This window comes from Bidens hawaiensis, unplaced genomic scaffold, assembly GCF_021521415.1.
Source record: "Bidens hawaiensis isolate Kalapana, Puna unplaced genomic scaffold, B.hawaiensis_p1.1 tig00010384_1, whole genome shotgun sequence".
Taxonomy (NCBI): domain Eukaryota; kingdom Viridiplantae; phylum Streptophyta; class Magnoliopsida; order Asterales; family Asteraceae; genus Bidens; species Bidens hawaiensis.
Genome location: NW_027491789.1, coordinates 250,855 through 322,943, shown reverse-complemented (window position 1 = coordinate 322,943; position 72,089 = coordinate 250,855). Strand labels below are relative to the sequence as shown.

The following is a 72,089-nucleotide window of genomic DNA, read 5'->3' as shown; positions in this document are numbered from 1 at the left end:
TCGATGAATACGATAACAAATTTATCTAAGTATGGTTTACAATGCGGTTCATCATGTCCATGAATGCGGCTGGAGCATTAGTAAGTCCAAACGGCATGAACGTGAACTCATAATGTCCGTACCTTGTTCGAAATTATATTCATTTGTCATTACGCCTAACCTTATTGACGTATTTGGAAACCCTACGAAATCGAGAAGCACTCCAACGCCACTTTACTTCTTGGTCGTCAAACGATAACGCCAAACTTCAACTCTCGTCGACACGCTTTACGAGATTCATCATCATTACCACAACACCTTTGATCGTATGTGGGTGGAGGGTGGCACGAACTTCGAGAAAACGTTGGTACACAAACGGGGGATCGGGGCACGCTTTTCGAGGCAAATCGTTTATATGTTGTCGGGATTTTAGAGAGAGACTAGAGGGAAGTGAGAGCTGATTTTGAGATGTGAAAATGAGCAGCCCTTGGCTGCTATTTATAGACGAAAAATTGGATCCCATCGCGGTACGCGATGGGTCCCTGGACTGACCTATCGCGTACCGCGACATAGGTTTGTCGAGTCACAGGGTAGGTTTGCCACGTGGCGACACGTGGCAGCCGTTGCGCCACGTGGTGGCAGTGTTGCCACGTGGTGACATGTGGCAGCAGTTGATGCCACCGTGTGCCACGTGGCAAACGTGTCACGCTGTGTCAGAGGCTCCATCGCGGTACGCGATGAGCCAATCCTTTTGTCCATCGCGTATCGCGATAGGACAAGAAATTCAAAATTTTCATTTTAAACCCTAAGGTTTGGAATTTGGCATTTTTAGTCCCTATACTTTGGAAAGTTTGACATTTTGAACTCGAAATTTTCACGATGTTACAGATGATTCATAGAACCTAATCCGACGAATTGACACAACTGAACTTAGTCTACCTAATTACCAATTTATTAGTCTAAAACTCCTCAAAATTTAATGATCAAAGGTAAACAGGTTAATGACTATAACAACTTAATCCTAAATATTGATGAACACAAACCAACCGATTGATAATAAAAAGGGAATCCCATAAAAAACAATTGTTTTAATCAATTCAGTAGATGTAAAGATTCAATCAAACAAAAGTTTAATCAAAACTTAATCGATACATACATGTAAAAGTCATATAATTATTGGTTCATACAAAACCTTACACCTGAAGTGCTCACAAATGGTTTAGTCTTGCCTCTGCATCTTGAGTAGCTCGATTATCAGTTGGAAAAATGAAATCATGGAACGATTGATGATTGGAAGGTGTTAGTTTGATGAAGAATAGCTCCAAAATCGCTCAAAGCTGCTAGAGTACGAAGATACCTTGACCTAGGGTTAGACCGGTCTTAAATATGGAAGAAAATCGTCATAAACCGAATTTTCGCGTCACGTGTACCGTAAGCTACAGTGGTCCGACACAGCCCCTACGATCATTTCCCTCTGCCTTATGGTGTCATCTACGGTGTTATTTCCCAATTTCCACCGTAAGCTACGGTGGAGGTAACACCATAATCTTTGTTTTCTATTTTCTTGATGCTCGTTCGACGTTCTCACCCCGGTTGCTTCCTTTTATCCATAAATTGATTCCTCATCATCTTCATATTGAATGCTCCAAATTAGTTCCTTTAACTCCAAGCACCTACAATCATAAAACCAACTAAAGTAATTGTGTTCGGAAGATATAAACAATAAAAACACAAGATATTTAAACATCAAAATACACTATCACCCGGTTGTGGCCATAAGTTGACGTGAATTTGGTTGGTATTGGGTAGGTTCGTTGCGGTACGGGAAGTCAATGGTCGGTAAAACCGGGCGCTGAGGCGTGACTCGTGAGTCAAATTAGGTTTATTATGATAAACTAACATATTTAAAACTAAAAAAAAAGCAAAAACACATAGAGGTCTTGGGTTCAAGTATCACATGACATTATAGGGTATAAGTTAGATGGGTTTTCTCTTAAGGGTGGCCTCTGAGTCAAGACTAACGGGACAAACTGTTGTACGAGCTCCACCTCATGGACGTGCCAGCCAAGAATCTCAAGGTTTCGTACTCTTGAAATGAAGATAATCAAGACCTATTATCTTTACATAAATGGTTCTTTTAAAACGGCATAACTATTTTATACTATATTTTAAGAAAAATCACTATAGTAGAGAGCGTTTTTATCTTTAATATAAATATCATATTTCTATATAAAAATAAAATATAAAAAAACTAGTGGGTTATTTAAAAATTGTGTTTTATTAATCGTGCTATACAATAGTGTTTTTCATGATATTTTATCCATTATGTTTTTTTAATAGTATTTTTAATGTTGAAACACAATTGATGAAGATGGTGACCGTTCCGGTGGCCGTTCTTAGACGATGGAGGTGGCGACTGTTTTTTCAATGGCCTTTTTTCGGCAACCTTTTCCATCAATCTTTTCTTGGAGACCGTTCTTCGGCACGGTGGTTGTGGTTGTAGGAGGTGGGTGAAGATACAAGTTGGCTTTTAGATAAAAGTGGTAGACCAAAATATCCATCTTCCTTGCCTTGCTATAAAATTCAACATTTTTATTTGAACCTAACACGATACTTCAATGCAAAATTAAATTACGGTTTCTAAGTAAATTTAAACTAGGAAATAAATAAAGTCATATGAGACTGGCTCATGTAGTAGATGTGCAAACCTTTTAAATGAGGGTCTTGAGTTTAATCCCAAATAAAGTGTAATATTTAAATAATTTAGTAGTGAGGAGACCGATGATGCCACCACCACCACATGATCACTAGCATCAACGTCACCACCACCGTCGTCGTCACCATCAACACAATTATCAATTTTTATTTTGAGAAATTTTATTTATCTTATGACAGTGGTGATAATTTTGTCATTTATATTTCATTTCCTTATATATTTATTGTCTATCAACAATACAATGTAATAATTTATTTTATTCATAATTAGTTAATTAAACCGGACACCGAAATGATAATGATAGACGACGAAATAATAGTGATGTATTTCATTCTTTTGTCTATTATGTACCATCATTCATTCCATTCCTTTTGATTTCATTCTCTCAAGTAATAAATCCTAATAATTTCTCAAAAAGACCAAAAAGAGATAATAAGAAGACCAAAATATCAGCCACAGCAATATATTTGTTTGTTTACTCCCTTTGGAGTTTATAAAATAATAACTAAAAGAAGTTTAAAATGTCAGCCACATCTATGTATTAATTTGTTTGTCTTCCCCTACATAAATTCGCAGGCATACGTAATCAGCTGAAACCATGACGTATTTTATCACTTAAACCTACAACATAGTAGTTATATTTTTATTCAATATTTTAAAGATAAATTGAATTTTAATAATTCTTGCTTGCAATTGACTGGTAATAATTCTATATCAACAAAAAAAAATTTGTCACCCGGTCCACCTTTCGCCTTTTTTTTACTCACTGAACCCCATTAAAGAAAACTTAACTTTGTTAAAAGTTTTATGAATTTCAAACTGATTTTTAAAGCTTTTGATCGGAAAAATGATATGAGTCGATTAATGTAAACTTACCATGAAACAGGGCTTCATTTCGGATGTTTAAACTAATAAAAATCAAGCAGTTTTGGAGCATTGTTTTAAAATAAGTTTTACATCGATCGACTCGTACTCTCTTTCAATCAAAAGTCCTATAACATAAGTTTGAAATTCGAAATCAAAAACTTAACGAAGTTAAGTTATTTCTTTTAAGGAGTCCACCGATAAAAAGTATAGCGAAATGTAAAATCGGTGGTGAGAATTTTTGAGATGAGAATATTAAAATTCAATTTTTATTTTAAATGTAATGTAAATGTTCTTATATATATCAAATATTTTGTTTTTTCTTATTTTAGTTTATACTAGTATATCTACAAAACTAATCAGGAAGTATTTTTTGACAAAGTGAAGGAGAGTGAAATGACGTGGGGTGTGATGTGACGCTAATGTTCAGAAGAGAAGCAATATTGTAACCCCCCTCCCCCCCTCTCAAATAGTCTAAGTCTTTCAAATGTTAACTTCAGTGTTTTTTTATGTAAGTTTGATATATTTATAATGTTTTTGCTTTTAAGTGAAGCAAATGTATGTAAATATTCTTAATTATTAGAATAAAGTGTCATTTTCATCTCTGGGGTTTGTTAGTTAAGCGAGTTTCGTTTAAAATATTCTCTTTTTTTCATATGGATTAGTGAGGATTTACATTTCTTGTCATTTTCATCTATTTTACCGACCTCTTCTACTTTGAATGTTAACTTAAGGTTAAAATTGTCTTTTTAACCTTTTTTATTTATTTTATTATTTTTTATCCCCAAGTTTTTACCAACACACAGGTGGAGAACGACAATCTGCTCTCTATGGCATTTTCGCCGGTGAATTTATGTTATAAGTCATAAGTTACAAAGTTAAGATTCCTTATTTTACCTCTTTATGACTTATACACTCACAAACAAAATTTAAATTTCTCAAACACCTTAATTATAAGTTATAAGTCATTAGGAGATAAAATAAGCAACCCCGAACACGCCCTGAGAAGCTCCATGACAGAAACCCTACATGCATGTGTCACGATTTTTCTGGCGGGTTGAAGACACAACTATTATTCTCTTCTTCTTGTGCATGCTTTGATTCAAGTTTTAATGGTGTAGCTTTCGATTTTTAGGTTTTCATTTAGAGATTTTTTTTGTGTAAAAAGAGGCCATGATTCTTTCTTTGGAAATGACTTATTGGTTTTATTAGGGATAACCAGCTCATCGATGGAGACGAGTGGGAGTGGGGGAACTTTATTGTGGTGCTGTTAAAAAAAGGATTCCTTTAATTCAATTTATCTTTAAAAAAAAATTCTTTTAAAAGATTCTTTTTAAAAGCTTCAAGCTTTTAAGAAAAAGCTTCTACTTAATTAAAAGCTGTGTTTGGTTCAAGAAGCTTAAAGCTTTTAGGTTAGCAGAAAAAAGCTTAAAGCTTAAATATTCTACTAGGGGTATGTTTGGCATGAAGCTTTTAGGAGCTACAAGCTTCAAGCTTTTAAGAAAAAACTCCTACTCAATTAAAAGTAGCGTTTAGAAAGAGCTACAAGCTTTTAAGATTTTAATTTACTTAAATAACCTTCCAAAATAAATACATTTACTATTATTATTTTTAGTTATACCTATTTTAGTAATTTTATACATTTTATTAAAAGTTCTTGCTACTCTGCCAAACATCTAAATATATATAAAAAGCTACAGCTTCCATCTAGTTTTGTTAAACATACCCTACATCAATTTGCCGTATGTGGAACTCTATTTTGGTGGTGTTAAAAAAATGAAACTCTATTTTGGCGCCATTAAAATATTATTAAAACAGCTACATCAAAATAGAGTTCTTGAATGCATCTCTCGATCATAATTAATGAGCAGTGGATTCTTTTGATATAACCCCAATAGACTTTGAGAAGACTTTGAGTAGACTTTGATGTAGTTACATTATTAGCCCATCTATCGTTGTTCATGTAGAATGCGAGGAAGCTTCAGTTTGTCATGTGGACGTCAAAGTCGCCACATGCAGAGATATTTGTGGGTTTTCACATGTCACACAAAACTATGGATATGATATATGGTTGGTTGTTTGGCACGCAAGTGGTGTGAGGCAATTTGAGTGAGGCGAGCGGGCTTAACTTTGATTCAGAGTTGACAGATTGTTAGAAAATTTAGAAAAGGTGAATGAAAATTAATTATTGTAATAATAATATAAAACTCTTGGTTTGGTTAAACTCTTGAATAAAGTGGCTTGATAACACTTAATGAGTTTTTATTAGAGCATTAAGTCACTAATTAAGTAAGACACTTGTTTTCTTTCAACTATTGTATATATTAGTAGGCTTTGTGCCTCTTTAGTAGAGAGAATAAGCGTGTTCACTTAAAAATCCATATGGTTAGAAATGAGTACTCTCTACTTGATTCCTTCACCACATTACTCTAACCTATTCATTTTCAAGAACACTGATATACCCGATGAAACCTCGGGCGTGTAGCCTTTCCCGGCAGTACATACTGTTTCGGCTGTTGTACCCTGGGAGACAGACGGACTCTTTAGTAGAGACCCGAAATCTGTTTTAACGGAAGCGTATTGAATACGTGCCTCAACCAATGCTCAATATATATTATTATGTTCATGTTTTGTTACAGTCAATAGAGTTGGGTCAAGAATAAGAATCTGTAGCCACACCAAGAAAAAAATTAAGACGAACGTGAAGATACTCAGTATGTGGAAGACTCGAGTCAAGAAGTTTCTGGTGAAGTTCCCACCAAAGACATCGACATGAATCTATATAAATTGTTCTCTATATTTAGTTTTTATGTTCTCTATATTTATTTTATTTTTAGTTTTGTACACGGTATTCTACTACGATATTTCCCTTGTATAACGAGAGTATCGTTATACTTATTTTATTTTATCACTTTAAATATTATTGTGACTCGTGTCCTACACAGATTGCTGACATAGAGACGGGTCCAAATTGACGCGCCCGTGTTGATCTTCTAGTTAACCTATTGGACTCCTAAACTAAACGAGTTGATGTCAACTTAATGAAACTTAATAAATGCATTAAGGGGGTGTTTGGGATTGCTTATTTTTACCAACTTATAACTTATAAATTTTTTAAAAAGTAATAAGGTGTTTGTGATTGCTTATATTGTGAGAGAAAAAGTTTCATAAGTTACACTTTTGTAACTTATTAACTTAATGAAAAGTTATAAGGAAGCAAAATAAGGAATCCCGCTCTTTATTGTCTATCTTAATGAACAACTCAAAAGGCCATATCTGATCTTGCTTAAAGAAAGAAGAAAAAATGTAGACAAGTGATAGGTTTTTCTTCCATAGAATTGGAGAGGAGTAATACTCTCAAGTTATGTTCCATCTTCGTGTTCATCTTCTTTCTTTTCATATATCAACAACACCAGAGTGTGAGAGCCATCTCCGGCAGTATACCCACTGTTTCGGGTTGTTGTACCTGGGGAGACATACACGTTCGTCAAAGAGGATGCTCGAAATTTGTTTTAAGAGACGCGCGTTGAACACGAATCCTCAACCAATGCTAATAAATTTAGTTTGTTCAAGTGTCGCAGTGAAAAATAAGCCTAACGACTCCACTCGTGGAAGACATCGAAAGAGAGAGATAGGGGTGTGCACGGTTCGGTTAATAACCGATATTAAACTTGGGCTAATATTTTGCTTAAAATACATGAAATAAATGTATAATTGTATGAAATTGAGATATTATTACATCAAATGGGGATATAAATACATAAAAATGATAGTATTAAACTTTTAATATATATATATATATATATGTAAGTGTTAAAATAATAATAGATAGTTTCCTAAGAATGGTAAGAAAAGCATAAAATTTAAAGTTAGAAAACTATATAGCCTAAATCCTAGATCCTAGGAAACTATTTGGTATTTTAGAAACTAACAATCTCAACCACTAGATCTTAAATCTAATGGCCTAGATCTATTCTTACTCTTCTTAGAAAACTATCTTTTTTTATTTTAACCTACCCATATATATATATATATATATATATATATAGGTATTGGATCATTTCAGAAGTTTTTTTACAGCGAGAAGTGAAGGTGTAACTCCATTAATCCCTAATTTGACTCCATTTCTTATGTGTAGGTGCGTTGTGTAGGTGCATATGTATGTGTGTAGGTACGTATGTTTGTATATGTGTGCGTATGTTTGTATGTGTGTAGGTACATAGGTTTGAATGTGGCTCGGTACATTTATATGTTTGTAGGTAGGTTTGAATGTGTAATTAAGACATAAATACAACCAACCTACATATATGTATGTAACATCATATGAAAGGGAGTGAAATTAAAGATTAATGGAATTATATTTTCACTTCTCGCACTTCTCGCTGTAACATCACTTCTCACAAGATCCATCCCTATATATATATATATAGAGAGAGAAAGAGATAATTTGAGAACTGAGTGATTTGTAAGAACTTTAAGAACTAATATGAACCATTCATTTAGATAAATATGTAAGAGATTTGTGATTGCTATTAAAACATACTATAAAACTAGTGAGAGTACCCGCGCGTTGCGGCGGGACACCACGAGGTCATTTAAGGGTGTTATCGATGATGTCTTTGTTGTTGGGTCAATTCAAGAACCGGATAAGTTATAAATACTTGGTTATTATTTAGTTTACGATACCATAAGTCTATTTATAGCAAAACTAATTAAAAGTGTTGTATTACCCATGCGTTGGAATGGATTTCGTCAAATGCATTACATGTTCAGGTAATTTTTAATGTGTTAGTTTAAAGATTTAACTAAAATGAACAAGGATTAAACCAAGTCGAGAGACATCCATGACCCATATTAAAAAAACATACAAGAAATTGATGCATATGTTTATAAATAAATGCATGTATATAAGCAAATTTTACGTATGTGTCACAAGTAATAAATTTTAAATTAAAGCACATGTTATGACATACACGCGACGGGGATTCGGTCATTAGGGTTCAATTTGTTATAGTTTATACCCAAATTTGTAGTCGTTATAGACAAATTTGCGTCAAAGAAGATACATGACACAAATAAGAAGTGTATTGAGGCCTCTCCTTTATAATAGTATGATAAAATTCAGTCAAATTTTTTTTAACATTGTATCAAAAATAAAAATGGAAAATGAACATCTTGAAGATTGAAATAGTTGGATAAAAATCCAAAAATCATTCAAGATTACAACTTGTAATGAAGCAATCACATACATACTCCTCCGTGGTTTCTGAGAATACCCGGCTTGTGCACCTCTAGTCCATATACCTAGTTTCGATTGGAAATAAAAGATATAAATAACTTTTTATCGGGATATCCAAGTCAACAATGTAATGAAGAGTGAAATTTACAAACTCCTGCATCATGTTGTGTATGTTTAGTTAGTAAAAATCATAATGCTAAGAATATATTGTGGATCCATAAACATAGAGAGAGAAAAAACTCTTTTATCTTGATCTTATCCTCCCCTAGAAACTTCTTCAGGCTATGCGCAAAGAATAATTGGTCAATATTATAAAAAAAGGTACATAAAGATAAAACTTCGATTGTTTTTACATAAAGATTGAAGATGATGTTTTCAATGTTTTAGACAGTACCTCTGTTCCAATTAGCTTTCCATCCTTGTAGGCCACGAGGCCATTCTCAGGAAACACATTGTCATAGTCCTTTTGTAACTTCATAGATATAAGAGTTACATTGTTATTAACTTGCATAAAATATTATTTGAAACATGTTGCAAAATAGTGCATAAAATAAGCATCCCCTTATTGAAATAAAGTAGTGAAAATGGAAATTAACAATAAGATTCTTTTACAAAGGCTGGCTTTAAGAACTCGGGTCCAAGCCAGTGATAAAAGAACAAATAAAATCATAAAAAGAAGCAAAGAAAGAGCACACAGTTGACCTATTGACCCTAGCTGTTCAAAGATCTTAACAAGGTTAGATCCTCCAACAATAACAACCTGCAAACAGGCAAAAAACAAGACACTGAATAATGTAAATAAACTGAGAATAACCACCCACCCACCTACATACACAAAATGCGCAGAAGATGATAAATCACATACCTTTCGCCAATCCTGCATGAATTTCCATGCATGAATCCATATGACGATGAGCCCATCATTTGTTTATCTATCTATAACCCTCTAAAACTTTCGGCCCAAGAACAAATGTGATAAAAAACGGCATGTTTCTCTATCACTATTTCTATATGGAAATCAAATCTACCAAAAAGATGAATGGAATCCCTATTCCCTATAATCAAACTTGTACCTGAACTTCCAAGTTCCATTATTAATGCTAGACATCTATTTAATGGTTGTCATTTCGATGCCCTGGCTTAACTGGGCTCGTTTTGACTTATGTGAGCTTGAGCTAGGCTTAAGAGACGGTTTTTTAAGCTCGAACTTGGCCAGGGCTCAATTTGTTTATCATGCATCTAACTATACTATTAAAGCAATAAGCTTTAAGTTCATATACCCCCTTCCTATTGGTTAATTCTCATAGTTTCTATTTATATCAAGGCCTTCTCCAATTTTCAAGTGAATAAAATAAATCAATAATAATTTAAATTAAGATTCATTAATGCTCTTAAATTATTATCTTTCATCTTTCCTTTTAATTTTAATTGATATTACATTTACCTAAAAGTGTAAATTTATATTAATTAAATAAGAAGACAAACTATTCTATTTAATTATATATTTTAAAATCGTATCTATAGTTTGAATTCGAAATATTAAAAAAATATTGAAAATTTTATTATTTTTGTTTTATTTCATTCACCACCTTTGTTATATTTTTGTTTGATTTCATGCACCACCTGTGTTATTTTTATATATAATATATAATAAATAATTTAATTAATTATTTACGTATTTAATATAGAGATTATGGAGAATATACATATATATATATATATATATATATATAATATAGATATAGCGATATAAAATATGTTAATTATGTTAAAATATTATATTATTTAAATTAAATTAGTCAAATTCAATAGGAAATTAAGGATATTAGGAAAGGATGACCAAATGTATTAAGGAAAGGTTTAATTATGGATTTGTAAAATTTTAAATTTGTGTATTAAGGAAAGATTTATTTACGGATTTGTAAAATATGTAAAATGGAATGTTACATAATTTATTTTCCCTCCTTCCTATTTGAATTAATTCTTGAATTAATTATTTGACTAAACTGATGAAGGCAAGAATTCAAATAATATGCAATGTTACAAAATGAGATTCGAAATACCAATATTATATTTCCAATTTTTTTTTTAATTTTATGTAATGGTAGACAATCAATGATTATTAATAATTCATGTGAATAAAAAATTCTAAAATAAATTAAAATATTAGACAATCAATGATTATTAATAATTATTGAATATTTTTAAAATTTGGTCAAACATCATAACTAACCTATTAATGTAATTATGATATTAATTATTCTAATTTAATTAATCTAATTATTATAAGAATTCAAAACCTTACTAAATCATCTCATTTACATTATATAAATCTCAATATTGAAATCCCTAGCCATTTTAATCTTTCCCTTTCTCTCCATCTCTCGGCTTATTCCTCAACCGTCTCCTATATTTCGGTAATGGCCGATTTTGTTATACGTTTTTCCGGTAAGGTTCTATTGTTTCCGGTAAGGTTCTTCGGTAATGTTTTATATTTATTTTAATTGTTATACGAATTTTTTATAATCTCTTTAGGTTGTAAATCAAAATCCAAGATTGAATTGATATGTTGAAGTTATTACGGTTTTCCGGTAACGTTTTCTGGTAAGGTTTTATATTTATTTTAATTTTTATATTACTTTATTATAATATCTTTAGACTCTATATCAAAATCCAAGATTAAACAAATAATTTTTCGTTTTTGTTTGTATTTATATTAATAATTATATGATTTTTTCTTATAATATTTTTAGGTTATATATCAAAATCGAAGATCGGTGGAGATCTTCACTATTTAGTTTTTCCGGTAACGCGATTCAAATTTTCCGGTTGTAAGTTATAACATTGATTTTACATTTTTTCACATGATTCAAATCTTCCATAATTTGTAATATATTTATTATGTGATATTAATATTAATATTTAATTTTATCATTTCATGTTATTGTCTCCAACTTGGTATAGCTAATTTTATGGATTGAGAATTGTTTGATAAGATGTCTTTTATTTTTGTTTAATATTGATTTATATTTATGTTAGTATTCATGTATTTATTTATTTTTCACAATTTATGTAATTCAATTGATTATTGAATAATCCCGAAATAAAATTTAGTTGATTATTCTATAATACATTAAATTATCTATAGTAAGATAATCAATCTTATATTGTTGTTGGTCAAAGTCCAATTATATTGAATAGGTTTAAATAACATTTACATATTTGATTATATTGAATATGTTTAAATAACAACAATTTGAATAAATTAAAGATTTGACTCAATTTGACCATTTATATTGAATAAGTTTAAATAAAATTTACATATTTAAACATAATTCGCATTCCTAATTTGACTAATTTTTTTCAACCCTTTTTATTTTTTTGAATACCATCCATAAATATAATTATAGATTGACTAATTGCATGGAAAAAATATTTGATGGAGAGTAGGTTGATTATGTTTGTTTTGGTCATTAATTTTTTAACATTTTTTATTTTATGTAGCTTAGACAATTCATGTAAATTAATTCATTTTTATATGAATAACAATATTTATTTTTTTTTGTATTAAAAGTTTTTGAATCTTATCTTGAAAGTTTTAACAATTATTTATTGAACTTTCAAAAAATCGAACGTTTTTTTATAATAATATTTACAATTATTTTTTTTTCAAAATTCAAAATTGACTATTATTGCAACAATCTTTTTATAGTTTTTAGTAGTATTCAATCTCAACAAACTTTTCATCTTTTATATTTTATCAAATTTAGTTAGCATAAATGACATGTTTAATATATACCAGAAATTTTAAATAATTTACTTTTGATAATACTTGAAAGTTAATAAGTTTTATATTAAAAATATATTAATTTATTTGACCAATTTAATATGTGGTGTATTACTTATTTCAAATTTATATTTAGAAAATCCTAGATATTTACTATAATTGCTTATTTATTTTAAAATATTCATCATCTTTAATTTAATGTTACATTCTAATCATTTGTACATTAATTTATTTTTATTTTTAAGAACCGAATTTGACCACTCTTTTTTAGTTTTAATATTCTCCAATCTCAATAAACTTTACATCTTTTATGTTTGACCAATTTTTAATTAGGCATAAATGTCAAGAATTAACGATTCGTCTAAATTATTCTGGTGAAATTAAAAAATAAACTAATAAACTAAATAGAAAATAAAAACTTTCCATCTTTTATATTTGACTAATTTTACATTAGGCATAAATGTCAAGATTAATGTATAAAATTGAAAAAAGAATTATCTATTGAGTTTATTGTTAAATAATTTAATGATGTTAGAGTCTTGACAATAATTTCGTGATAATTAAAAAAAAATAATAGTATATTGTTTACTTAGTAAACTTATAAAAAAATGGAAAGTTTTCTATAATAATATTTACATTTATTTATTTTTGTTTTTTAAAACCTAAATTGACCACTCTCGCAACAATCTTTTGAAATTTTTAATAGTTTTCAATGTTAAAAAATTTTCCATCTTTTATATTTGACCAATTTTTAATTAGCATAAATAAAATTTTTAATGAATACAGAAAATTTAATAATTTACTTTTGATTATACTGAAAAGTTAATATGTGTTATATTAAATACACATAATTTTGACCAATTTAATATGTTGTTAATTACTTATTTCAAATTTATATTTAAAATCTGATATTCACTATAATTGATTATTTATGCTAAATAATCATCATCTTTAATTTTAATAATACATTCCAATTATGTACACATTTATTTATTTATGTTTTTAATAAACGAATTTGACAACTCTTTTGTAGTTTTTAATAGTCTCCAATCTCAACAAAGTTTCCATCTTTTATATTTGAACAATTTTAATTACGCGTAAATGTCCAGATTAATGTATACCATTGAAAAAAGAATTTTATAATGAAATTGATTTTAAATAAAGTAATGATGTTAAAGAGTTTGAAACATAATTTACTTTAGATTGCAGTCAATTTAACAAAATTTTAATTAGGGAATAACTTCTATGTAATAAAATTAAAATTAACCGGTTTAATTTTAATTATCTCTATATTATTTTAATTAGATTTAATTAGTGAAATTAGTAGAATAAAACTTTATTACTTCAATTTAACTTAATATATTTAACTAAAAGGTCTTTGAATTGAAATAAAACAAAAGTTTAATTACAAAATAATTTATAATAAAATATATCTTTATTTATTTATTTATTAATGTTGAAATGAAACTCATAATACCTTAAAAACTTTAGCTGTATATTTAATCAGGCTGTTATGGTTTATTTTGTTTTTTAGATTGTGAAGCAAAATGATTTATTTTTGTAAAATGTCAAAGAAGTTAATGGTGGGCTAATATGATTATAACATGTTCATATCTTCATTTGGTTTTTTAATTTAGGTGTATAGTAAGTTTGTGTAAGTATTAACTTTTTATGTATACAGTTTAAATGTTTAATATTTTGGTTACAAACTTATGTTAAATATTTTTGTTGGTTTAATTATTTTAGTTATGAAATTTAATGGTTGTCTATATGTATATGGTTGTTTATATGTTTTCAACTCATGTGTAACATGGACTACTATTCTAGAAATATATTGGTGGGTTAGATACTTTTACATAAATGAATTTCTGATCATCTATGTGGATTCAAGTTAGCTGATAGTCTTCATATCCAGCAGAGTAAGTTGTGTTATTGTTGTTTCCCGGGTAATATTTCTAATTTCCATGTCTTTATTATATTTATGAACACCAAATATAAATAACCTACAATTGTCACTAAAGTTAATAGTATTTGGTTTCCTGGTTTTCTAATTTTTTTGTTTTATGTTTTAAAATTATTCATTATGTAAGAAAAACTGAAACATCATGCTCTATAAAATTCGGTTTTTATATTTATGTTGTTCATCTTTTTCATATGCTAATCATATTATATTCTATTACACATGTCTTCAAAATTAAAGAAAACGTAATTTTTAGTCAATCAACGCATTCCATTAACAAGATTTCAAATGTTTAGTTATTTTCATATTTTTTAGTTACCCTTTATAATTTTTAAGTATGCATTTTTTTTGTAAATGTGCAGTTTCAACACCAAGATAACTACTTATTAACATTTTGAACGGTTACATTTTATTTTAAACGCGTCAATACACTATATTGTATTAAAGTATAATTTTTTTATTAACTAAAATATAGTAAATAAAAATTAATATGTTAACACCTAAAAATTAGGCACTTGGAACAGAAAATTATAAACGATTTTTAATATTTTTATTATTAACTACATTATACATTTTTGATAAACAAATCTTTAATAACATTGAATGTATGTTTAGATATTTCTTTTTTCTATTTTCTTTTTAGAATTGATACGAAACATAATTTTCAGTTATCCATACTATTTTATTTTCTTAAAACCAATTAAAATATATGTTTTAATTAAGATGTGTATACGAATAAATTTATGTTAATTAGATGCGCAAAGATATTTCTCCTTATTTTTTACTTATATCTGGTTTACTCAATTTATATTGTTTCCATACTTAGCAACAAAATTAACAAATTTAGTTGTGCTCCATATAAATAATCAATTTTGTGGTTTTTAATTAAGATTATACCAATTATTTTTTTAGATTTTAATTTGAACTAAAATTTTCAAAAACACATTATGCTAAATAAAATCAAAAAGTCCAAAATTATTTTGATTCATAGATTGGTTCTAAAAGTCGATGTGCCAATAATTTTACTAAGGAATATGAATCAGAAGAACAGTTTGTGTAATGGAACTAGATTGCGAGTAATTAAGTTGGGAAATGTGTTTTGTTGAAGTAAAAGTTATTTCATGTACCAATACTGGTTATTGTAGTTATATAATTCGTTGTGGTATAACACTTTCATATATGAAACTTTCGTTTAAATTGAAGAGAATGTAGTTTTTTTCCAGTTGTAGTCTGTTTTGCAATGACCATAGAAGTCAAGGTCAATCTCTAGCAAAAGTTGACATATATCTCAGAGACCCGGTGTTTACACATGGACAACTCTATGTAGTTTTATCAATAACGAAGAGTAGTGTTAAAATTCTTATTAAAAAATGAAGATAAAGTTACAAATAAAGAATCAATATGGTTTATAAGGAAATCTTTTTAATAGCTTATTAATTTTACATTTTTAACTTTTGATTATGTTTTCAAAGACTGTAATTTGAATGTTATTTGGGTTTATCTTTGTATTTCACAATCATTTGTTTTCGTACAAATATTATTTACAACTTAAAGTATGTTTTTGTCCTGAATAACATATAACAACTTATGTTGTCCTTTCAAATGACATGTGTTTGTTCGAAAATTTCAATATTTCCACCAGTGTCGTACACGGGTTAATAACCTAGTTTTTAATTAATTTACAAGCATTTTTATACATTTTTATAGATGTAATTTTTATGTATAATATGATTATATTATTTAGTTATTTTTTTCCCATAGTTTAAACATAACCATTAATATATAAAATAAAAATCATATAAATAATAAGCTCATTTAGGCTTGCGATTTGGCTCGAGCTCAATAGGTGAAGCTTAGGCTCGTTTACTAAACATGCTTATTTTAAGAAGCCCGGCTCAATTCAAACTGTTAACAAGCCAGCTCAGCTCGTTCGCAATCCTAGTATTGCTTTCCTTTTCCAATTGAAGCATTGGTAATGAATCATAAGTTGGAACTTAATTTCTGGTCATAATCAAAACCAGCAACCGGTCCACATCTTTGATATATTATACAAATCTATATCAAAATCGAATCAATCGCTAAGATAAACAAATGCCCTACATATCTCACTCCTTTATTCAGATCAGTCAATTTTCCCAAAAAAAAGATGAAAATTAATTCAATTTCCAGCCTCACATTTCAATTCATAAACCTCAATAACCATTTACCTATCTTATCTAATTACATCACAATCAAATTAACCACATATATATGAACACCAGCCCTACAGCTCACTTCAATTTCCATTAATGCACTCAACAAACCTTAAACAGATGCATCAATCATGATACAAATTTGTGATTTAGCTAATTAGTTAAATACTTAAACTATGAAACCATAGGCTGCTGTACCAGATATACATTATAAAATTGCTTGTTTTGAGCTAAACAAAAGTGATACCAAATTGACTTTTAAGTATAAAAAATTAAACATAATCTATCAAATTCAATATAAAATAACAATATTAAATTTGTGTGCAACTTCTTAGTTCTTACAAGTGGGTGGAATTTTTTATTATGACGGTGAATATTTTTTGTTATCTATTGGTTTAACCCGAATCTTAAAAGTAATATATAAGTTAGACCAAAGAACTCTTCTATAGTCTCGACTTCTAATAACATGTCAATCCATTTCAGTCTATCATCCCAAAAGATACCTGTCATCATTTAAGGCCTCATATCTTCATAAACGACCCGAAACCGATATTGTGGAGTCCCAGCCTTTAAACCTATATACCAAAACGTAATTTGAGCTTAACAAGTGTAAACTGTAAAAAAATAAAAGGAACCTATCCAAAACATTAATCTGTGAATTGCTTCCCGGTCCATACCCTGCTTGGTCCCTTTAGCTGTGAGCTGGACTTTAATGGTCCAGTTTCCTTGATATGGTGTAACAACATAAAATATGCCAACGATACCCGAGTTGTGCAGCTAACATTAGTTTAGGTAAGAAACCTTAGCGCAAATATAAACCAAAAGTTAATTGTTCTACATTATAGTGTCAGACAAGTAAATCAAAGCACAAAACTCGTTAAATTGAAACAAAAACTATTTGGAATATTAATACATCAATAAACAGAGGAATAGACTTTTCACCTACTTTAGTAAGTTTTAATGCTTTGTTTCATTTTTATTCATTGTATAATTTTTTGTTGACGTGAACCCGTAGCTAAAGTCAACCAGACCCACGGGTCCAACTTAGAACATGTTGTTAGCTAAGCATGCCTGCTGAGTTACGAGCGCAGGTCAACGTACATACCATTTTACTGGACAAAACGGATTAGGTTGACTTTAGTAACGTGTTTAGGTTAAAAAATATTTTTACCGGTCAAAACGTGTCTGGTTGACTTTCGCCACGGGTTAATGTCAAAACTTTATTTTTTGACCGGTCAAAACGCGTCGGTTGACTTTAGATTCATGGAACGTAACCGATACTCGTGTTTCATCAGGTGAAGTTGGACCCGTTGGTGTGTGCTTGGCAAAGGTTAAGTTTTTAACTATACATATATATTTTCAAATACATGCAAGGAGGATGTCTAATGATCACCCATACTTATTTCTTATTTTTGATAGTTCTTTAATAAGGGTGATTAATGTGTCAACCTCTAAACTTCTAAGTTTTGGGGCATAGATGGTATTCAACTAACAAATCTGCAATAAACGAGTTGTTCTATGTGCAGGCTGCAAATACAATACAGACCCAATCCATAACATCATCTTTCTTGTATAAATTACCAAATTAAATAACCTAATTATCCACCAATATACCACAATTAAACCGAATGTAAAAGTGAATAGGCAACAAATACAATACTGAACAAATCCATAACATCAGATTTGTTGTATAGATTACCAAATCAAAGAACCTAAGAAAATTTAACCTAATTATCCACCAATAAACCACAACTACACCGAATTTAAAAGTGAATTAGGTTAAAACCCGGGTTAAATCAAGATAATATGAATGATGAAGAATTATGGGAATTATAACACAAAGGATGAGATAACATACCTGAAGAGGTAGGTCCCAGCAGAGCCCAGTTGGACCCGCAGGACTCACCTTGAAGAGAGACGTCTGCGCAGAAACCAACTGGATCCGCAGGACCCACCATGCTCAGAGACGTGACGTCCTTACGCGCAGTACGCAAGCTGTTCCCGCAGGAAATGCCTCCCAATGGTGAAGTACTCCGCCTGTTCCCGCAGCTGCGGATACAAGCCATCAGGGAAGGCCACCCGCGCAGCAAGGCTACACGCACAAGGCACTTAGCTCTCAATAATTCAGTTGTCACCTGAAGGAATGAGCAAAGCCGGGAACAATCCCGCACAAAGGCGGGAGGGGGAATACTCCCGCCCAAATAAGCCAGTCCGTACGATACGGGAAGATCTTTTGTACTGTACCTGACGAGGTATGGGCAAAAGATCTGACCAAAGATACGACAGCTCATTGACAACAGTATGGCGAGCAGCATGCTCTTGTACTGTATGTCACTATTAGCCGCTGCCTACTCACCAACTCCTGTCATACCACGTGCATAGCCGGCAGTTGGTGGAAAAGGAATAGTACACAGCAGGCCTGGTCACTGTCAGCCGCTGCCTACCCACCAACTACCAGCATGGCACGTGCGTAGGCCACAGTTGGTAGAACAGGAATACTATTCAGCCGGCTATACCTTCTTGGAAACCTACCTTCGGCTATAAATACCCCAAATGGTATGATCATCTCATCTTATCATATCTAATCTTGTATCTTACATCTTATACCTGATATCTGCTCTAGCAATCTCTTAATATACACTTATATTCAAGAGCAATCTAGTCTGATTATCACGCCGGAGGGTGGTCACAAGGAGGAACCCCCCCCCCCCTTCTCAGTGACGAGCTCACGGTGTCTGTTTTGCAGGTTATCAGAAGAACCATCTTTGCCGGATCTAACCCCTCGTGGGAAACATCTATTTAACCCCCAGATTATCCGTAATCTGCCCGGGGTCCATTAGTGTTTCTTCATTGGCGCCATCCGTGCATAAAAGCTAGAACTTCATTTCTTTTCAGTTTTTTCAAACTTCTGGAAAGATGGTTAAAGAAACTCCGGTAACCACAACCCCAGCTACTGGGGGGAATACCGGCGACTACACAGTTTTTACGAACACTACCCCGGTTACCCAAGCCGGGGCAAGTGCAGTAAATTTTACGAACACTACCCCAGTTACCCAAGCTGGGGCAAGTGCAGTAAATAATCGCTCACTGGGATTCACCGGTACCCAGTTAGAGAGACAACGAACGAGGCTCCCCCGCCAAACACTCGATGAAGTTAAAGCGTTGGCGGAAGCACGTCAAAAAGAATTCCAAGCTGAGTTGGATGAACGCTTACGTTTACTCCAACAGGCTGATGAATTCGTAGAGTACTTTGACGATGATTCGGAGGAATCCGATAGTGACGCAAACCCTCGTCATAGGGCGAAAGGGAAGCGTAAGGAAACGGACTCCCAACCGAGAAGGCATTTTGGAGAAACCTTCAAACCAAAAAACGCGGGTGGAAACCCACGTGACTTCTCCAAAACATTTAGACCAACTGCGGCAAATGCGGGAACGTCCAAATTTGCAAGGGACGTTGCGGAAGCAATCGCCCCGAAAAGTGCCAAACAGATGTCCAACATCGGCACTTACGATGGTATATCTGATCCAGACGATCATTTGAACAGGTTCATAGCGGGGGCAACCGTCAGTAGTTGGACGGAACCTACGTGGTGTTAGATGTTCCAAATGACGCTTGTTGGGCCAGCTAGAGCGTGGTTCGATCGTCTACCGGTCAACCACATCTACGACTGGGCAGACTTCCAACAGAAGTTTAGCCAACACTTCAGCCAACAAAGAAAGTATACCGAAGAGCAATGGACAATCCTCAAATGCATTCGAGAGGAAGATGAATCTTTGCCAGACTTCATCACTCGCTTCAACTCAAAGAAGCTAAGTCTGGGTAATATTAGCGAAGATCTTGTTCGCGCTGCTTTTATCCAGGGCGCGAACGACCCAGAGCTCATCCGCACCTTAACGGGTAAAGATGGCATGCCATCCACATGGGATGCCATCATGACAGCAGCTAAACGCTTTACGGAAACGGAGAAGCAACTGGGTAGAGATCTCCCCAGAGCACAAACCTCTACACCCAGAAAACAAGAGAAGACAACGTCCTTACCGCCCGACTAAACAAAAAGCGGAAGCTAGGCATTTGGCAGTCAAGGGTAAACTTTGACACCTCATCCGGCTTGCAGCATCGGTTAGGCGGAAGGGATAACGTACAGTCGCACCAGAACTCCAGATGGACGCCACTCACCAAAAGCGTCACCGAGATATTCGCCACTGAGGAGCTCCCATGGCCAAAGGCTCCAATAATCCGACATCGTCACAATGCTGATCGGAGCAAATACTGTGACTTTCACAGGACAAAAGGCCACAACACTGAAGAATGCACAGACGTAAAGGACATGGTCGAAGCATTTGTCAGAGATGGGACGCTCGCGCACCTCGTGGCGCAATGAACGCTGAGCAGGCTGATGCGTGTAGAACCCCAGTTGGGGAAAACACGAATAAAATTGCAGCTTCAATGTTGGAGACTACATACTGCGTAAACAACGAGATCCCGAACCAGGTGCATATCGGCTCGATGGCACTCCCATCCCAACATGGAAGGGAGCTCAATTACACAGTTTGCATGTAGATCAATTCCAAATTTGTAAAGGCCCAGAGCCACTTCTAATGGAAATGATTCTCCTTAGAACATCGACGCTGATGATTTTACATTTATACTTATGAACTTTCTACACGGATATGCCGGTCTTCACCGCATACATAAGTGTGAAAGTCATTGCGTGGGGAAGGCGGCAAAACCCGCATAAACCCAAAAAACGGCAAACCTTCAAGCAGGTCAGTTAAAGGTAAAGTTCAGTCATCCCACTAAATGAAAGTGCCGGTCTATCCGCACGAATCATGATAGAGGAAACTGAACACTAACCTATTAACAACCGCGCGTCGAACGGTTAATTTATTCAAAACTGATGCCGGTTTTCACCGCATAATTACGTGGAAAGTCGTTGCGTGGGGAAGGCGGCAAAACCCGCATAAACCCAAAAAACGGCAAACCTTCACGCAGGTCAGTTAAAGGTAAAGTTCAGTCATCCCACTAAATGAAAGTGCCGGTCCTAACCGCACGAATCATGATAGAGGAAACTGAACACTAACCTATTAACAACCGCGCGTCGAACGGTTAATTTACTCAACACTGATATGCCGGTTTTCACCGCATAATTACGTGGAAAGTCGTTGCGTGGGGAAGGCGGCGAAACCCGCATAAACCCAAAAACGGCAAACCTTCACGCAGGTCAGTCATAGGTAAACTTTGGTCATCCAACTAAATGAAAGTGCCGGTCTTAACCGCACAAATCATGAGAGGAAACCGAACCTATTGACAACCGCGCGTCGAACGGTTAACTTATTCAAAATACTTTAGAAAATTTCTAACAAAAGGATGAGGAAAACCTCCACGCAGGTTAGATGTATGTAAAGTTTAGCCATCCTACTAAGTGCAAGTGACGGTCCTACCCGCACAATCACGAAAGAGGAAGCAAAACTTCAACCTATTATCTACCACGTTCAAAGGTTAACTTATTCTAAACACTTAGAAATTTCTAAAAAGATGAGGAAAACCTCCACGCAGGTCAGATATAGGTAAAGTTTAGCCATCCTACTAAGTGCAAGTGACGGTCCTACCCGCACAATCACGAAGGAGGAAGCAAAACTTCAACCTATTATCTACCACGTTCAAAGGTTAACTTATTCTAAACACTTGGAAAATTGCTAATTTAAACTAAAGTATGCATGAGCAAGTCATATAACGTTTATAAAGCAAGTCATCCAGTGAAAGTAGCGGTCTTACCCGCACAAAGATTTATATTTCATAATATTCATTACAAGAATGGCCGGGTAACTACCCGCCTACAAGAATATAAATCTATACAAGCTAAACCTATCCTAACAGTGGGAAGGGATCTTCAGGATCAAGCTTCAGGGCCACTTCCACTTAGACCAGCACCATCAGTAGAGCGTGGCGGTTCAAGGAAAGCTTTAAGGATAGCTAGCCCATCATCAGCAGCAGCAACTTCGTTCACCTTCTCCACCACCGGATGCGGGAAGGCGGCATACTGATTCACTGCTTGGTCATAAACAGCTTCAGTATCCACATCATACAAAGGGAAGTTGGAAGGCGGGATGCCTTTCTCAACGAACCCTAGACCAAGCAGGAAGCCGGCCTTTTCCCCATCCTCATGAGAAGCATTGAGGGCTGCGCTCATGGCATCGTCGTATGATGTGTCCGTGAAGACTCGATGCACAACCTACAAAAAAATATACAAGTATCAAAACCTTTTCTATTTACAAAGAAAAGCGTGAAGACATTATGAAGCTAAGCTTACCTGAGACAACGCTTCTCGAAGAAGCCATTCCTTGACAACCAGAGCCTCCTGGAGGGCAGCTTGAACTTGGTTACGGGCGCGTTCGGCTTCACTTTTGTTGAGGTTGGCAAGCAACACTTCTTTAGCCGCAGCCTCTTCAACGCCCTTTAGCTTCCGCTCAGTATGGTCAAGCACCCCCATCTGGTCCAAGATCTCTTGGAGCTTCTTGGCGTCTTCCATCGCCAAGGCATCATGAGCCTGTTGGAGCGCCTCTAGTTTGGCTTTAAGTTCCTCATTCTCGAGGCGTAGAGGCTCAGCAACAGCTTCAGCCTTGGTGGCCCTCTCAGTTGCGTTCCGTGCAGTTTCCTTAGCCAGCCGAAGCTGTTCGTTAACAGCTTGGGCAGCCTTGGAACGGGCCTCGAGACGAGCCTGAACTTCAACCTCGAGGGCCTTGAAGGCCTTCTCCTTTTCCGCAGCCACTGCGGTAAGCCTCTTGTTCTCCTCCCGGACAGCCCGCGCCTGAGCTACTTCTTGGATGCGAGCTGCTTTTAACTTGTCGTTTTCACGACAAAGCAGCTCGACGCGCGGCTGCATCCGGGCCAGGAGAATCCGAAGCTCATTGGTTAGCCTACCCTCCTGGTAGCTAGCCATAGCTTCCCCCAACGCACCGCTGGGAGCTGCGTGACGAGCCCACTCCACGCACTCCACAGGCGTGCGACGGGTTGTTCCTCGGCGGATGTTCCAGCGTGGAACATACACTTCATTGGAATCCGACACTGCAAAAAACAAAAAAGCAGTTAGGAAAAGATGATATATATAAAAAAAAAAAGGCCAAAAGAACCCTACGCACCTGTAGGGTCAACAACAGGCCGATAGCCGCCAAACCCATCACCTGAACCCAAGGGAAATCCGTCCAAGAGGTCAGACAGATGGGAAGGAGGCAGAGGTTGGCGAGAAGCCCCAAGCATACCTGAAGGATCAGCCATCGTTGCCGATGACGGAGGAGGCATGGTGAAGGCCGCCGCGGTAGTAGAAACCAACGGAGGTGAACTCACCGTAGGTGAACTCACAACCGTGGTCGCCGCTGCGGAGTCCGCAGAAAAAGTAACCGCCGGCTCAGTGAAAGATTCAGTAAATATGGCACTGACAGCCGGCGGTGATGTCGTCACAGTTTGAACAGTTGACTCAACGGGGTGAGCAACTGAACCAACTGAAGCAGGCGCGGCCGCCTGGGTCGTCGCCTCAGGTAGGCTGACCAAGCCTACCGTCATGGGTCCGGAGGTACTCCTCCCCGCTCCACCCTGGAATGCGGTAGCATCCACGCCTGCACAAAGAAGATAAGTATTAATGATGGAAAGCTATGAAGTTAAAAATAAAGGAAGTTTGTACTTACGGGTTTTCTTGAGCCTAAAAGTGCGGACAGGCGGGGACGAACCCGATGGAGCCGGCCTCTTTACGCCGCTCACCGTCGTCATCCTGGGCTCTCCGGAGGTGACAGTCGTCGCAGCCTCCGGAGCAGTGGTCTTATCACCACCAGGGTTCCCCGCCACCTCCTCGCTCTCGGTCTCTGAATCAGACCGAGGCACCGGATCGGCAGTGGAGGCCACCTTCTCCTTCCCCTTCCCGCCGGCAGCCTTCTTCTTCCGCACCAACGGAGGACCATCTGCGGATTCCTCATCAGAACACAAGATTAGAGGAATTCCAGCAGAGGTTTCAGCATTGAGGGGTCGAGGGTTGAATAACGCCTTACCTGGCCGCCTGGCGCTCAGGATCTCGTGGCCTGGCGGGTAGACCTCCACGAACCGATCCGCCGTCTGTTCAAGGATGGGCAACTCGTTCTCATCTAGAGCACGAGTCCCCATCCGAGTGGGACTATCAGCCTCCCGCGGATACAGGAGCGACTGCAAGTCGTTCCCCTCTGAAATAAACAGGAAAGAAGTTAAAAGAGATTCTAAATCAGCAAAAAGAAATGAAGCATACCGTAAGGGACAGAGTTCAAACCGTATTCAAGGAGGATCGGGATCTTTTGCGCCTCCGCATCCTTCCACACCCGGCTCATCCCGAGCATCACCATCCCGGACTCCGCAAAGCGGTAAACCGGAGATTGGACTCAGGAAATCTTTGAAAACCATTCCGCCTCCTGGTAGTTGGAGGCGTGAAGGCTGGGGAGTGCTTGCCCATTCTTGAACTTCATGGCAAGGGGGATGGCGCGAGCGAAGATATAAAAGAACTCCCGCTTCCATGAACGAAGACTGCGCTCGGTTGCGCAAATCTTCAAACCCTTGATCCGGGTTATCAGAGTATACCACCCCTGGATGCACCTCCAAGAGTAGAAGGTCATCAGGCGGTCGACGAAAGGCTCAACGCCCAGAATCCGGCACACCCACTCGAAGTGGCGAATCTTCGCGATCGCCATCGGGTGTACCTCGGTCAGGTGTACACCGTGCCTCTCCAGAACACGGTACACAAACTTCGTCAACGGGAACCTAAGATTCCCATAGACAAAGAATGCGGCATATACCCCGATCTTGCCTCTGGGGGCATCATACACCGTCTGATGAGGTTCAGGAAACTCAGGCTCGAAAGACTCGAGCATGAACTTCCTGACGATGTACTGATATAGATCGACAGGCAGAGCACACTGGCACTCGCCAGCAGTACTCTTGTCATCCTTGTCGGACGTGGATGACGGGTTCTCGGCGTACACCCCAGCCTCCTGGGCTGTAGCCTCAAGATCGTGAGTAGAAGACATCTTGCAGGTATGAAAGAAGAGAACGATTTCAAGAGAATGCTCGACTGAAAAGGTGAGTATTCGCCGGAAATCGTTTGAAGATGAAGAGAAAAGTGAGTGTGGATTACAAAGGACCCTCTCCCCCTTTATATACTAATCGCAATCAATGCGATGAATTTAATGCGGAAGAGAGAGAAATCGCCGGTGCAATGAAACTATGACACGTGGCAAAAAGCAAGCTGGCAACAGCTGTTGAAAGGACGCGTGCCATTAATTTCGCGGCCACGCGCCCGAAAAATCGCGCCCACGCGCCTGAAAAAGCGTCTGGAATGACCATGTACTGTCACGTCACCATAACTTCCTGCACGTCCTGACACAGTCAGAAGAAACCGTCGCACGACGTTTCAACAGTTTGGACTGTTCTTATCCTCTCACAAACTCTTCGAATTTCAAAAAATTCAAAAAGATTCAAAAGTAAGCGGGAAAATACCCCTTACCTTGGCAACCAAGTAACTGTAAGACAGGTGCGGGTACAGTGTTAAGGCAAAACCCTTCACATACTTAGCACCTGCAGGGAATTGAAGCCAAGAATTCCTCGGCAACCAAGTAACTATAAGACGGGTGCGGGTACAGTGTCAAGGCAAAACCCTTCACATACTTAGCACCCGCAGGGAATTGACGCCAGGAATACCTTGGAAGTAAAGTAACCGTAAGACGAGTGCGGGTACAGTGTTAAGGCAAAACCCTTCACATACCTAGCGCTCCGCAGGGAATTGAAACCAAGAAGGATCTTCTGGGCAATGCTTGCGGAAACGGGAATAACATCCCCGCATAGCGGGAACGTCGAGAACTACATTGTTTGAAGCTCCAAGATGGAATTGGTGGTTGTAACATAATTGATCACTATGTTCAAAACTACCAAAACCTCATGGAGAATCCACACAAGTGGGACTCAACGCTCCTGACTTGCGAGGAGGTTACAGACCTACCCGCATCATACCCAAAGATCAAGCAGGAAAGTAGGGAATTTCTGCAAGTGACATAAGGACTTCCGCGGGAAGAATCCCCATGGAAAACCTTAAAACTAAACCCTTTTCAAAACCCTTTGCTTAAGTCCAAAAGTTCACCTCATTTTATTAAACATTCATGAGAAGAACATTGGACTGGGGGGACTTGAAGAGGTAGGTCCCAGCAGAGCCCAGTTGGACCCGCAGGACTCACCTTGAAGAGAGACGTCTGCGCAGAAACCAACTGGATCCGCAGGACCCACCATGCTCAGAGACGTGACGTCCTTACGCGCAGTACGCAAGCTGTTCCCGCAGGAAATGCCTCCCAATGGTGAAGTACTCCGCCTGTTCCCGCAGCTGCGGATACAAGCCATCAGGGAAGGCCACCCGCGCAGCAAGGCTACACGCACAAGGCACTTAGCTCTCAATAATTCAGTTGTCACCTGAAGGAATGAGCAAAGCCGGGAACAATCCCGCACAAAGGCGGGAGGGGGAATACTCCCGCCCAAATAAGCCAGTCCGTACGATACGGGAAGATCTTTTGTACTGTACCTGACGAGGTATGTGCAAAAGATCTGACCAAAGATACGACAGCTCATTGACAACAGTATGGCGAGCAGCATGCTCTTGTACTGTATGTCACTATTAGCCGCTGCCTACTCACCAACTCCTGTCATACCACGTGCATAGCCGGAAGTTAGTGGAAAAGGAATAGTACACAGCAGGCCTGGTCACTGTCAGCCGCTGCCTACCCACCAACTACCAGCATGGCACGTGCGTAGGCCACAGTTGGTAGAACAGGAATACTATTCAGCCGGCTATACCTTCTTGGAAACCTACCTTCGGCTATAAATACCCCAAATGGTATGATCATCTCATCTTATCATATCTAATCTTGTATCTTACATCTTATACCTGATATCTGCTCTAGCAATCTCTTAATATACACTTATATTCAAGAGCAATCTAGTCTGATTCTCACGCTGGAGGGTGGTCACAAGGAGGAACCCCCCCCTTCTCAGTGACGAGCTCACGGTGTCTGTTTTGCAGGTTATCAGAAGAACCATCTTTACCGGATCTAACCCCTCGTGGGAAACATCTATTTAACCCCCAGATTATCCGTAATCTGCCCGGGGTCCATAACATCAGATTTGTTGTATAGATTACCAAATCAAAGAACCTAAGAAAATTTAACCTAATTATCCACCAATAAGCCACAACTAAACCGAATTTAAAAGTGAATTAGGTTAAAACCCGGGTTAAATCAAGATAATATGAATGATGAAGAATTATGGGAATTATAACACAAAGGATGAGATAACATACCTGGTGTAGAGAGTCTGGTAAGGAGAAATCTGGTGTTATTGTTTGCATTATATTACATACAAATTAAAAGAAATTGATTGGTTGTTGAATAATAAATTGATGAGGCTGCAACGTATTGAGAGAGAAGGATAGGAATTAAAAGATAGAATTGAAGTGTCTGCCGGATTGATTGAAGTGGCCGGCAGAGTTAGAAGGAGGAGGAAGTTAGGGTAATTAATTTTCAGCCGTCTCATGAGAGAGAGAGAGTACATGAATGTGAAATGCTGCCTATCTATATTATATTATATTATATTATATTGTAGTATAAATATAGATATAGATATAGATTAAGTTAGAAAAGAGAAACAATAATATTATATTATAAAAGAGTGTTTAGGTAAAACTACACATAACCATCCATCACATCAAAATCAAATTTTTTATCATACTTTTTAATTACAACTATTTCTTTTTCTAAATTACCATATTTTCAAATAATAGTAAACAAGATACATAAAGAGTTTCGTATTTATAAAAAATAAATGGTTTTTTTATTTTTAAAAATAAACAAATTTAACAATGTTCAGAATAAATGTTATTTTATAAATGATTATTACAATTACCAAATAATGTAACAAGAACTAACCCAATTACACAAACTAAATAAATTACACAAATCACACGAACTAGAAAAGATACATAAATTACCTAAATTACTACACAATAAAAAAATTACATAAATTACATCTACACCAATTATGCAAATTACCAAAATTATATCAACCCCAATTACACAAATTACCAACATTACATTAATTACCCAACCATAAAATATGAAAAATTACATAAATTACCAGTTAGATATACTACACAAGGTACATAAAATACACAAATACAAAATACACGGATTACATAAATACACAAATGATTCAAATTATCCAAAATCATATGGACCACACATTTAATTAAATGAGTATGGAATATGTGGCTAAGTATAAATCTGATTAAAAAATAAATCAGGAGAGAGAATAAAGATTTTTGATGATTACACAAGTTTAAATGTTAGTTACACATGTGTAATAAGTCGATTCGGTGTGTAAAAAAATACCGTAATTTTTTTTACGTTACTTACACTTACGTATTACATGTGTATAAAAAAATTGTTACGTTCAGTCCTTTCGAGTTCTTAAAACTCAAAGTGGTTCTCAAAAGAAATAAATTATATATGTATATAAATATTAAATAGAGGTAAAAAGGCTTGAAAATATGAAAAAATGAAGAGTTCAGTGTGGTTCAGTTTTCGGTTCGGTTTTGTCGGTTTCGTCGGTATTCAGTTTGGTTTCTGTTAACGATTCACCTATTCCAGAGAGAGAGACGAGAAAACCAACTTAAATGTCACATACAAAATTGACACGTGTCTCTCGTTATTTTTAAATATTTTATATTCATATAATAGAAGTTTGATGAAAAGAAAGTTTCTATAAACTAGAAAATAAAATCGACAACTTATGATAATAATAAAAAAAACACAAGGACCAAATGTGTATGTGTATAAAAAACTCATTTGAACCCTAACCCCATTCATGTTTACACTTCTGCTCGTTGAAGCCTGTGACTGTTTGTTGGCTGCAGCTTATGCACTGGTATACTTAATTCTCATAAACAAAATACATTCTTGGGTTTTATTTACATAGCTTTGAAACTTGATACAAAATATACCAATCTAATTATTTGTTGCATTTGGTGGTTGCAAGGGACAATGTTATTAAGGATTAGAATGCTTATAATAATATTGTAGCATAAGAATTAGGGATCTAACCAAATGCTACTAAAAGTGTAAAGGGTAGTGTTCTTAGTTTTTAATTAATTTGTTTTCTATGCATATGGAGATTATAAGGTTGTTAGATCAAACTAGGGGTGTGCACGGGTCGGCCGGTTCAATTTTGGGCTAAAACTGAACTAGGTTAGAAAGTGTTCGGTTTTAAAAATTGTTTGTTTGTTTTATTATTTTTTTTGTTAGGGTTCGGTTTCGATTCTTTTGGTTTTACTATTTGGACTTGAATATTTTGTGTTGAAAATATTTTTTGTTTCCCCAAAAGTAATGAATTTAGGCCCAAGTTTATTTGTTAGTTAATAATATTTTAGTTATTATACATCTGAGCTAAAATATTTAGGTTAAACTATATATTAAGTTATTATAAATTACTTAATACTCAAAATAAAAATGAAAACATGAAAGTTCGGTTCGGACCGGTTTTAGTTACATGTGAAACCTAACCGAAAGTTTGGTTTTTAGAAAAACATCAAACCAAACCATTGGTTTTTGTTACAGTTTGGTTTTTTATGTTTCAATCACATCCCTAGTTAGAACTTTCATATATGTTGCTTTCTTGTGTTTAAAAATTAAAACTTAACATGAATGACTTGCTCTATGGCCTCTATATTTGTTCGGTTTCAGAATCTTAAACTTTTTTTCTACATAGGTTAATTGTTTCATAATTCAGCCTTAATGTATTATGCTAATTTTGTGTGTGTTTGTATTAAATATATAGGTTTCTAGTAGCTCATTTTCCTGCCAACAAGATCACTTTAAGATGGATAGAATCAGCAAACTTCCTCCGGGCATAATAGAAAGCATCTTATGTCTACTACCGATTCAAGAGGCAGCAAGGACAAGTATCCTCTCCAGGGAATGGAGGTACCATTGGATCAAAATCCCAAAACTAGCGTTTAACGAGGATACATTTGAAGTGTTGCCTGATGAGGATGAGCTGTCCATTTTGGGGCAAACGTTCGACGAACCAAGTGAAAGGTTAACAATGACCGACAGGTGTAAACTTTTCTATGCTATATACCAGATTCTGTTAATACACCAAGGTCCAATCGACGAGTTCACGCTTTCTATGCGAGCAAACATATCCTATGTTGAGATTGACCATATAATACTTCATTTGTCGAGGAAAAATACTGTCAAAATATTAAAACTTGACTTTTTTGGGCGATATAAGTTACCCTTATCTTTCTTCTCGTTACATCAGTTAACAGATCTGTATCTCAATGATTGTGCTCTTGATCTCCCGCCATCATTCAATGGATTTGGTAGCCTTACAACCTTATAAATGCAAGAAATATGTATCTATGAGAAAACGCTTATCCGTCTTTTATCCGGTTGCCCATCACTTAAGAGATTGACTATCGTAAGTTCCTAATAAAAAAGAATGTCAATCTAATGGTATATCATAACTTTGCTAAATATATTGTAGCTTTTGCAGAATAGTGACGGTTCAACCATCACTGATATTGGAAATTTCACCATCGTTGATCTCTTTGAGTGTTTACCTGTCATTGAATATCTATCAATTTGGTTTTACATCGTAATGGTAATTTTATCCACTTTCTTATACTTTGTTCTCCTTATTAGTATGGGTGCAAACGAGCCGAGTTGCTCGAGATCGGCTTGTTAAAAAGCTTGATCAAGCCGAGCTTAATCGAGCCCGAGCTCGAGCCTAAAAGTAAGCTCGTTTAATAATCGAGCCCGAGCCTCACTTATCGAACTCGAGCCGGCTCGCGAGCCTAAACGAGCCTGTCATTTATATAATTTTTTTAAAATATATGTTTAATAATTATTAATTATTAATTAATAATATATATAATGTTATGAAAAATAAATAAAAAATAACTAAATAATATATATATTTTTATACTTAAAATTATAATAGAAAAAAGTATGTAAAAATAACTATAATTATATAAAAAGTAATTGTTGATACATAGTAAATGAACCGAGCCTGAGCCGAGCTCGAGCTTGAGAATCTACTCACGAGCCAAGCTCGAGCTTTGAAAATAGAGCTCGAAACGAGCCGAGCTCAAGCTCGAGCTCTGTGTAAGTTAAGCGCGCCTAGTCGAGCTCAGGCTCGGCTCAGCTCGTTTGCACCCCAACTTATTAGCTATTACTAACCTCTGTTTTCTTATAGTTTTTCGGTCCAGACAGACTTCCGAAAGAGCTTCCAACAACAATGGTCCACTTGAAATACTTGTGTATGATACATATATGCTTTCATCACGAATACGGGTTACGCTTTCTTGCTCTTTTGATTAGAAGCTCCCCAAACCTGGAGAAAATTAAGCTGGTGGTAAATAATAATAATAATAATAATAATAATAATAATAATAATAATAATAATAATAATAATAATAATAATAATAATAATAGTCTATGTTGTATTCTGCTTGATTTGTTTTATTATCTCAAAATACACTAACACGGGACGGTTCCTCATGTAGATTTTAGAAGATATGTTGTTTGAGATAATTGTGACGGGCTCCTATACAATCAAAGATTTTTCAAATATCAAATTCGAGCATCTAAAGGAATTAGAGATACTAAACTTTAGCAATGAGGAGAATGAGTTGGAGTTCGTGAAGCTTATGTTGGCCAAGTCACCTGTACTAAAGGAGCTGAAGATATGTTTCCTAAGTGATGCGTTAGATAAGGAGGTCGAGTTGGAGATTTCAAAGATCATTTTAACCTCCCATTGTGCATCGCCCGTGGTAAAAAAAACCATTGTACGTGGTTGAATTCCATTTAGTCGCAGCTTTTGGTTGTTTTATTAAAATGTTTAGTGAAATGAATGGTTTTGTACTTTTGTTTTAATATGATATGGGATTTTAAGAAAGATGATATTTTGTTACTGGAGATTGTTAAAATGTGACGTCTTTCGGGTTTTTTGCAAGGGCAAGTTTGTGATTGGGAACGAGAATGCGTGTGATTATTTACCGTTGGGTGCACTGCTATAAAATCTGTTTATCTAGGAATTAGCAATAGTGATGATCATATTAGCTGCGTGTGATTAGCTGCTATAAAATCTTATTTAGGTCACATACCATAATGGTATTTCCCTTACATATTTTATTATTATTATTATTAGCTTTTATATTGCGGTTAAACTGTGACCTTTTTATTAATATTATTATAATTAGTAGTAGTTTTTTATATAACTGTTAAACTTTGATTTCCCTTTTTTTGCTTCATACACATGTTCTTAGAGCCGAGGGTCTCTCTGGAAGCCACCTCTTTATTCCTTTGGATAGAGGTACGGTGTGCCTACATCCCACCCTCCCCAGACCCTACCTATAGCTCTGCTGTCGGTGGGATTTTACTGGGTATGATTGATTGATTGATATTAGCTGCTAATCTCGAAAAAATGTTGGTAATTTCGTTTCTTGCGTATATGTGCAGATTTTAGGTTTGCAGTACTTTCTTATCTGATATATTAAAATTGTAAAGTGGGGGGCAATCAGATTTGCATGAACTACATAATATTATCATAAATTGTGGACAAAAAGGTATTTGGAGGTTGAGACAACTTGACAGTTAGGCAAGATAGAGATGCACAAAATCTGGCATTTTCGAGAACCGGAAGCGGGTAGGAATCGGTTTTGGGTATGGTCAACAAAAGTCAAAAACGGGTCGGTTTGGAACCGGTTCCAGGCATAGGCGGGTATTTAACTGGGTTTTGTAGGTTTTTTTCGGGTTCCGTGCAGGGTTGGGTCGGGTATTGACCTTTTTTTTTGAGTTTAGGCAAGGTTGGGTCGGGTTTTGACCGGGTATTAATGGAACCGGTTCCATCGTGTCCGGGTCAATTCCAGTTCCAGGGAGAAATCCAAAGCCCGGTCTATACTCGCGGGTATGCCCATGGGCACTTAGGCGTCGTCACTAAGTTTTGTGCATTTTCTAGGCCTAAGGGTATGTGTTATGGGGATCAAGAGAGGCACCAAAGGCAGCCACGATAACACCTTTTCGTGGTGAACGTCGCGCACATAGGGCCGTGAGAGGGGCACAAAAGTGGGATGGGTTAGAGGGGAGGGGTAGACTCCTAGCATGCATGAGGAGCTAGTGTTTTTTTTTTTTTTTAAATTATTAATTAATATTTATAAGAGATCATCTATCTCCACCTCAACTTAATCCCAACGTTGCATTTCACCAATTCACAACACAATGTTTAAATGTGAAATATGAAAATCGTATTTGCCAATGTGGCACTTATATGTCAGAAAGCACCATTTTACCTAGCCCAAGACCCTGTAAGACTACCCACCATAATAACCATCAACAACAATCGGTTGTAAGGTGGCAAAAAAGATAAAAAAAAAAAGCTTGGTCAATTAAAAAACTTGAAATTCATTTTGTGGCCAACGACCTGTTTGCTCCACGGACCCAAGTTTGCAATCGGTTGATACATATTTTAATATATACCTTGTACTTTTGTATATTATTCTTTTGTGTTATTTACTTAATAAAATATTAGTTTAGGCTGGGTTGTGATAGTAGAAATATTGGATTGGTTTGGATTGTATAGATGAAAAGGTGAGAAATTAGTTTTTTTTAATAAAAGGTTGGATTGGATTGTGATAGTTGATAGTTTAATACATAGCCTAATACTAATGTATATTGTGTACTTATTTTAAAGAGTAAATTACAAATTTTGTCCTTAATCTTTGTATTAAAATTTCAGCATCTCAACGTTTGTCCTTTACCTTTGAACTTGATGTGATTTGTAATTTACGTTTCCAAATGAAACACGTTTTGTCCTTTGACCATAACTCAGTTAATTTTACACGTTAAATTTGGTCATCTACCTTGCATATGAGGACAAATTTACCTATTTATTTGAAAGAACAATTTTATAATTAAAGGCAAATAATTTATTTGTCATTGGGTCACCATGCAAAAAGTAACTAGGCAATTCTCTATAGTTAAAAAAATATCACATTTGCCACATGTGTGTTCACCGATTCATATAAGATATTGATGGTTGTAATATTGTTTTGTAAGCATGGGTTACTCAAGGACTTAGTGAAATAAAGCAATGGCTTTAGTCTTAGGCCTCCATTTTTTAAGACCATCAAATTCTAAATAGTAACAAATTATAAAAATGTAATTTTGGTTTTGAGATTATCTAGCGTTGGAGTTCGTGGTTTAAAATTATACATATACATAGATGACATAGAAGTCATGGGATCTAAAACATTTTTTCTTATGCAAAGAGCCCTATTTTTCTTATGCCACGTGGACCAAATTTGTTTTTAAGACAACATGTTGTAAAAGTAAGTTAAAAGATAGTTTTTCAACTTTTGACATGTTTATAAAACATAAATAACATAAGGTCCAAACCTAACTAAAGTAACATTATAAATATAAATAAAATATGCAGGGCCGTCTTTGAGGCATGACATGGTAATTGACGGCCACATGCCCGACACCCCGTTAGGCCCGAATTTTTTTTTTTCAAAAAAAAAATTATATGTATTTTTATCAAAAACATGTGTATAATCAATGTTTCAACACAATTATGTAACCACTAGCTTGGTCTAATGGTAAATGAGTATGACATCTAACTAAAAGGTTATGTGTTCTAATCTTATTTGAGACAATTTTAAGTTTATTTTTATACAAAAGTTTTTTACAAAACTTAAATCATAATCAAATAAGCTCATTTATAATTAAATTGTTTAAACCCAACAAAATATTTCTTTTACTTAAGGCCAAAAAAAAGTTCGCCTTTAGCCCAAAAAAATTTTCATTTTTTCGGAGCCGGCCCTGAAATTATGTAATTAATAAATTATCTTAATGAAAAATATCTCCCTAAAAAACCAATCGACAACTTATGATAAAATACAGGGACCAAATGTATCTACTTAACATTATTTAAATTTTTTTTAACCCTAACTCCATTCCAGGTTATGCTTCTGCTAGTTGACACTGGTGGCTGCTGCTTTTGCATCAGTAGACTTGTCAAATAAGTGAATAACATAATCCGTATCAATTTTGCAACAGGTATTTTTCTTTCATAAACAATATGTTATGTGTTTTTGTGTTTCATTTAGGGTGTGCACAGTTTGGTTCGGTTATTAGCCTCAACCAAATTAACAAATGGGACGGTTAATAACCTAAAATTAAATTTGGGCTAAAACCTTTTACTTTGAAATACATGAAGTGGAAGTGGGTGCATAAGTACATGAAGTGAAAGTACAAATACATGAGAATGAGGTATAAAGTGGTATAAAAGCTACAAATATATAAAAATATGAAGTGTTCGGTTTGGTTCGGTTAACCTAGGGTACAAAAGATAACTGAAACGATTTTCGGTTAATTTCCATTCGGTTTTGTCGGTTAACGGTTCAATTATTGCTCACCCTAGACGTTCATCTAATATGTTTAACCCCATTACTAAACATACCAATCCTATTATTTGTTGCTAGTTTTTGGTGGGAGCATGGGACAATGTCATTTAGGAATCAGATTGCTTTTGATAATTTATTATAAGCACTAGGAATGTAATCAAGATTTACATTATAATGCTTACTTTAGCTCTTAAAGTGTAAAGGCTAATGTTCTTGCATGTTGAGTTGTTTCTGTACATTTGGAGACTTTTGGGCTGTTACAATATTCATATAGGTTCCGTTCTTGTGTTCTATAGTTCAAATGATTTTGTTTATTAATGCCTGTTATATTCAAATTCAAAGTTAATAAACTTTAAAGGGATGTTATATTCGGACACTAGCCTGCCAAGGCCTATACGAGGTGAATAGGCTTGATGTATCATATAGAGCCTGCCAAGGCCTATACGAGGTGAATAGGCTTGATTTATATTCGGACAAATAACCAATGTCCGACTTGTATAGAGCTATATGACTTGTATAGGTGGCTATATGATCTGTTTAACTCTACACAACTTGTGTAGGCCTATACGAGTCATATACTTTACTAGCTAGTCACTGACCTCGTGTGTGTATAGCGCGCATGCCAACTTTAAATTTTAACTATCATGTATTATGCTTCATTTGTGTGTGTTTGTATTAAACAGAGTTCATCTCATATAGATTTTCACGGTAGCTAATATTGCAGCCAACAAGAATATCGTAAGATGGATAGAATCAGCAGACTTCCTAGAGGCATAATCGAATCCATATTATGTCTCATACCGATTCAAGAGGCAGCAAGGACGAGTATCCTCTCTAAGGAATGGAGGTATCATTGGCTCAAAATCCCTAAACTTGAGTTTATTCAAGATATATTACAAGAATCAACCGATGAGTTTGATGGGGCTGAAGGGGTTGAGCCGTCCGTATTGGAGCAATCGTTTAACCAACCAAGTGAAAGGAAAGAAATGACGAGCAGGTGTAAACTTTTCTATGCTATATACCAAATTCTGTTAATGCACCAAGGTCCAATCCATGGGTTCGGCCTTCGTATGCATGTCGATGACTCCTGTGTTGAGATTGACCATATATTACTTCACTTATCGAAGAAAAATACCGTCAAGAAATTAAAACTTGACTTGAACGGGAACTATATGTTACCCTTCTCTCTTCTCGTTACGTCAGTTAACAGACCTGTTTCTCACTGATTGTGTACTCTTAAACTTCAATCTCATTCACTGGATTCGGTAGCCTGACAACCTTATGTTTGCAAGATATATGCGTAAGTCAAAAAGAGCTTATGCGTCTTTTAACCAATTGTACGTCACTTAAGAGATTGGATCTTGTAAGTTCCTAGAATAACAATCTCATGTGTTTCATAACTTTGGCTTAATATTGTCGTTTTTGCAGCTGTCTGACGGTGGAACTATCGATGAGTGTCAAGATTGCACAATTGCTGATCTCTTTGAGTGTGTACCAAACATTGAATATTTGTCTCTTATGTTTTTCATCTTCACGGTAATTCTATTCACATGGTTTATACTTGATTATAATTTGGTTTAATAATTAGTTATCACTAAAATCTGGCGTCCTACGGTTCAAGATATTTTATCCGCTTCCGAAAGAGATTTCAATAAGATTTGTCCACTTGAAATACATGTGTTTGGAATGGGTATGGTTTCGTCACAAATATGCGGTACCTTTTCTTGTTCTTTTGATTAAAAGCTCCCCAAACTTGGAGAAACTGAAGCTAGAGGTAAATAACACGAATCTATATATATTTTATTTGTTTATTATTTTAGAGTAAACTGCAGTTTTCGTTCCTGTGGTTTGTCCAAATCTGCGATTTTCGTCTCTGTGGTTTGTCCAAATCTGCAATTCACTAACCTTGTTAAGTCTGGTCGTTAAGGGGCTGAGTTGTATTTGGGGAGAAACCCCATCAGCATATTTAGACAAACCACATGAACGAAAACTGCAGTTTACTCTTATTTTATTTTTACGCTCACACAAGATACTTGATGTAGCTTTCTATAGAAGACTTGTTTGAAGAATCTGAGACTGGCTCCGCTACACTCGAAGATTATTCAAATGTTACGTTGGAGCATCTTAAGGAATTAGATATTCTAAATTTTGGCAACAAGGATAATGAGTTACTTGTTGTAAAGCTTATATTGGCCAAGTCACCTGTTCTAAAGACCGTTAGGATACTTCTATACGATAAGTTTGATGAGGATGATAAGTTGGAGATTTCAGAAGGACTTTTAAGCTTCCGGAGCGCATCACCTGTGGTAGAATTCATTGTTAGTTAAATCCAATCAATCGCGCACTTTGTTGTTTTTTTGTTGATTTTTAATGAAACGAATAACTGTATTTTGATCTCATGTTGGATGATATTTTGAGATGAATCGATTTTGTTTTGACCCGGCATATGATAGATATATATACTCTCTATCTTTGTGTGTATTAAATGAGTTTATTACATATATAGATAAGTATATTAGTGTAGGTAATTAAATTTTAGGGCAGTTGAAACAACTCAACCAAGTATCATATATAGCCTTGTTGTGGTTGTCGGGTCTTTATGATCGGAACAATTCTTGGGTAGGGGAAAACCGCAGAGATATTCGTTATATTGATGGATCCGTGAAGATTTGCAATTGATTTCCTAATGGAATTTGTCCTGACAAGTTGTTGTGTCATGTGTGAGGTACTGAGCACCCCGTGGAGCCAACATACGTGTATCTAGATTAAAACATTTTTTTCGAACAACTAAATATTTATATATTGTATGATTTGAACCCATGACCGACCTGTTGTTTAACTTCCTAATCACTTTACTATAAAAATATAAATACTATAAAAATAATAGTTTTTTGTGAAACCTCCCTCCATAAAATAGTCGCATGTAGATGCAATTGAAACCTCATGCAATCAGGTATTCACCTTCCCATCTTGCTGCATCTGCCTCTGTTGGTTTTTCCAGAGTGTTTGTTTGGCTATCAGTTTTAGTTTTTCAGAACAGAATCCGAACGTTATATATCTCTTAATCTTTTAGTTTTTAGGGTCACTAGCTTCAATTACAGTGGTGTTGAAAGTTATGATTGTATTCATGTTTTCTGTCACCACTCACCAGTAGTTGTATAGTTGTCGATAGTTACTTTATTGGGTTGTCTTTTGTCTATATTGTTGGTAGACCAATTTCCTCAATATCAGTGCTTGGTTGGGGTTTATAGTTTTACTTTATATCTTGTCTAGATTCGTAATGCGAAGTTTACAGTTTCTTATATTTATGTGAAATTGTTATGGTTCGCTTTGTTTCTATTGAATCTAAATTTAATGTTTTATGTTGCGTTTCATCATAATTTGGATGATGCTCGTATATTTGCGCTAACCTAACGCACATTCCAATTTGGAGAGGAGAGGGACAACATTCGCCGACGATCATTGGAGGCTGATCTGATCTTCAGTTCTTCACCGTTGTCATCTTCACTTTCGATATTTAATTTCTCAATGCAACTACTCAGGTACAGTAATCTTCTACCCTTTCTGCACTTATTTCATAAACACTTCCAGATTTTAATAATTAATAATAATAATAATAATAATTTGGTTTTCTAAGCTACTGTAATGTATTTTCTAATAAATTACTTAGGTTAATCATTATTTTGAATAAGAGTTCAAATGATTTTATTCTACTGCTCTGTAACCACATAGATGTGATTTCCAAAAGATACCTACACAATGTCCCATATGTATGGAAAAGTTTCATTACATGGACAGTTTGCACAGACTCAATTTTGTTAATTTTGGACACCCTGACCATTTAATTATGACACAACTTGCCATTTGCTTATTTGACTTTGTTTAGCTTACCTATTTAAGCCTAATCACCTGGCCTGCAAATTGAACCAAGAAATATAAACAAGTTTAGCATGTCAAAGTTTTAGGTAATAACTGTCAAAACGGGTAACTGGTAACCGGTAAAATTATGGGTATGGAGGAAGTAGCCACATGTATAACTGGTAAAATTTGTAAACACCTATTAATTGCTCTTTACCAATTTTAGATGGTCTTTTTAATTTTTAACTTTTTATAGCGAGATACATTTCACGAGAACACGCCACCGACAGAGAGGACCCTGAATACATTTCTTCGCTGGTTGCTGCAACTTTTAATGCAATGCAAAGTGGGGTTAATGATATTGTTTGGTTAATGCAGGTAAACAAAAAAAATAGTCTTATCAAGTGATGGTGTTTGGTTATTTATTTATTAATATTGTGTGTGCAGGGATGACTATTTGATTTGCATATGGTCCATACTGGAGGCCTACACATATGCAGGTACTAACAATGAAGTTAATACTTAAATAATTAATTAGTTTTGAGGGAAATTTCTGATATGAAATAACTTATTTCAGGCACTTCTAAAATCAAATGTAGTCACCGCTTTTTACGTAGTCTTCACCGAGTGAAGTACCGGTGGCTATTCTTGGTTTAATGGAAGCAGGTAAAAAAATATTACAAGGAACACAACTATCTAATAGTTGCAAATACTATAGTTGTATAGTTTGCATTGGGCTGAGTCAATATTTGTAGAGGTCCAAACTTTTCTTATACAAAAGTCAACAGGAGATCAAAAGTGGAATTAACAACGAGGGGCATGTTTGACCATTTGGTTAAACTATTAGATGGGAACACTGGTAATAACGAGTAGCCCGTACGCTAATAATGTTGTGGTTCTCTTAGTGGAACTCATTTTTGGACTTTATTAATTTGGCTTTTCATAGTTAGTGTAACCCATCTTTATATTTATTAAATATAATACAAAATAAATAATAAGAAAAACACCCATGAAGCTAATATGAGCAGAAGACCTCAATGAAAATTGTTAGCAACAAAGCAAAAATTATATGAGTATATATATATGATTAAGTAGATCAGCCAAAATACTTGGAAATCGTGTTAGGATGTTGGAAATCGTGTTAGGATGTCAAAATATTTTCTAACAAATTTTAAATATTTATTTATATTATATGTCGTCTAAGTTACAGGTTACATATGTATTTGATTATATAATTTTATAAATTATTAATATGTTTTAAAAATAATTTTTACACGGGTATATAGACTAGTATAGCATATACGTTGATCTAGATTAAAACATTGAATTGTGCTTGGTGGATTAGTTAAATTGTCGTTTAATTCTTGAATTCAGCATGGCACTCACACACTCATGCTTAGGGCATTCGTAGTGGTTTCATAAAAAAATGAATGTCCTCTCACTTGATTGTCACATAAGTAAAAAACGTCAAACTAAAAAGATTCAAAATGATTTTACACGTACCGTATAACTAAAATGATATCTGAATAATTTAAATAATTAAATGGTTTTTTCTTTTTATAGTGAGGTGGCTTGGAGTCATGTCCTACTATAGATGGTAGGAGTACCAATCTCACACCAAAGTATCTTTAACCTAATCTTTCTATCCACGTCAAATTTTCACCAATCTATTTTTTAGGTGTGAAAATAATTTTTCATATATTTTATATTTTGATTTTTCTTTAACTAAACTATTATTAAATTAAAATAACATAATAAAAAATAATAAAATTAACTACGTATTACTCTCATCTCAATGTTTAGCGATTTCTTACTTTTGAGCTAAACAATTCAATACCGCCCAATCAAATCTGTTTGGCGATAATGTGTAATAGTATTAAATGAAAAATAAAATTATATATCAAATAAATCACATGAAATATAATAATAATAATAATAATAATAATAATTAAATTTGTTGGTTTTTTTAACCAAAAAATAATAATACAGTAAGAGCTTGTGACATAGCATGTTATCCGTCTGTCCTCTGTTTCGATGTAAACGCTTTAAATTTCAATGGATTTAATTTAAAATTGTTTAAAAACAAATAATTGTAGTAGTAGTAATACTCGTAGTAATAATAATAATAATAATAATAATAATAATAATAACATATGGTATAATAATAATAACATATGGTATGTAATTTACTTGATATGAACCCTAACCTGCTTCGGTGGTGGCTGGCTCGTGGCTTACCGGTTTGCTTATGAAATAAAATAAGTCAATAAACACAAACCATATGCAACAGGTATTTTCATTTTATATTAGCTCTCATAAACAAAATAGATGTTGCTGATTAATGAATTCTGATGACATTTCTGGTACTTTTATAAGCTTTTAGAGGTGTCAGAACTTTCTAATATGTTAGTCTAGGCCTAATCAGGGTGTAAACTAGCCGAGCCCGAGCTCTACTAGGCTTGTTTTTTACTTACAAGAGCTCGAGCTCGGCTTGTGAGTTGGTTTTTCAAACTTTAGCTTGGCTCATTTATTATTTATTAATTATTTTTATATATTTTGAGAAAAACCTTAAACGAGTTAATACACATAAGTCCAAAAGGGGTAAAACTGAAAAATATACAAGGCTCGAGCTTGGGCTCGATAACAAAACGAGCTTTATCTGATGCTCAGGCTTGGCTCGTTTCGAGCTTTTTATCCATCCGAGCTCGAGTAGCTCGCGAGCTATTTATTACTCAAGAATTTGGGTATTTTTGATGACATTTTTGTAATTTATTAGATTTTTTGGGCTGAGAGAACTTTTTTATATTTTCCGTTGTGTTATGAAGATCACATAATTTTGTTATTCTATGACAATGGGTGTAAACGAGCTGAGCCCGAGCTCCACTAAGCTCGAGGTCGGCGCTCGTTTCGAGCTCTTTGTCTAAAGCTCGAGCTCGGACCATGATTTGTTTTTTCAACCTCGAGCTCGTCTAGTTTATTATTTATCAATTAATTTTGTATTTATTTATGATTATTTTTATATATTTTGAGAAAAACCTTCAACGGGCCTAAGCTCGGCTTGAGCTCGTGTTGCTCCTTAAACGAGCTAAAGCTCAACTCGAGCTCGGTTATTAGCCTCAATCGCTTTCCGGTTTAATCAGTTAGGTTTACTTGGTTAATTTATCGGTTCGGTTAATAACAAAAATCAAATTTGGGCAAAGTTTTTACCTAGGAATACATAAAATGAAGGTTTTATATACATGAAATATAAAAACTAGAAACATATGAAAGAATGAATAATTCGGTTCAGTTCATTTTGGTTAACCGAGGGTACTAGAAAATAACCGATTTTAGGTTAATACGGTTAATTTCGGTGTGGTTTCGTCGGTTAATGGTTCGGTTATTGCTCACTCACACAGCCTTAGAATGCTTTATGATAATTTACCATATGCACTAGTATTGTAATCAAAGTTTACATTATCATGCTACTAAAAGTGTAAAGGGTACAGAAAATAAACCGATTTTTGGTTCATTCGGTTTTTGGCTAAATTCGGTTCGATTTCATTGGTTTTCGGTTCGATTATTGCTCACTCTACACAGCCTTAGAATGCTACTTAAAGTGTAAAGGCCTAAAGGGTAGACTTCTTGGTTATGATTTTGTTTGTTTCTAAACATTTGGAGTATTGTTCTTGTGCTGTGAAGTTAACCTTATGTTCTTTATCTAGGGGTATGCAAGAAACCGAAAAAAACCGAACCGAAACAAAAACCGACGGTTTGGTTTTAAGTTTTTGTGCTTACCATATTAATTAGTTTTTGAAAACTTTCTTTTGATCTAAAATTTTCAAGATTAAATGACAAAAACCGAAAAAACCGAAACCGAAACCAAAATGAAAACCGAAAAAACCGAAACCGAACGGTTTCAAATACTCCAAAAACCGAATTTTTGGTTTTCGGTTCGGTTTTAACCAAAAACCGCACCGAACCGCACCACGCACACCCCTATCTTTATCTACGCCCTCGTATTTTATCGATTGACAGCTGCCATGTTCAATATCAAATTCTTATGATATTATGCTTCTTTTGTGTGTGAGTTTGCGTGCGCGTTAAACAAAGTTTATCTTATAAAGATTATCTAACAAATTTTGCAGGCAACAAGAATATCATAAGATGAATAGAATCAGCAGACTTCCTATAGGCATAATCGAATCCATATTATGTCTCATACCGATTCAAGAGGCTGCAAGGACGAGTATCCTCTCTAAAGAATGGAGGTACCATTGGCTCAAAATCCCTAAACTTGAGTTTATTCAAGATATATTACAAGAATCAACCGATGAGTTTGATGGGGCTGGAGGGGTTGAGCCGTCCGTATTGGAGCAATCGTTTAACCAACCAAGTGAAAGGAAAGAAATGACGAGCAGGTGTAAACTTTTCTATGCTATATACCAAATTCTGTTAATGCACCAAGGTCCAATCCATGAGTTCGGCCTTCGTATGCATGTAGATGACTCCTGTGTTGAGATTGACCATATATTACTTCATTTATCGAAGAAAAATACCGTCAAGAAATTAAAACTCGACCTTTATAGGAACTACACGTTACCCTCATTTTTGTTCTCGTTACATCAATTAACGGATCTGTATCTCAATGGTTGTGTTATTGACAATCTACCATCATTCACCGGATTTAGTAGCCTTACAACTTTGAATTTGCAAGAAGTATATATCAGTGAAAAAACGCTTCGACGTCTTTTATTGAGTTGTCCATTACTTAAAAGACTGACTATTGTAAGTTCATAGTAAAATTGAATGTTATGACAATCCTCACGGTCTTTCATAACTCGGCTTATTTTTGTAACTTTTGCAGGCTAGTGACGCTTCAACTATCGATGCTAATGAAGATTCCATCATTGCTAATTTCATGGAGTGTTTACCGGTCATTGAATATCTGTCGGTTTGGTTTTCCTTTTATGGGGTAATTATATCCACATGCTATGTACTTTACTATACTTCGGTCTACTAGTTAATTATTACTAATCATTGTTTTGTTTTTGCTTCAAGTGTTTTATTCCTTCCAAGAAAGGTTTCGACAACATTGGTCCACTTGAAATACTTGTGTGTGGAATGTCTACCTTTTGGTCACATATGTTCGTTACCTTTTCTCGTTCTTTTGATTAGAAGCGCCCCAAATCTCGAAAAACTTAAGCTAGAGGTAAATAGCAAAAAAAAAACACACATTCAAGTATTTTTGTGATATGATTAATTAGTTCAATTTGAGCACAGAATATCAGAGATTATCAGCCTCTAATCTTGGTTCAAGTGTAATTTGATTTTTGCCAAATCACCCCAACTTGACTTAAACCATTATATCGTTGATCAAAATTTTGATACCAATTGTAGAAATTTTGAGCAATGCATCAAGTTTCCTTAACTGTGAGTGAGTGAGTATGCACGAGTCCATCTGTCGGCTTACATACATTATATCCCCTGGGGTCCGTTTCTTAATGGTATTAAGACGCAAGCAAGGGAGGAACAATTTGTATGACTAACAGCGGATTTTGATCAAGTCAGTAATGTAAATTGTACGAGGTACAACAGTGATCAAGTTTAATGACTTTGGGTTTGCTCTAGAAAGCGAGTGAAATATTCATGCATATGAATACCCAGATGGTTAAACCGCATAAAGACTCACAATATCCAGAAATTTAACGCTTGTTATTTGCTTAATTTGATTTTTGGGTGATCAACAAATATAAGGCTTGAGTATGACTGGTTATTACATTTCTGCCATCCTCACCAAGACTTTTGCTAGAGACTAACACCCCTTTCAATTTGGCGTTTCTTTATGTTTATATCACATACTTTACTCTACTGGGTTGTTTTAAGACCTACCAATGCACCAATGCAATTAAGCACACAGACTTTTAAGCTTACTTTTTGCTGAACTTGGGGTCAAAATAATCAATGTACTATCATTTTCTCTTTTTGCTTCAAAAACTCAATATTTTGAGGAGCATAAAAACAAAATAAAGATAAATTTAATCGCCCCAGTTAACTTAAGTTAATAAATAAATGGCTAACCTTCAATCCACAAGTGAATCATAGGACCAAGACATGTAGGCATGTTTCACAAACTTAAATAACCGACATAATTTTTAGCGAGAAAATAATCTAAAAATCTTTTTGGTTTTTCTCTGTACAAACTTTAAAACACAATATTTTTGGTTTTTTAGATTTTTCTGTACAAAAACATAAATCACATTCTTTTTGGTTTTTCAAAAATTTTAAAAAGTTTTTGGTTTTTCTAGATATTTAAAGGGAAAACATTAAATAACAGAAATCACAATATTTTTGAATTTTGAAAATTTTTAATGTTTTTGGATTTTATCTATACAAACGAAAGCACATTCTTTTTGTATTTTCTATACTTTTCACCCCCTAAAATCTAAAACATAAAAATAAGACTAAATTTATAAAGCAATTAAAAGATAATTATCCTAATTTTAGGATCTCAGCAAGGGTCTTCAATCCATTTAAACCAAGCAAAAAAATAAAACGTGTTTTATCAAACGCTTTGGTAAATAGATCGGCTTTTTGAAAATCAGTGTGTACTTTCTCAAGATCAATTAGTTTCTTTTCATAACAATCCCGTATAAAATGATATCGAATCTCGATATGTTTCGTTTTAGAATGTTGTACGGGATTCTTGGTGATACTTATAGCAGCAGAATTATCAATCAAGATGGGAGTAGTAAGAAACTTCAAACCGTAGTCGCGAAGATGTTGTTGTATCCACAGAACCTGGGAACAGCAACTCGAGGCTGCAACATATTCAGCTTCGGCGGTTGAAGTAGAGACCGTTGTCTGCTTCTTACACTGCCAGGAAACAAGCCGGTTTCCTAAAAATTGACATCCTGCAGTCGTTGATTTGAAGTTAATCTTGCATCCTCCATAATCTGAGTCTGAGTAGGCGGTAAAATCGAAAGAATTATCTTTGGGGTACCATAACCCGATGTCAGGATTTCCGCGTAGATATTGCAAAATACGCTTGACCGCTGCCAGGTGAGTCACTCGGGGACTAGCTTGGTACCTAGCACACACACAAACAGCAAACATTATGTCGGGTCGAGAAGCAGTTAAATACATTAGAGAACCAATCATAGCACGATAAAGGGTCGGATCAACGGTATCCTCCAATTCATCCGGTGATAAATTGTGACCCACTGGAAGAGGAGTTGAAGGGATTTTTCTGGCAGTTATCTTGAATCGGCTCAAGACGTCGTTCACATACTTAGTCTGATGAATGAAGACTCCCTTATCAGATTGATGAACCTGCAGCCCTAAAAAGAAATTCATCTCTCTCATCGAGCTCATTTCGAACTTTGTTTGCATGGACTTCTCGAACTCCTTACATAAAGTGTCGTTTGTAGACCCAAATATAATATCATCAACATAAATCTGGACTAGAAGAAGATCATCACCAACAGTTTTATGAAATAAAGTGCAGTCAACAATTCCTCGTTTGAAGTCATTATCCGTCAGATGGTCGGCGAGTGTGCCATACCAAGCTCTCGGGGCTTGATGTAAACCATACAGGGCCTTGTTTAAACGGTAAACATGGTCAGGATAATCAGGATCTTCAAAACCAGGTGGTTGTTGAACAAACACTTCCTCATGTAGTTCACCATTGAGAAAAGCACTTTTGACATCCATTTGATAAACCTTGATATTCTTGTAAGCTGCATAAGCCAGGAAGATTCGAATCGACTCTAATCTTGCAACTGGAGCATATACCTCTGTATAATCAATACCCTCTTGCTGATGAAAACCCTGCACCACTAGACGTGCTTTGTTTCTGACAATTACCCCTCGATCGTCCTTTTTACATTTAAATACCCACTTAGTCGGAATAGCTTTCTTGACTCTAGCAGGTTTGTCTATTAAATCCCAAACACCCAATCGTGCAAACTGCTGTAATTCCTCTTGCATAGCTTCTACCCAAGAAGGATCTTCAAGTGCCTTACGAGCTGTCGTTGGCTCAACTTGAGATAGAAAGCAATTGAATTTAGCAATATTCACAATTCCCGAATAGTGTAAATTAGTGTAAGCACACAATACGTTATTGTCGCTTGACGAAGCAACTTGATGACGTGTACGAACGCCCACATCAAGTTCTCCAATGATATTGTCCTGTGGATGATATCCATGAATCCGAAGAGTAGGATTTTCAGGAACAACAACATTGTCAAATAAATTAGTGTAATGTTCACTCAACTCAGGAGATGAGACATTATCACAATCAAGATCGATAACTTGAATCTCAGCTTGATCATCATCGGAAGAGGTAGAGGCACTATCAATAACAACTGGAGGAACAACTTGAGAATCTTCAGTTGTAGCATCGGGTTGAACTTCATCAGCATTAGTATTTGAAGAGCTTGGAATGTTCAATTGTTCTTCAAAGTAAGCTCTAACCAGATCTTCATCGATGTGATCAGTCGAAGGAGTAAACGAATTAAATAAACTATCGTAGTCAAACATCCAATCTGGACCTTTCCCTTGTGGAGGAGTTGTGTACTTTTGACAATCCACATGGTACCATTCTTCAACACAGCCAGATGTAAAATTAAATACTCTTTTCTTTGGAGACGCATAGCCCAAGAAATATCCTTCGATAGCCTTTTCATCAAATTTACCCGAATCCTTCTTCAACATTGTACACGGACACCCAAATGGTTCCAGGTACTTTAAATTAGGTTTTCTGTTATTTAAAATTTCATAGCTTGTCTTCTTGAGTCGTTTCACTGTTAGAACACTATTAAGTGTATAACAAGCTGTGTTCACTGCTTCATTCCAAAATTGAATAGGAAGCTTTGAATCAGCAAGCATTGTACGTGCAGCTTCAATCAGAGTTCTATTTTTCCTTTCAGCAACACCGTTTTGTTGTGGTACATAAGGTGCACTATATTCTCGATGAATTCCCTTTTGAATACAAAAGAAATCCAAAATAGTGTTTTTGAATTCAGTACCATTATCACACCGGATTCTCCTCACCTTTTGTTTGTACAATGATTCGATCTTGGTAATAAGGTTTTGTACCAAAACGGGTGTTTGATCTTTTGAACTCATAAATAACACCCATGAATATCTTGAATAATCATCTGTCACGACAAGACAATACCAGTCTCCAGAAATACTTGCACGATTCACTGGACCAAACAAATCCATATGAAGTCGTTCAAGAGGAGTATTAATGGAGTTCAATAACTTAGATGGATGTGTCTTCTTCTTCTGTTTGCCCTTCTTGCATGCAACACAGTGATCAGATAACTTAAAGTTCTTTAGTGAGACACCCTCAACTAAGTCATTTGCCATTAAATAATTCATCTTTCTAACATGAATGTGACCCATTCGTCGATGCCACAGAATCGAGTCTTTCTTGGTTGCTTTTGAGACAAAACATGTTTCGATTGATGTTGATATCTTAGAACTCATGTTTAAGACATAAATATCATTTGATCGTGGTGATCGCATGACAACCATGTCCTCGGGAATCACGTAACCCGGTTTCAAGATAAGACACTCTTTGTCAGTAAATATTGTAGTGTACTTTTTATCACAAATCTGCGATACACTCAATAAGTTATGATCAACCTTGTCACAATAATTTACTTTTTCAAATGTAATATGACCATTTGAAACGTCACCCTCTTGTGTGATCATACCCCCAGAGTTCCCAGCAAACGCTACATAACCACCTTGAATATTTCTTACGTTGGTTAAAAGGTCGAGATTTCCAGTGATATGATGAGAACACCCGCTATCCATGATCCAGTTTTCACCAGAAATGGTCTTGGATGAACCCTACACATAAACAAAAATGATTAGTTCAAAAAGACAGCCCAGGCCTCAGTCTTGGGCACCTTTTGGTTTTCTCTTTGATCATTAACTTTAACAGTTTTCAATTGTTGTTCAGCCACTTGGGAATAAGTTACAGGCTTTTTAGACTTTTGTCTTAAATAAGCTGCCTGAACAATGTTTGAATTCCTGTTTTGACATAAAGGTTCAGTTGGAATGAATTTTGGTTTCACTTGACCGTGTGTCTCATTGATCTGAAACACCTTCCGAGGATTTGTTGAAACCCGTTACGAATCTAGCCGCTATGATACATCGATTATACAATACGAATCTAAACGTTAAATTATTACTTTATTGATAAATATGGAAGAATACATTATGGTGGATGGAAATAACTTATGGAGAGCATAATTTAAATATGTACACCTACAAATGAGCATGAATATGCCTATTTATAGGCCAAAGCACCAATTCGTTAATTTAGTCTAATTCGTTATATCTTCATAACGAATTAGACTCCATTCGTTATGATTCCATAACGAGTGATGATAACTTAACAAACCAGCCTCCATTCGTTATATTACATAACGAATGGGCTTATAAACTTAACGAACTAGCTCTCATTCGTTATGCTACCATAACGAATGAGCTTATACCTTAACGAACTAGCCTAGCATATAACGAATAGACCTCATTCGCTATACAAACCATAGCGAATGGGCCATTTACAATAAATAAACAATCTAGACTATGTATAACTTATTCGAATGCTACGGACAACCATTTCGTGCACTAACATTTATGTTGTATTTAACTTGTTAATTATTCTTATGTCAAAATTAAGGGTGCAAACGAGCCGAGCTCGACCAGGCTCGAGCTCGGCTCGTTTCGAGCTCCATTCCAAAGCTCGAGATCGGCTCGTGAGTAGATTTGTCAAACTCGAGCTCGGCTCGTTTACCTTTTATAAGTTATTTATTAAATAATATAATTATTTTTAAAAAAAAATTCTATTATAATTTTTTGTATAAAATAATATATATTATTTACTTATTTTTATTTATTTTATAACATGATATATATATATATATATATATATTAATAATTATTAAAATTATATTTTAAAAAAATTATATAAATGGGAGGCTCGTTTAGGCTCGCGAGCAAGCTCGAGCTCAATAAGTGAAGCTCGGGCTCGTTAATTAAACGAGCTTACTTTTAGGCTTGAGCTCGGGCTCGGGCTCGATTAAGCTCGGCTCGTTCGAGCTTTTTAACGAGCCGATCTCGAGCAGCTCGGCTCGTTTGCACCCCTAGTCAAAGTGCACTCACACAAGACGCTTCGTGTAGGTTGCTGAAGATCACTTTGATGATATTGTAAGATTTATAGGCTTCTCTAAACTAAAAACTTATTCAGATATTTCGTTGGAGCATCTTAACGAATTAGAGATTACGGATTTAAGTGATCCAAAGAACGGTTTGGCTTTTGTGAAGCTTATTTTGGCCAAGTCACCTGTACTAAAGAAGGTCAAGATATCTCTATGGGATCAGTTGAATACGGATGAAAAACTGCAGGTCTCGAAAAAACTTTTAAGCTTCCCATGTGCATCACCCTTGGTGAAAGTCATTATTAGTTGATATCAATTAGTCGCATCACTTTATGGATTCGTTGGTTGTTCAGTGAAACGATTGGTTTTGTTTCGATTCGATATGGGATGTTGAGAATCATGATATTTCGCAACTTGAATTTGTCTTGTGAGTTATGCTACCATGCTAGTTATTGACTTATTGTTCCATACTTGAACTCATGTATCTTCTCCTGTTGATCATTTTACTTATCTTAATGTGCACTATGAGAAACTAATCACCTATAGGCTTACTATGTTTGTCGTGTGGCCTTACGCGCTTGAAACACAGCTGGTTTCACCGCAACTACATACACCATTAAGCCATCAAGTGCGCCATATACGCTTCTTTTAAAAGTGTCCTTTGCCTAGTTTCTTGGTTCAATTAACCAAATTAGTGTAGTGAATCAGAAATTTTTTGTGTGGGCAGAAGCACATGACAGAGATATATACATTTGTGTAGTTGAATAAAGAGCTAGAGAGTGGAAGCAGGGGTGTGCATGGTTCTGTTATTAGCCAAAACCGAAGTCATCGGTTAATCAATCTTATTAGCCAGTTGATTTTTGTTTAATTCGGTTCGGTTTATTCATTTCGTTTGTTGGTTTCTGGTTCGGTTGATAACCAAAAACTAAATTTTGGCTTTTTTCTTCTTAAAATACATGAGATGGAGCCATGGAGGCATATATATACATGAAATGAAGGTATAAATACATGAAGTGGAGATATAAATACATGGCTGAAGGTATAAAATAAGATTTACATGAAATGGAAGAAAAAGCTAGAATATATGAAAATAAGAATTATGCAGGGTACCAAAAAAGACCGATAACCAATTGTTGTTAATTCGGTTTTTGATTAATTTTGGTTTGGTTTTGGTTAATGCTCACCCCTAAGTGTCAGTATCTGAAATGACAGTAATATGTCTAGAATAAAATAACCAATTTAACTCATTATTAGGAAGTCTACATATTTTCCGTGATTTTATATAATTCTGTTTAAATTATTAATTTTTACGTTTTCTAATTTTATAGTAATAAAAAAATAATAAGGAAGAGGAGAATAACTTGCAACAAAAACAATGGACACATAAGTAGTAACACACTTCTTTATACAAATTTATTACAGTACATATAATACAGTCATACATAAGCAGTCTCAAGAAACACAATCTTAAAAATAAAAACTTATACAAGACCTGTGTCTGTAATTCCCAGCATATATCTCACAAAATAAAATAATAATCATGAAAAACAAAATGCTTTTGATCAAGTCGAAGCCGAGTCTTTAGTGGTTGATGGGTTAAACGGTTTCTGTTCCGCACACGTGAGCACCTCGTGGGGCCCAGCATACTCACGGCCGAGACCCATCAAGTCAAGATAATACAAGTAATGTGTGATGATGGTGTTCATGTCATCAATATCACCTTTGCCACACGTGCGTTCGCCATATAGGATATTCATGGTGCACCCGAATCCAGGAAATCTGTTCCCCGCAGTGTCGTTTTTGGTGGGCTTGTATGACCCGACCATGCAGTCGTGGGCCGATGGTTGACCCTTTTTTAAAGGGGTGATCCATTGAAAGATTGCAGCTTGAAAGGCTAAAGTGGCGTTTTGTTCAAGGTATTCGGGGTGGTGCAAAAGATCGGCTTTTATGCAGTCGCCAATGTAACCGTAGTTGTAGTTCCTGAAACAGCTCAACGGTTAAGGGTTTTGTATGATTCGCTTATGAAATTTTTTTATCTATAAATGAAGCTAGGTAAAAGTTTCAATAAAAAAAAATGAGTTAAATGAGTTGACTAAAGTGTATTTGGATGTGTAAACAATCTATAAAAATTCTATTCGAAAGATTAGATTTTTATTAACACAAATTAAGGGGTGCAAACGAGCCGAGCCCGAGCTCGGCTCGTTTAACTTACACAGAGCTCGAGCTCGGCTCGTTTCTCGCTCTATTTTCAATGCTCGAGCTTGGCTCGTGAGTGGATTTTGAAGCTCGAGCTCAGCTCGGGCTTGGCAAGTTTACTATTTATCAATTATTTTTATATAATTATAATTATTTTTATATATTTTTTCTAATATAGTTTTGTGTATAAAATAATATATATTATTTAGTTACTTTTATTTATTTTTTCATAACATTATATATATTAATTAATAATTATTAAATATATATTTTAATAAAATTATATAAAGGCTTGTTTAGGCTCGCGAGCCGGCTCGAGCTCGATAAGTGAAGCTCGGGCTCAGGCTCTTTTATTAAACGAACTTATTTTAGGCTCGAGCTCGGGGTCGGGCTCGTTTATTAAACGAACTTATTTTAGGCTCGAGCTTGGGGTCGGGCTCGATGAAGCTCAGCTCAATCGAGCTTTTTAATGAGCCGATCTCGAGTAGCTCGCACGTAGCTCGGCTCATTTGCACCTCTACAAACTAATATTTGCAGTCATATCTGATATATTAATTATTTTAACAAAAAAACTCGTTAAATGGGTTGACTAAATGGTATTTGGATGCGTAAAAAATCTAAAAATAATTTTATTCAAAAGATTTAGATTTTTATTGACACAAACTAATATTTGCAGTCATATCTGATATATTAATTATTTTTTAAAAAAAAAAACTCGTTAAATGGGTTGACTAAATGGTATTTGGATGCGTAAAAAATCTAAAAATAATTTTATTCAAAAGATGTAGATTTATATTGACACAAACTAACATTTGCAGTCATATCTGATATATTAATTATTTATAAAAAAAACTCGTTAAATGGGTTGACTAAATGGTATTTGGATGTGTAAACAATCTAAAAATAATTTTATTCGAAAGATTAGATTTTTATTGAAACAGACTAATATTTGCAGTCATATCTGATATATTAATTATTTTTAAAAAACCTCGTTAAACGGGTTGACTAAATGATATTTGGATGCTTAAAAAATCTAAAAATAATTTTATTCGAAAGATTTTATCGAAACAGACTAATATGTGCAGTCATATCTGGCAAAAAGCGAACCCAACCCGTTTTGACCCTTAAAAATAGTCGCATATTGACGAACTACCAGAATGAGTACTTTGTAGTGCAAAAAAGGAAAGAATATAATTTATATATTTTCATACCAAAAGACGGGCAAAGCACCACGACCAAAATACAGAGCACCAGGGGCACAAGGGTAAGTGTATTTGTAGTTATCGTCACAATAATCTTGCATCGGGCTCATTTCTTTGTTGTAGCATAATCCCCATGCTGTCGGCCCACCAGTTGCCACTCCATATCCACCTAAATAATTTACAACAAAAAAAATGTTATTTTCCATTTTGGAGTTAGGGACTTCATATTGTAATAGTCCACGTATTTTTAAGGGGGCGTTGTGATGTCGTTTATGAAAGTGATTATTTCAACTATTATAAACATAGGCAATATACATTTGTCTTAATAATAAGTTTCTTACATTAACTATTTACCTACCGCTGTTAAAAAATAAACTATTTACCTACTCGATATATCATACGTTGACCCGAAATAAATAGAAATTATAAACTGATTTAAGTGGAAAGACGGGCGGATTGGATAACATATCAAAACAAAGTCGTATGGAAACGAGTCAGGTCGGATTGACCAACAAGACGAAAATCATTTTTTTACTATTTAAATGATATAAACAATAAATGTATTTGTTAGGATTATACAAACATTATTATCCCGTTGGATAAAGGTACGGTGTGCCTACATCCCACCCTCCCCAGATCCTACTTATAGCTTTGCTGTTGGTGGGACTTAACTGGGTATGATTGATTGATTGATTGATAAAAACATTATTATTACAAGAACAATCTAATTTTTTGAATAAAAAAGAAGTTTAGGGGCTTATACGCATCAAAAAGACTTTTAGTAACGTCAAAATTTATGACCATTTGACCCTTTTACCAAATAATTTATTTTGACTCATTCGTAAGTGGATCAAAATTGTCAACTCTACACATAACACAATTCTTTTGTATAAGAAATATTTTTACGGTTTTACGCACTAAAAAATGACTTTTGGTGACCCGTACCTTTTTATCTAAAATGTTTTACGCAGCCCAAATTGACCCGACTCATAAGTGAGTCAAGATCACCACCTCTACACATAACAAGATTCCTCAATAACAAAGATTAAAGAACGAAAGTAAAACCGTTAAAAAAGTATAAACTTACAAGAAGTTTGACTTCCAACATGAGCAAGAAAAGCAGCAACCTCCAACATTTGCGTCGTCTTGTTACCCGTGGTACCAAACCCTCGGGGCTGATAAATGGCTGAAGCAGTGATAAAAGATTTAAAATCCCAAAACCCGACAGCGTGTGCCACCGGAGTGTTCCTTTTCGAAAAAAGATTCTCAAACTGATAATAATCGAAATACTGCGATATTGTTAGGTTGCAGCAGTATTCTGACCACCCTTTACATTCCCAACCTTGATCACACACTTTTTTCCCCTTAACTTTTTTCACCAATACAGGTGAAGTATCGGCGTCCGCAAGTGAAACTATTATGAATAGTACACTAAACACCACAAGACACACATGTTTAGTCTTCATTCTTGTTTTCTGCAATAAAACGAAAGAAGCATAGAACATCCGGTTACTATCAAACTCATTTCATTGAAAAAGATATGAAAGAATACAACTTTATAGACACTCGAGTGCTTGGAATAATAAAAAGGGATAATATTAATACCTAATAGTATTTTAGATCATTTTCTTGTTTTATTTGTTTTTAGTAAAAAGGATTTGGATGAATATATAATACAAAAATATATAATACCCAAAAGGGATTACTCAATAAATCAAATCTGGTAATAATATAAAGTTACTTTTTCCTTGATTATTTGGACATTTGGTAACAAAATACAAATAACAAATCTGGTAATAATATTAAGAGACACAGATGCTTAAATTAATAACAAAATTTGTTTCCTTTTAGGGTTCCAAAAAACACCCAATAATAATGAATCAAACTCTTTTTCTTGATTATTTGGGCATTTTTGACAAGATTGCTTGAAATAACAAGTTCCATATGCTAAAAGAAGCTAAAACAGCATACCCATTAACAAAGTTTGCATCTTTTTAGAATTTTTATAAAAATCTTAAATAACCCAAAATATCAAATACTAAAAAATCAAATCATTTTTTTTTTAATTTATAGTAATTCTTTGTGAAATTATTAATCATAATAAATGAAGCTCCTTTTCTTGAATATTTGGGCATTTGGTCAAGATTGCTTAAAACAAGATCCATATGCTAAAATGAGCTAAAACTACATACCCATTAAGAAAATTTGTATCTTCATATAGTTTTAACAAAAATCTTTAGAGGACCAAAACACCCAATAATACATCAAGCACCTTTTCTTGATTATTTGAGCATTTTTGTCAATATTGCTTAAAACAACAAGATCCAGATGCTAAAATGAGCTAAAACAACATACCCAATTGCTAAAATCTTTAGGGATTTTATAAAAATCTTGAAATAACAAGTTCCAGATGCTAAAAGAAGCTTAAAACAACATACCCATCAACAAAGTTTGCATCTTTTTAAAATTTTTATACAAATGTTGAAAAACCCAAAATACCAAATACTAAAAATCAAATCAATTAAGTTTCTTAAAAATGCATAAATCATAAAGTACAAATGACAATTAAAACAATAAACCCATCAACAAATTATGTTTCCAATTAGGATCTTACAAGCAGTTTTCTTTTTTTTTTATATAATCAAGATCTATGTGAATTCAAGAAAGTATAACAAAAACACCCAATAACAAATCAAGCTCCTTTTTAAAATATTTGGGCATTTGGTCAAGATTGCTTAAAACAACAAGATTCATATGCTAAAATGAGCTAAAAAAACATATCCTTTTAACAAAGTTTGCATCTTTTTAGAATTTTTATAAAAATCCTGAAACAACCCAAAATACCCAATACTAAAATCAAGTTAATCTCTTGATTTGAGAGCATTTGATGCAATTTTCTTGTATATTGTATAATACAAAAAAATAGTAAAAAAAAGATTGCTTGATACAATAAGATCTAGATGCTGAAATGAGCTATAACAACATACCCATTAATAAAAAGTTGCTACTTTTTAGAGTTTTTATATAAATCTATAAAAAAAATACCCAATACTAAAATCAAGTTAATCTCTTAATTTGAGAGCATTTGATGCAAGTTATGAGACAATCTAATCTTAATAACAGAGATCTAATCTATGTGAATTGAAGAAAGTATGCTAAGAAACTTACTGAAGATGAAGACTTGTCCCAAAACAAGAAGTGATATTTGTGTGATATTAGATGAAAATGGAAGTGGGTTATGTAGGAATAATAATAATAATAATAATGATAATAATGTTGCTTGTAGTTACCTTTGACTCCAAGCAATGAAGGAAGGTGTGATGTGTGTGTTTGTGAGTGTGTGTTAAAGCATCTCTGTCAAGCTTGATGTTATTAAACAACAACAACAACAAACAGGCTGGATTTTAAATATAAGGTAAGCTTTCAATCACGACTCACCAACTATAGATACAACTGAACTCGCCACCGACAACTCACTGAGTTTGAAGAGTTTCACTTTAACTAGAGAGTGTCGGTTTGTTTATAACACGTTGCTCAATATTATTTTTTTTAAAGGTGACCCAACGAGAAAAGATCACCGCCACTGACCCAGTGTCCCAGTTTAGTCGTATAGAGCATTTAAGTGCCTTCAGGTTATATCTAGTTTTGAGAAAAACACATTCGCCTAAAGGCCGATGCCCTCAGGATCATATCAGAGATTAGGGGTGTGCGTGGTACGGTTCGGTGCAGTTTTTGGCTAAAACCAAACCAAAAGCAAAAACTTCGGTTTTTGGAGTTTTTGAAACCGTTCGGTTTCGGTTTTTGTTTTTGTTTCGGTATCGGTTTGGTTTTGGTTTCTTCGGTTTCTGCCATTTGAAATTGAAAACTTTATGGCGAAAAAAAAGTTGACAAAAAATAACGAATTTAGGTATAAATAATTTTGTTAATTGTAAAATAATAGACTGTTATACATTTGATCATATATATTGAAGTTAATGTTTGTTAAATTCTTATAAATTACTTAATATAAAATACAAAGAAAAAAAAATTAGGAATTCGGTTCGGTTCGGTTTTTTTACATGCAAAACAGAACCGAACTGTTAGTGCGGTTCGGTTCGGATGCAAAACAGAACCGAACTGTTAGTGCTTTTCGGTTCGGTTATTATGAATTCGTCGGTTTTTGTTTCAGTTCGATTTTTTTAGTTTGGCTTTTTCTGGTTTTTTGGTTTCGGATAAGTTTTTTGGGTTTTTTGCACCTATCTCTCTTAAGAGCTTTCATATTAAAGTTCTTATCAAAAATATTTTTTTTACATATATTCTAAAAGTTTAAAGATGGTTGGAAACACTCCACATCCAAATTGGTAGGCGATTGGTAAATTTACCAATTCATTATAACAATTGGTAAAAATGATATGAATAATGAAATAATTATACCAAGTCTAATAGAGTAAAAAAATCTAACCAAATCTTGTTATATTTCTCTTATATTTTAAACAGTGAGGCATTTTATTCTTTTAGACTCTTCGCTATGGGTGGCAAAGGGAGGCGGCGTTGGGGGTACATCGCCACATGAGTATTGGGGGCTTTAAAGCCCCTCCACAGTGTCATATCACTGTCACGTCATCACAACGTAGGTTTGTGTTTATATATGTATGTATTTGTTTGTGAGAGGGAGAGTAGAGACAAACAGAAAAACAGGAGAAAAGAATAAATAAAATGATCTGGTTTCTCATAGTGTACATTAAGATAAACAAAATGATCAACAGGAGAAAATACCCGAGTTCAAGTATGGAACAATAAGTCAATAACTAGCATGATAGCATAACTCGCAAGACAAATTCAAGTTGCAAAATATCATGATTCTCAACATCCCATATCGAATTGAAACAAAACTGATCATTTCACTAAACAACTAACGAATCCATCGAGTGATGACTAACTGACTATCAACTAATAATGACTTTTACCACAGGCGATGCACACGGGAAGTTTAAAAGTTTCTTCGAGACCTGCAATTTTTCAGCCTCATCCAACCGACTCCATAGAGATATCCTGACCTTCTTTAGTACAGGTGACTTTGCCAAAATAAGCTTCACAAAAGCCAAACCATTCTTCCAAGCTCTAAAACCCGAAATCTTTAATTCGTTAAAATGCTCCAACGAAATATTTGAATAACCTTTGAGCTTAGAGGAGTCTATAAATCCTACATCATCATCATCCAAGGAACCTTCAATAGCCTACACGAAGCGCCTTGTGTGAGTGCATTTTGACATAAGAATAAAAAACAAGTTGAATACAACATAAATTTTTGCTATTTACCGATATCTTAAGTTTTTCGAGGTTTGAGGTGCTTCTAATCAAAAGAACAAGAAAAGGTAGCGAACATATGTGACGAAAAAGTAGACATTTCACACGCAAGTATTTCAAGTGGACCGAAGTTGTCGAAACCTTTCTTGGAAGTGGAGCAAAACACTTGAAGCATAACGAAACAAAGATTAGTAATTACAAATAAGCAGACCGGGGTATAATCAAGTATATAGCATGCAGATTACCAAATAAAAGGAAAACCAGATAGACAAATATTCAATGGCCGGTAAACACTCCATGAAACCAGCAATGGTGGTATCTTCATCTGTATCGATTGAATCATCGCGATCCTGCAAAAGTTACAAAAATAAGCCAAGTTATGAAAGTTCGTGAGGATTGACATAACATTCAATTTTATTATGAGCTTACAATAGACAGTCTCTTAAGTACTGGACAACTCGATAAAAGACGCCGAAGCGTTTTTTCACTGATAGATACGTCTTGCAAATTCAAAGTTGTAAGGCAACTAAATCCGGTGAATGATGGTAGATGGTCAATAACACAACCATCAAGATACAGATTCATTAGCTGATGAAACGAGAAGAAAGATGAGGGTAACGGATAGCCCCACTCAAGGTCGAGTTTTAATATGTTGACGGTATTTTTCTTCGACAAATGAAGTAGTATATGGTCAATCTCAACACAGGTGTCGTTTGCATACACATGAAGGGTGAACTCATGGATTGGACCTTGGTGCATTAACAGAACTTGGTATATAGCATAGAATAGTTTACACCTGTCGGACATTTCTTTCCTATCACTTGTTTCCTTAAATCGTAGCCCGCCCCCATCAGTCGATACTTGACACGTCTCCTCATCAAATGCAAGTTTAGGGATTTTGAGCCAATGGTACCTCCATTCCTTAGAGAGGATACTCGTTCTTGCAGTCTCTTGAATCGGTAAGAGACATAATATGGATTCGATTATGCCTATAGGAAGTCTGCTTATTCTGTCCATCTTATTATATTCTTGTTGGCTGCAAAATACATATAAGATAAACTCTCTTTAACACACACACATACACCAAAAAGAGCATAATATCATAAGATTTTGAAATTGAACATGGCAGTTGTCAATCGATAAAACACGAGGTCATAGATAAAGAAACCAATGTTAACTTCACTGCACAAGAATAAAACTCCAAATGTATAGAAACAAACAAAATGAGAACCAACAAGTCTACCCTTTAAACTTTTAATAGCATGATAATGTAAAGTTTGACTAAAATACTAGTGCATATGGTAAATTATCATAAGCATTCTAATTTCTAAGGCTGCATAGGGGTGAGCAATAACCGAACCTAAAATCGGTTATTTTCTGTACCCTTGATTAACCAAAATTAACTTAACCGAATCATTCATTCTGTCATATATTTCTAGTTTTTATACCTCCATTTCTTGGTTAAAAAGGCGCGCCTCAGGCGCTCGAGGCGTTTTGTAAAACGCCTTATTTTCCGTAAGGCGAGAAATTACATGAGGCGGCCTGAAGCAGCGCATCTCTTAATCGGTTCAAACTCTCCCTAATTATTACACATTTGTTTATGACTCAAGGGGTATTTTCTTCATTATTACTTTTTACTATACATTTTTATATTTTTTATTATTAAATGCTTGTGTAATACATTTTTTATTTTTAATCAGCTTGTTTTCTAAGAATGTAAGTGTCCTGGAACTTTTAATTATGGTTTTATAATGTTTAAACTACGTATTAAGTATTCATGTTCGGTTTTACAAATATGTTTTATCTTTATGATTGATTAACAAGTAGAATATGTCATGTATAATTAATTTTTAGTATTTTTTTAATTGAGCGCCTCACATACACATACGTGAAGCTCTCGCTTCACGCCTAGCGCTTCGCGCTTCGGCTTTTTGGACCAAAACGCCTTGCCTCGCCTCGCCTAACGCTTTTTTAAACCAAGCTCCATTTCATGTACTCCTAAGTAAAAAATTTTGCCCAAATTTGATCGTGGTTGTAGGGGTATGGTACTAAACCCGGTTTTACGACCCTAAATTTATTATGTTTGGCTTATTTTATTATATGGACTAATACAATGTTATTGGGCCGAGGGGGTTTTGTGGAGGTAACCCTAACTGGGCTAGGCCCATTAGGGTACCATGATGGTGGCCATGAGGCTCTCTATATAAGGAGGTCTCCACCTCCTTATTAAGGGGTCATGCTCAATAAGAGCCACCACCACTTTTTTGTGTCTGTAAACAAGAGATCCTTGAGATTTCTTAGCAGTCACCTCCACGCCCCCGAAAAGCCATTGCAGGTCTCAAGCAGCCGAAGAAGAAGATCAAGACGTGGTTCGTTCATCTCGAAATCCGTGGAAACATCGTCATGGATCAGGTCAGATTCGTTTCATGTTTCGACATTGGCGCCATCCGTGGGACGGCAACGAACTACCCTTCGATCTTCGTCTCGGCTGTCAGATCTCTCCCAGGAAAAACCCAGATCTGGAAGTTTACAGAAAAAGGCTTCAAGGCTTGTTCTATTAAAGCTCAAAAAGATCCATAGATCTAAAAGAGGCTTCCAGATCTGTGCAAAAAGAAACTGCCTGATTCGAATGATCAAGTCTCCGGATCTGTGATGGTTTTAAATCCGCTCCGAGCTTCAGATCTATCTAGATCTGATTTACAGATCTAGATCTAGATTACAGACCTGGATTTTAGGTTTAAAATTGCAGATCTAACTCTTAAATTGCAGATCCAAAAATTACCAGACTTCCGCCGCCATGTACGCGCGCCCGCGGATTCTCACTCCGCAGCCATGCATGTGCCGCCGCGGGAACCACCATGTGGGTTTCGCGCAAAAGACCTCCACCATGTGGGTTTTGCGCAGAAGACTGCCACCACGCATGCTCGCCAGCGGGTCACCATTCCGCCGACATGCGTGAGCGCCCGTGGAAACCACCGCGGAAACCACCATGTGGGTTTTGCGCAAGAGACCTCTGCCACGCACGCGCGCTCGCGAGTCACCACTCCGTCGCCGTGCATGCGCGCATCAGGCCAAGCGCCAAACTTAAAGGTTGGGAATCCTCATAAACCCATCAGGCCAAGCGCCAAACTTAAAGGTTGGGAATCCTCATAAACCCATCAGGCCAAGCGCCAAACTTAAAGGTTGGGAATCCTCATAAACCCATCAGGCCACGCGCCAAACTTAAAGGTTGGGAATCCTCATAAACCCATAAGGCCACGCGCCAAACAGGTTGGGAATCCTCATAAACCCATCAGGCCAAGCGCCAAACTTAAAGGTTGGGAATCCTCATAAACCCATCAGGCCACGCGCCAAACTTAAAGGTTGGGAATCCTCATAAACCCATAAGGCCACGCGCCAAACAGGTTGGGAATCCTCATAAACCCATAAGGCCACGCGCCAAACTTAAAGGTTGGGAATCCTCATAAACCCATACGGCTTCGCGCCGAATACAAGACCGAACGCGGCTCCGCTCCGCTCAACGCGCCGTCATAATTAAACCTATTAACACAAGTCACGTCGCATGCGCGCCACCGCGGATCAACCATTCCGCCATTCTACATGCGCACCGCCATGATGCTTGAGCGCAGTCGCATATCATATGCTCACGCATCACGTATGCTCACGCATATTACATATGCTTACGCATCACATGCTCACGCATCACGTATGCTCACGCATATTACATATGCTTACGCATCACACGCATCACGCATGCTCACGCATATTACATATGCTTACGCATCACATGCTCACGCATATCACATCAGCGCACGCAACATCTGCGCGTGGCGCATGACACAAAGCCTATGCGCAAGCGCATGCAACATCTGCGCGCGTCGCATGAAGCACAGTCTACGCGCACGCGCATGCAACATCTGCGCGTGGCGCATAACACAAAGCCAGAGCCTATGCGCAAGCGACATAACAAATGAGTAGTCTAATCCCAAATCAGGATAAGGACAACCTCATTTAGCAGCAATGAACTAGGGGACTGTCGTGGTATACCACCACCACGTTATCGCAATAGAAGACATCCGAATCTTAGGGCGGGAGCCTAATAATATCCCACATGGCCACGCGCCAGCTTCATTATTCTTATAGCTCGTAAGTCGCCTCACGCGCAAGCTTCATTATTATTATAGCTCGTAAGCCGCAACTCGCGCAAGCTTCATTATTATTATAGCTCGTAAGTCGCCTCACGCGCAAGCTTCATTATTATTATAGCTCGTAAGCCGCAACTCGCGCAAGCTTCATTATTATTATAGCTCGTAAGTCGCCTCACGCGCAAGCTTTATTATTCTTATAGCTCATAAGTCGCCTCACGCGCAAGCTTTATTATTCTTATAGCTCGTAAGTCGCCTCACGCGCAAGCTTTATTATTCTTATAGCTCATAAGTCGCCACGCGCGCAGGCTTTATTATTCTTATAGCTCGTAAGTCGCCACGCGCGCAGGCTTTATTATTCTTATAGCTCGTAAGTCGCCTCGCGCGCAGGCTTTATTATTCTTATAGCTCGTAAGTCGCCACGCGCGCAGGCTTTATTATTCTTATAGCTCGTAAGTCGCCACGCGCGCAGGCTTTATTATTCTTATAGCTCGTAAGTCGCCTCGCGCGCAGGCTTTATTATTCTTATAGCTCGTAAGTCGCCACGCGCGCAGGCTTTATTATTCTTATAGCTCGTAAGTCGCCTCACGCGCAGGCTTTATTATTCTTATAGCTCGTAAGTCGCCATGCGCGCAGGCTTTATTATTCTCATAACTCGTAAGCTGCCTCGCGCGCAAGTTATGTTACATTATTATCGAGATGCGCGCTCTACCTTTTATCAGGCCTCGCGCCACTATTGTTATGATGCGTGCTATATCTTATTCATGCCAGGGCACCATCATTATCATAAAGACCACATGTCACCATCATGAAGAAAACCTCCCAAAACTCAAAGACAATAAAGACAAGGCCGAAGAAAAGGGAAAAAGCCGCCTCATGGCCTAACACACCTCATAAAGTCCAGCGCTCCACCTAGACGCTTGCGCGCCCAGGAGCAACGCTGGACTTGGGGGGCTTGTAGGGGTATGGTACTAAACCCGGTTTTACGACCCTAAATTTATTATGTTTGGCTTATTTTATTATATGGACTAATACAATGTTATTGGGCCGAGGGGGTTTTGTGGAGGTAACCCTAACTGGGCTAGGCCCATTAGGGTACCATGATGGTGGCCATGAGGCTCTCTATATAAGGAGGTCTCCACCTCCTTATTAAGGGGTCATGCTCAATAAGAGCCACCACCACTTTTTTGTGTCTGTAAACAAGAGATCCTTGAGATTTCTTAGCAGTCACCTCCACGCCCCCGAAAAGCCATTGCAGGTCTCAAGCAGCCGAAGAAGAAGATCAAGACGTGGTTCGTTCATCTCGAAATCCGTGGAAACATCGTCATGGATCAGGTCAGATTCATTTCATGCTTCGACAGTGGTTATTAACTGAATCGAACAGTAAAACTAACCAAATAAACCGAACCGATTAACCGAAAACAGGTTGGTTAATTTAATTGAGGCTAGTAATCGAACCGAACCTAACCGTACACACCCAAATTTGATCGTGACACTTTAACATAGTCTAATTTCTAATTAAAATGGTAACGTTTTCAGACAAATAGCAAAATCCAGAACATGTATTGTTGCAAAATTGATAGGGTTTATTTTAATTGATGATATGATAACCATACATTACATACCTAAGAAAAATAAGCAGCAGCTAACGAGCAGAAGCATAAACGTGAAATGGGGGGTGGGGGGGGGGGGGGGGGTTAGGGATTTGAGTATAGACATAAGTTTGTCCATTGGTTTTCTAGGGAGTTTTTTATTATTAGGTAATTTATTAATTAAATTTTTGTATGGGTTACTTTATTTAACCGGTAAATACACCTTTGAGTACTTTTGGCTAATTTTATATATAGAAGTGGGCAACCCTCATTGGTTCTAGGTGGTATCCATATGGCAGACACCCCTTCACCGGCCTCACTTGAAACACCGCCCCCTACTGGTCACGCGTGACCTGAGATCACCGATGGCGCTTAGTCACGTCAGTAGCCCATTCATGTGGAGCCCATTTGATTGTTGGGCAACTGCTCTTTTTCAAAATAATTGTTTTTATTATGTTTTAAAAACCATTTAAACCATTCTCAAGCCATTTCAGACAATCTCAAACCCTTTCAATCATTCTCAAACAATTTCTACAAGTTTTAACCAAAGCCATATCATAATGAATGTCTCTTCTTCGTCCGATGATACGGATTTTTTTCTACATGCAATGGAGTTTACGATCGAACATGTTTTATTGGTGACGACCAAACATCGCCTCGTCTCACAAGAAAAACTCGGTGGAATCGAGATCGTAAAGGCGTACACGACCGTTTGGTAGCCGACTACTTTGCCGAAAAAGCAACTTACACATGCGAAGATTTTGGGAGGCGCTTCCGAATGAGTAAACGTCTATTCCAAAGAATAGTCGACGATATAGTGAGAACGGATCCATGGTTTGAGTTACGTCCGAATGTGAGAGAGAGAAGAGGTTTTACTCCACTAAAAAAGCGCACTGTAACGATCCGGCATATGGCATACGGCATGGTTCATGATGCTTTGGACGAGTATCTTCAAATGTCCGAAAGTACGGTACGAGATAGTGTTTATAAGTTTACCAAAAATATTATTAAGCTATATAGCAAAAAATATTGCGTAGCCCTACTTGAAGTGATATTCAAAAATTATAAGAATACCATGAAACAAAACATGGATTTTCTGGGATGCTTGGTAGTATTGATTGTATGCATTGGGAGTGGGTAAACTGCCCAAATGCTTGGTGCGGTTAATACATGTGAGGTGATCATGCGCACCCGACTATATCTTTGCAAGCAGTTGCTTCACAAGATTTATGGATTTGGCATGCCTTCGTTGGTGTTGCCGGTACAAATAATGATTTATCGGTCCTCCATCAGTCGGGATTTTACAATAACATACTAGAATGTACGATGCCAGATTCAAGTTTTTGTGCTTCAGGAATCGAATACAAGCACGAGTATTATCTTGGTGACGAGATATATCCGTTGTGGTCCATGTTTGTGTAATCCTTCGCGTGCCCACAAGATGAAAAACGAAGGAAATTTAAGGGAGCTTAAGAGGCAGCAAGAAAATATATTGAAAGATGTTTCAGTGTCATAAAAAGAAAGTGACATGTAGTGGCCAACCTGACACGAGCATGGACGCCAAAAAAAATTAGACAGATATTGTATCAAAATGTATTTTGCATAACATGATTATTGACGACGATGGACGTGCGATTTGTCAGTACAACGAGGATGAAGACAACGCCCAATATTAACCGGTTGACGAAACACAAAATATAATTGATTGGCTTTGGAAAATCAAGATACACATGACGCGTTACGTTCGGACTTGGTCGAACATATATGGTCTCTTCCGGACAATGAAGACTAGATATTTTTAGTTATTTTTTTTAGTTTAAGTTTATTTGATAACGTTATTTTCACTGTTTTAAGTTTAAATTTAATTATTAATGTTTGAATACTATATAAATTAAAATAAAAATAAAAATGGGGAATGGTGTATTTCCTTGGTTGAAGGGTGATGGAGAATGATAGGGGAAATCTTACGTGACGCTGATGTGACGAATGAGGAGAATAAGGAAGAGTGGTGTATACCCCATAGCCTAAGAAAATCTCTCACCATTGATCACTCCATTAAAGTGGCGATGGCTTTTATACGTGTCACTTAAGCTAAAGCAATCAAAATTAGTACTAACAATTGTGTACCTATTTAAGACACGATAAAACCTATTAATTAAATACGTCGGTATGTGATTTTTTATATTTTCATAAATAACTGTAATTAGTAGGCTACACTCCATCATTTTCTCTTACTGGTACTTGAAACTTGCAACTGTCTAATAGTCATGACAAATAAAGTAGTTACACGAGTTATATTCATGTTTAATATTTATATTAAGCGGATCGCTTCTAACTTGTTAAGACACGGTCTACCAGTCATATTCAAAATTTCAGATCTTGCCGCTCATCTTTGCCCTCATTCTAAAACTAAAAGAACAATGACCACAAAAACATAAAAAAAACATCTATAAATCTCAGTTATCGCAATTCAACCTCGTATTTTTTTTAGAAAAAAGTTTTGTTGGTTGATATGAGTGGAAGGAAGAGAAACAATAACAAAAATAATTTCTATTGTTTAATTAAATAAAAATAAATATAAAGAATGAGATGCATGACCTTTTAAAAGGTAAGAAACAAATATAAGAATACTACTTTTCAATTAATTATATGATAACACCTTTTGAAAATAATTACCTTTTAGTTAGATTATATGTCAAAAGTCGAAAACTATATGTAACTTTCTTACAAAATAGGGAATGATATAATAGTAACCAACTTTTAAAAGTGTTTTAATTAGGTCACTCATGCATATTTTTCTCAAAAATCGGGTCAATAAATCTTTAAATCAAGTCTCACCGATTTTTTTGTGCGTCAAGAAAGAAATTGAGGATAAGATGTGGGGGTCGTAATTTACAATATATGTAGTAAATTTAAAAAATATAAAAAACGTTAATTATATTAAAATTTAAAAATAAAAATTAAATTCACGTCGTCACTCAACGTAAACATAAAAAAAGATAAAAAGATTTCTTATGTGAAACAAAAAAGAAAAAAATGTTAACACCTTTAATTTAATAAAATATAAAAGTTGAATGACTTAATTGAAACACTTTTTTAAGTTGAGTGACTTAATTGAAACATTTTTGAAACTTGATTACTATTCTATGAAATTTGTGTATTTAACTATTTAATTAGAAAATGTTACCTATATCTTATTTCGAGGAAAATTCCTAAAATGTTTACTTTAAAAAGAGAATCGTATTTTTTTATAAAAAAACAAATATGAGTAAAATTTTATTTATAAAAAACAAATAAAAGGTCAAGTAGGCCGAGATAGACAATTTTGTGGCCAAACTGGTCGTTAAAGACGAGTTTGATGTCAAACTAGTTGTCAAATACGAGTTTGAGACAAAAAATTGCTGTCAAAGAGGAGTTTGAGGCAAAACATGTCTTGGATTTCAAAAATGGTCTTAAGCGACAGATTTATAATGAACATTAAAAAGAATGGACAAAATGAGATTCTCTCTCTTTAAACAAGACATTTTGGGAATTTTCACTTTCTTTTGTCATTGTGGGACTAGCTAACTTGGTAGACATGCAAGACTACGACGTAACATTTGTTGTTAAAAAACTATATATTTTTATTAAATAATTAAGTTAATTAATATAAATAAACCTTTAATCACATTATCAGATCTATTAGTTAACTTTGGACCGTAAATTATTATATATACTTTTGAAAAAAATGAGGCATTACCGGAATATTTTTATCTACGTTTTAATTAAACTTTTATTCAAGTTGTTTTCGTTTCTTTACGCACATGTTACTTCTATATCGAATGTTGGCACATAACGAACCTAACCCATATCGATCGTGTTTCACACGGATCTCTCACCGCATCACACGAAAGGCAAGCAACTTAGTTTGATTAAAAACAAAGATATATATGATATATATTGACCAGAGTGAATGTTTGTAGGTAAAATAAGAGAGATCACATGTAGTCATTTTTAAGCACCATGGGTAAGGCGATGTATATCATATATTTTTACGCATATCTCGCAGGCATTCTCAAAGGGGGGTGGGACGATGTTCCCGCCACGCTTGAAATGACAAATGTAAACTAATTACTTTAAAGACTTGCTCTTCACAAATATATACAAAAACAAGCATGGATAGTCTTGCACTATATTAACTCTTGAAGATTTAAAGGCATCAAGAATACTTTGACGTTGTGTGTGTGAGAGAAGACGAAGTGGCGAGAGTGAATAAGTCTTAAATCTCAAAAATAGGTGAAAGTGTGAAAAAATGGGTGGTTTACGGTTTTAAGGTTAAGAAAAAGAGAAGTGATTGACATTTAATATTAATTAATAAATATATCGGAAGAACGAGGTGGATAGGGTGAAGTGAAGGGGAAATTAGTGAACTAATGATTACATATGAGCATCTAATATCGAGTACCGGTTTTGGTATTTGAGTAGTTCCGTTATCATACCAATTCGGTACGGTATTCGGTATCTACTTTTCTTGAAATTCGGTTCTTATACTGATTTGGTAATGATATCACATAGGGATGAACATTATGTAACAAGTACCGGTACCATACCAATAGATTTGACACGACATTCGATACCCCATTTTCTTGAAGTTCAGCACCTGTGTTTTTAGTATATGTACCGATCTCATCTCTACCATAATGTTGATTAAATTGTAGTAAGCTTAGGATTAAGTAAATATTCAGATTAAATAACCAGTTTACTAGTAAACTGTGCATACGGTATAAATTAAAATAATGGGGTTTGGTATATGATTGTTTTAAGGATTGGCAGTTTTTACAAAAGTTATTTATCATCGGTACATATTCTAAATTGATAAAATTACACGATTGTTTTTATAATATATATACCTTATAAAATAATAAGGTAATTTAACATGTAATATGTGAGTTGTTTGTTGATGCAATTATCCTAGTTCCCAAATATATATATCGATGTTCTAATGGATAACTTTGTTCACCCTTTGACCTAGTTTAATAATGCATCGTGTATCATTTATCACACGATTAAATAAAATTTGGATATGTGAGATTGATGGTTCGACATAGTGTTTTAAAAGTATTTATAGGTAATCACATAGGAGATTAGTACAAATATGTATTAAAGACGAATGATAGAAGAAATATTGAACGGGTATTAGCTCCAAGACTATATTTTGTAGCTGAATATTAAATAACCTTTGTTGGAATTTTAAAGACGAATTAGATTTTAACTTATACTTCATGTTATAATCAAATAGATGGGTTGTTACCCTTCATCTGAAATATAATATCATTTCATTGTGTAAAAGTTATCGGTGCCAATCACGTTACACGCTCGTTGTGAATCAGCAAGAACTTGAAGTGTGACAGATTCATATCAGAGTCCAAAGGTTTTAGCGATTAGGGTACCTAGGCTTAAACCCGAGAGCATGACTAATAGGAATAGATAAATATTCTAAAGGAAATTTATGAAACAAAACGCCAATTGAAAAAGAGTGAAAGAAAAGCTAGAAGTGGACGAGAAAAATGGTTATTAATGGAAATTAGTTAACTTTGGGAAAGCGTCATATGAAATAAATTACATTATGATAACAGTTTCGTGTCATAAATAAACGTGTGAGAAACACATCATGATTTTAGTAAAATAAGCTGTGTTTAAATTAGACTTAGGAATTCTCTTATATTCCATCACATTGGAAATGTCAAAGAAAGGAGGATTGCTGTCACAAATATGTGGGCTGTATAGATATACTAGGGGATGACTAAATGAAAAATTGACGACCCTTGCATAGAAAAATTATAGCGCGCGATAAAGGAAAACATCAAAGTCACAACACTTTTGAATCTAAGAAGACGTAACTTCAAAATTGATTGCAAATGCAATGAGAAACCGTTCAGTTCTAACCGCCAAGAATAAACAAAATTCCTTGAATATTCGAGGTTAGTCCCACATTTGGTTACCCATGAATCGAGAAAATTAGTTGTTATATACGGTTATACAGTAAAGGCGGCAAGGCCAAAAACAACTAATTCGGTAATGAAATTGGCTGTATTGTTAAACGATAGAAAGATGAGAACAAAAGAAGTAACTTGAAATCTTGAGTTCAAGAAGAATACTTGTGATTGAAATTATATACTTCAAGAATGAAGTGAAGCATGCTTCATTCGTTTGTATATGAGGCCTTATGCTGGTGGCATTACATTATATACAAGCAATGGGTAAAAGCGCTATTAAGAGAATGAAGTGAATACTTGTGATTGATTGAAATTATATACTTCAAGAATGAAGTGAAGCATGCTTCATTCGTTTGTATATGAGGCCTTATGCTGGTGGCATTACATTACATACAAGCAATGGGTAAAAGCGCTGTTAAGAG

The 72,089-nt window shown here is 35.3% G+C and overlaps 4 protein-coding genes, 2 long non-coding RNA genes and 1 pseudogene across 8 annotated transcripts; 4 read left to right on the top strand and 3 right to left on the bottom strand.

The window, feature by feature from the left end:
• Positions 1 to 9,172: 9,172 nt before the first annotated feature.
• LOC143535008 (uncharacterized) lies at positions 9,173 to 9,739 on the bottom strand. Its single transcript, XR_013135641.1, has 3 exons — positions 9,664 to 9,739; positions 9,494 to 9,558; positions 9,173 to 9,270 (listed from the first exon to the last, which is right to left on the bottom strand). It is a non-coding gene; the product is annotated as an uncharacterized LOC143535008 (long non-coding RNA).
• Positions 9,740 to 30,585: 20,846 nt separating this feature from the next.
• LOC143535064 (F-box/FBD/LRR-repeat protein At1g13570-like) lies at positions 30,586 to 32,908 on the top strand. The gene is made up of 4 exons (XM_077029398.1): positions 30,586 to 31,267; positions 31,343 to 31,450; positions 32,045 to 32,203; positions 32,355 to 32,908. Exons 1-4 carry the CDS (start codon positions 31,190 to 31,192, stop codon positions 32,646 to 32,648), a joined length of 639 nt encoding a protein of 212 aa, XP_076885513.1. The 5' UTR covers positions 30,586 to 31,189; the 3' UTR covers positions 32,649 to 32,908.
• A 2,817-nt stretch (positions 32,909 to 35,725) lies between these two features.
• LOC143535063 (F-box/FBD/LRR-repeat protein At1g13570-like) lies at positions 35,726 to 51,914 on the top strand. The gene is made up of 5 exons (XM_077029397.1): positions 35,726 to 35,907; positions 44,240 to 44,879; positions 44,959 to 45,086; positions 45,165 to 45,303; positions 51,294 to 51,914. Exons 2-5 carry the CDS (start codon positions 44,259 to 44,261, stop codon positions 51,579 to 51,581), a joined length of 1,176 nt encoding a protein of 391 aa, XP_076885512.1. The 5' UTR covers positions 35,726 to 35,907; positions 44,240 to 44,258; the 3' UTR covers positions 51,582 to 51,914.
• LOC143535062 (F-box/FBD/LRR-repeat protein At1g13570-like) lies at positions 36,862 to 38,679 on the top strand (annotated as a pseudogene). Its single transcript, XR_013135653.1, has 4 exons — positions 36,862 to 37,617; positions 37,683 to 37,790; positions 37,876 to 38,028; positions 38,297 to 38,679. The product of XR_013135653.1 is annotated as an F-box/FBD/LRR-repeat protein At1g13570-like (transcript).
• LOC143535007 (uncharacterized) lies at positions 39,685 to 40,617 on the top strand. Its single transcript, XR_013135640.1, has 3 exons — positions 39,685 to 39,796; positions 40,369 to 40,490; positions 40,560 to 40,617. It is a non-coding gene; the product is annotated as an uncharacterized LOC143535007 (long non-coding RNA).
• A 741-nt stretch (positions 51,915 to 52,655) lies between the features above and the next one.
• On the bottom strand, positions 52,656 to 58,134 carry LOC143535061 (chitinase-like protein 1). 2 transcript variants are annotated; one of them, XM_077029396.1, is made up of 4 exons: positions 57,960 to 58,134; positions 55,757 to 56,144; positions 54,679 to 54,838; positions 52,656 to 53,251 (listed from the first exon to the last, which is right to left on the bottom strand). In XM_077029396.1, the coding sequence occupies exons 2-4, from the start codon at positions 56,133 to 56,135 to the stop codon at positions 52,834 to 52,836; spliced, it is 957 nt and encodes a 318-aa protein (XP_076885511.1). In that variant the 5' UTR covers positions 56,136 to 56,144; positions 57,960 to 58,134; the 3' UTR covers positions 52,656 to 52,833. The 2 variants fall into 2 exon arrangements, with proteins under 2 accessions (XP_076885511.1, XP_076885510.1); XM_077029395.1 differs by having other exon boundaries at positions 57,838 to 58,040.
• A 1,301-nt stretch (positions 58,135 to 59,435) lies between these two features.
• On the bottom strand, positions 59,436 to 61,195 carry LOC143535006 (F-box/FBD/LRR-repeat protein At1g13570-like). The gene is made up of 4 exons (XM_077029357.1): positions 60,385 to 61,195; positions 60,201 to 60,305; positions 59,968 to 60,120; positions 59,436 to 59,885 (listed from the first exon to the last, which is right to left on the bottom strand). Exons 1-4 carry the CDS (start codon positions 60,970 to 60,972, stop codon positions 59,595 to 59,597), a joined length of 1,137 nt encoding a protein of 378 aa, XP_076885472.1. The 5' UTR covers positions 60,973 to 61,195; the 3' UTR covers positions 59,436 to 59,594.
• Between the last annotated feature and the right edge of the window lie 10,894 nt (positions 61,196 to 72,089).

What these genes read in the sequence shown, in the direction of transcription:
- LOC143535064 (XM_077029398.1), top strand. Translation starts at nt 31,190, where the DNA reads ATGCAAGAAATATGTATCTATGAGAAAACGCTTATCCGTCTTTTATCC. An exon ending in CACTTAAGAGATTGACTATC is followed by an intron (nt 31,268 to 31,342) that starts GTAAGTTCCTAA and finishes TAGCTTTTGCAG; the next exon opens with AATAGTGACGGTTCAACCAT. An exon ending in TGGAGAAAATTAAGCTGGTG is followed by an intron (nt 32,204 to 32,354) that starts GTAAATAATAAT and finishes TTCCTCATGTAG; the next exon opens with ATTTTAGAAGATATGTTGTT.
- LOC143535063 (XM_077029397.1), top strand. Translation starts at nt 44,259, where the DNA reads ATGAATAGAATCAGCAGACTTCCTATAGGCATAATCGAATCCATATTA. An exon ending in TACTTAAAAGACTGACTATT is followed by an intron (nt 44,880 to 44,958) that starts GTAAGTTCATAG and finishes TAACTTTTGCAG; the next exon opens with GCTAGTGACGCTTCAACTAT. An exon ending in TCGAAAAACTTAAGCTAGAG is followed by an intron (nt 45,304 to 51,293) that starts GTAAATAGCAAA and finishes CGCTTCGTGTAG; the next exon opens with GTTGCTGAAGATCACTTTGA.
- LOC143535061 (XM_077029396.1), bottom strand. Translation starts at nt 56,135, where the DNA reads ATGAAGACTAAACATGTGTGTCTTGTGGTGTTTAGTGTACTATTCATA. An exon ending in TGTTGGAAGTCAAACTTCTT is followed by an intron (nt 54,839 to 55,756) that starts GTAAGTTTATAC and finishes TAAATTATTTAG; the next exon opens with GTGGATATGGAGTGGCAACT. An exon ending in GGTGCTTTGCCCGTCTTTTG is followed by an intron (nt 53,252 to 54,678) that starts GTATGAAAATAT and finishes GAGCTGTTTCAG; the next exon opens with GAACTACAACTACGGTTACA.
- LOC143535006 (XM_077029357.1), bottom strand. Translation starts at nt 60,972, where the DNA reads ATGGACAGAATAAGCAGACTTCCTATAGGCATAATCGAATCCATATTA. An exon ending in TACTTAAGAGACTGTCTATT is followed by an intron (nt 60,306 to 60,384) that starts GTAAGCTCATAA and finishes TAACTTTTGCAG; the next exon opens with GATCGCGATGATTCAATCGA. An exon ending in TCGAAAAACTTAAGATATCG is followed by an intron (nt 59,886 to 59,967) that starts GTAAATAGCAAA and finishes CGCTTCGTGTAG; the next exon opens with GCTATTGAAGGTTCCTTGGA.